Raw genomic sequence first — 60,948 nt, 5'->3', positions numbered from 1 at the left:
GTAGAAAATGAAAGGAAAACCAAGACAATATGAGGAAGCTATTGTAGCAGAAAGTACTCAGAACCAATGGACAGACAGAACTGCCTTAAAATTTTTTTTGTGTGTGAAAGCAGAGCTATGTCATCAGAAAAGTTGCTGGAAAATAGGGCTTTTACGGGTTCTCTGTTTTCTCCTAACAAAGGTTACTTCCAGCTTGTCCTTTACATGGAGAGTGACCTGCTCACACTAGTCCCCTAACACCTGTGGGAGCAGAGAGGCTCCTTGCAGTCATCAAGCTCTGGGATGTGTGTTACTCTCACAGCACAAGGGCACCTTCTGTGGGTTCATTTTTGACTCTGGCTGTGGTGGGGCCCCCACACCCATGTGTGACTGTGTGGGGCTGGGTGTCATGGATTGTGTGGTGGGAGGTGTGTTCTTCTGCAATTCTGGGTGACGATGGTGTCAGGAAGGCACCTCCTCTGTAGGGATGATCTCTGTGTGTCCCACAAAATGGCAAACAGTAGCTATGACCACATCACTCACCCCAATAAATACTCAGCCCCATAGAAAGGAGATCATGGGCCATGTGTGTGGGAGGAGAGATGAAAGAGAATGAGGGGACATGTACTTAGGAGTCACTGGGAGCTGTGATGTACAGAGAAATGAGTGGGGTTTCAGGGAGGATCCTATGAGGATTCACTGTGCATGAGACTTAAGTCTGAGCTTTTGTCAATAAAGAAAGTTCAATGGGATTCATGGAGCAGCCCCATCACAAGGGCCAGGCTCAGGGCACCCCCAGGATGGGCCACTGCAGCTTGAAGGAGGCTGGACGGGAATACAGAAAAGGTAGAAGTCATGTGTGTCATGCGGGGGAGGACACGCAGTCCAAGCACTTGTCTAGTTCCACACGCAAGAGGTAGCTCTCCACGCAATGGCCAGGGCACGTGTCCAGGCCTGCACCTTCGGAGCAATCGCGAGACCAGGGATACACTTGTCCAGGCCCGCGTTCAGGGAGCTAACGCTAGAGGAGGGGCAAGCATTCAGGTCCGCGGCCGGGAGCTGTCGCAAGAACTGAGGTAAATGTCCAGGTTCTGTCTCGGGAGCTGTCGCGAGAGCAGGGATAAGTGTCTAGGTCCTCTCTCTCGGAGCTTCGCGAGAGCAGAGGTGCTGCCTGGTCCCGGCCGCACCACACAGCAGCGTGCTGGAGCACGAGGAGCCGCTGCGAAAGGCGAAGAGGGCTGGGAGCCAAGGTGCTCGTTGGGCGGCCGCGGCATCTGCCGGGAGAGTATTTCTTGTTTCCAAGAGCTCTCGATTTATCAGGAAGAGAGAGGAAGAAACGAACAAAAAGGTATGAATTTCATCTTGAGGTGAAGAGAGTGAGTCAGTTGTGACTGAGGGGGCTCCTGAGGTGACTCTGAGCAGATGGAGCCAGGAAGCTGAGCCTGAAGGACCAGACCCTGGAAGTGCCAGGAAGAGGGGCTCCAGGAAGAGGGGCGACTAGGAGCTGGAAGGTGAGGCCAGGACGGGTTTCCTGCTTGGAGGGGAAGGAATGCCGCTGCTCTGGTGGGAAAAGGAGCGACGGCGGCCATGGGGTTAGAAACGCCTTATGTGTCCGACGTCACTGTTTCGTCCTTAGGTTGCTGCAGGTGCTCAGTGACAAGGCGAATATTCATCTTTCAAAAACCAACTCATGGTTTCCTTAGTAGTTTCTGCTTCTTTTCTGGTCCTTATTTCATTTATTTCCACTGTTTTTTCCTTATTTCTTGTATCTGCTAAACTTTGTCTTAGTTTTGGATGGGTGGTTTGGTTTGGTTTGGTTTGGGTGTGTATGTGTGTGTATATATATATATGTATATGTATATATATATGTGTGTGTGTGTGTGTGTTTGGCATTTTATGTGATTTTGTGTGTGTGTGTGTGTGTGTTTTGGTTTTGTTTTCTTTTTAGATCTTTGTGGTATAAAGTTACATTGATTATTAGAATCTTTTTTTCTTAATCTCATTTGTTGTTAAACCATCCCTCTTAGAACAAAGCCTGTGCTGACTCCGGTAACTTTTGGTTTGCTGAGTTCCCACTCACGCTTGCATCTCAAGTATTTTATTTCCATTTGGGTTTCTTCTTTGACCACAGTTTGTTCTGGTTGTTCATCTCCACATATCTGTGAATTTTCCAGCTTTCCTGCTGTTATTGGCATCTTATTTCATATAATTACTGTGGGAAAAGATACTTCATGTGATTTCAGTCTTAAATCTGTTAAGACTTATTTGGGGGACTTCCCTGGCACTCCAGTGATTAGGACCTCACCTTCCAAAAGAGGGTGTAGGATTTTGATCCCTGGTCAGGGGTCTAACAACCTACATGCCTCAGGGCCAAAACCAAGACATTAAAAAAAAACAAGCAATATTGTAACAAATTAATAAAGACTAAAAAAAAAAAAAAAAGACCTGCTTGGGTCCTAACATGTGATGTGACTCTGGTGAATGTTCTGTGTGGTCTTGAGAAGAATGTGTAAATACATGTGTAATGCTGCTCTTGGATAGGTTGTTATGGTTATGTCCATGAAGTTCAACTGTTCTAATGCATAGCTAGCTCCAACATTTCCATGTTGGTTTTGTCTGATGAAAGTGTGAGTATTGCAGTCCCCACTATGATTATGTTTCTTGCTTTAGATATGATAATGTTTGCTTTATTGTTTAGATGCTCTGAGGTGAGTGAGAACTTATATATGAGGCTTGTCTTGTGCACCAGCATGATGATGACTACTGCGATCTTAATAGACTACAGCATAGTATAAATGTAATATTCATATGCACTGGGAAACCAAAAAATTGTGCGACCGACTATATTGTGACATTGACTTTATTGCTATGGTTTGGAACCAAACACAACTTCTCTGAAATAATTCCAAGAATTATTCAGTCTGTATTTCTGTTGTGAACCTCACAATTTCTTTCCTTTGGGCTTAATTCATTCTTCTTTTGTAGTTCCTTGAGGTATAAAGCTATTTTATTTGAAACCTTTCTTCCTTTTTCATATAGACATTTATCGCTATCAACTTAGCTCTTAGTCTGCTTCCCATAATTTTTGTTATCTTGTATTTCCATTTTCGTTTTCTGAAGATGATTTAATTTATTTTTGATTTTTCATTTCATCCATGTAGTTTAATCTTTGCACATTAGTGAATTATCACATTTTCTTTAATAATTAATTTGTAGTTTCATTTCATTGTGGTTGGAAAAGATGCTTGAAATGATTCCAGTCTTAAATATGTTAAGATGCATGGAAAATGGACCATAAGCACTTAATATATTTTCTGTTGCTGATGGATGGTGTGTCAAGTTCATGTGGTCTCATATATAGTTTGAGTTCAATGATTTCTTATTGATTTTCTATATGATTAATCTATTGTTGAGGCTATGAAATTAATGTCCATATTATTACTGTGTGTTGTATATTTTCCCCCTTGATTTATGTGAACAAGTCCTTAGTATATTGAGGTGCTGCAACATTGGGCTTACAAATATTTACAGTTGTTCTATTTTATTAATGAATGGATACTTTCATCATTATATAATGACTTCCTTTGTCTGTTTTTTACAGTTTTTGTCCTTTAGCCTATTTTTGTCTGAGATGACTGTAGTTACCCCTACTTCTTTTGGTTTCTACCTGCATGGACTATCTTTTTCCATCCCTTCTCTGTAGGTCTATGTGTGACTGTGAAAACTTCAACGCTGCATAACATAGTCCTGTGGGACTCCAGTAGGCTGAGTACCCTTCACTGTTGGGGTGGGTGATTAGAGGGTCCACCCCTTCGGGGGCAGCCACAGAGGTTGGGGCATGAGATGTGTGTGGACAGGTTCCTTCCAGGCACAAGCTGAAGGCTTGGTTTTTACTTTTCCAATCAAACCAGAGGGAGAATGTGGAAGCAGTGGCCACTTGTTCTTTCAGTCTCCCGAGAGCCTCCCAGTCAGCCGCTCAATGCAGTGCTTAAACGCCAGATCCTCAGGCAGTAGCTGGTAGAGAGTGCAGTCAAACTCCAGCAAGGTGATGGGTGTTAAAGCCTATTCATGCTTCACTAATCCTGGGGATGTGGCCATGGTGGGTGCTAGCAGGTCATTTCACAGCTACTTTTTTATATTCTTAGCCTTTTGAGGCTCCACAATGCCCATCCACACTGGCTACCAGAGCTAAGTGATTTGAGGGAGCTAACATGTGGTTCAGGTCCTTACTTCTCAGAGAAGCAAGTAGTTGCGTGTTTCATTGTGATTGGAATGCACTGTGCTACAGGTGGGCTCATGGTGAGCAGATGTCCCAGACTTTCCCACCTGTTTTGATGTGAGTGTTTTCAAAGTCATCTGATGTGTACAAGTCATTCAATGATTTCCTGAATTTCTCTCAAAGAATTGATCCATGTGTAAATATATTCACTGTGTCCATGGGAGGAGCAAGCCTCTGTGTTGCCATCTTGGTGAAATCACTCAGTACATTCTTGTAATAAGTGGGATGATCATGAATCCTAAAGTGGTACAGTACATTCTTGTCTTTGTGTTCTGTCACTCATATGAAATTGAAGTCGCTCAGTCGTGTCCGACTCTTTGCAAACCCATGGGCTGTAGCCTGCCAGGCTCCTCTGTCCATGGGATTTTCCAGGCAATAGTACTGGAGTGGATTGCCATTTCCTTCTCCAGGGGATCTTCCCAACCCAGGGATTGAACCCAGGTCTCCTGCATTGTAGACAGACACTTTACCGTCTGAGCCACCAGGGAAGTCCCATCACTCATATACCTGGTACGTATTATTTAACACCTATAATGCGTCAGTGAATATTGTTGAACAAGACAGAGATGGTTCTTTTTCTTTTTTTTTTTCAGAAGTAACTTGCATATATTGCCCTGTTTCTTTTTTTTAATATAAATTTATTTACTTTAATTGGAGGTTAATTACTTTACAATATTGTATTGATTTTGCCATACATCAACATGAATCTGCCATGGGTGTACATGTGTTCCCCATCCTGAACCCCCCTCCCACCTCGCTCCCCATACCATCCGCTATGGGTCATCCCAGTGCACCAGCCCGGAGCATCCTGTATCATGCATTGAACCTGGACTGGCAATTCATTTCACATATGATATTATACATGTTTCAGTGCCATTCTCCCAAATCATCCCACCCTCACCCTCTCCCACAGAGTCCAAAAGACTGTTCTATACATCTGTGTCTCTTTTGCTATCTCGCATACAGGGTTATCGTTACCATCTTTCTAAATTCTATATATATGCTTTAGTATACTGTACTGGTGTTTTTCTTTCTGGCTTACTTCACTCTGTATAATAGGCTCCAGTTTCATCCACCTCATTAGAACTGATTCAAATGTATTCTTTTTAATGGCTGAGTAATACTCCGTTGTGTATATATGTACCACAGCTTTCTTATCCATTCATTTGCTGATGGACATATAGGTTGCTTCCATGTCCTGGCTATTATAAACAGTCCTGTGATGAACATTGGGGTACACATGTCTCTTTCAATTCTGGTTTCCTCAGTGTGTATGACCAGCAGTGGGATTGCTGGGTCATATGGGAGTTCTATTTCCAGTTTTTTTAAGGAATCTCCATACTGTTCTCCATAGTGGCTGTACTAGTTTGCATTCCCACCAACAGTGTAAGAGGGTTCCCTTTTCTCCACATCCTCTCTAGCATTTCTTGCTTGTAGACTTTTGGATCACAGCCATTCTGACTGGTGCGAAATGGTACCTCACTGTGGTTTTGATTTGCTTTTCTCTGATAATGAGTGATGTTGAGCATCTTTTTATGTGTTTGTTAGCCATCTGTATGTCTTCTTTGGAGAAATGTCTATTTAGTTCTTTGGCCCATTTTTTGATTGGGTCGTTTATTTTTCTGGAATTGAGCTGCAGGAGTTGCTTGTATATTTTTGAGATTAGTTGTTTGTCAGTTGCTTCATTTGCTATTATTTTCTCCCATTCTGAAGGCTGTCTTTTCACCTTGCTTATAATTTCCTTTGTTGTGCAGAAACTTTTAAGTTTAATTAGATCCCATTTGTTTATTTTTGCTTTTATTTCCAATATTCTGGGAGGTCGGTCATAGAGGATCCTGCTGTGATTTATGTCAGAGAGTGTTTTGCCTATGTTCTCCTCTAAGAGTTTTATAGTTTCTGGTCTTACGTTTAGATCTTTAAACCATTTTGAGTTTATTTTTGTGTATGGTGTTAGAAAGTGTTCTAGTTTCATTCTTTTACAAGTGGTTGACCAGTTTTCCCAGCACCACTTGTTAAAGAGATTGTCTTTTCTCCATTGTATATTCTTGCCTCCTTTGTCAAAGATAAGGTGTCCATAAGTGCGTGGGTTTATCTCTGGGCTTTCTGTTTTGTTCCATTGATCTATATTTCTGTCTTTGTGCCAATACCATACTGTCTTGATGACTGTGGCTTTGTAGTAGAGCCTGAAGTCAGGCAGGCTGATTCCTCCAGTTCCGTTCTTCTTTCTCCAGATTGCTTTGGCTATTCGAGGTTTTTTGTATTTCCATACAAATTGTGAAATTATTTATTCTAGCTCTGTGAAAAGTACCGTTGGTAGCTTGATAGAGATTGCATTGAATCTATAGATTGCTTTTGGTAGTATACTCATTTTCACTATATTGATTCTTCTGATCCATGAACACAGTATATTTCTCCATCTATTAGTGTCCTCTTTGATTTTTTTCACCAGTGTTTTCTAGTTTTCTATATATAGGTCTTTTGTTTCTTGAGGTAGATATATTCCTAAGTATTTTATTCTTTGTGTTGCAGTGGTGAATGGAATTGTTTCCTTAATTTCTCTTTCTATTTTCTCATTATTAGTGTATAGGAATGCAAGGGATTTCTGCGTGTTGATTTTATATCCTGCAACTTTACTATATTCATTGATCAGCTCTAGTAATTTTCTGTTGGAGTCTTTAGGGTTTTCTATGTAGAGAATCATGTCATCTGCAAACAGTGAGAGTTTTACTTCTTCTTTTCCAATTTGGATTCCTTTTATTTCCTTTTCTGCTCTGATTGCTGTGGCCAAAACTCCAAAACTATGTTGAATAGTAGTGGTGAAAGTGAAAGTGGGCACCCTTGTCTTGTTCCTGACTTTAGGGGAAATACTTTCAGTTTTTCACCATTGAGGATAATGTTTGCTGTGGTTTGTCATATATAGCTTTTATTATGTTGAGGTATGTTTCTTCTATTCCTGCTTTCTGGGGAGTTTTTATTTTTTATCATAAATGGATGTTGAATTTTGTCAAAGGCTTTCTCTGCATCTATTGAGATAATCATATGGCTTTTATTTTTCAATTTGTTAATATGGTGTATTACATTGATTGATTTGCGGATCTTGAAGAATCCTTGCATCCCTGGGATAAAGCCCATTTGGTCATGATGTATGATCTTTTTAATGTGTTGTTGGATTCTGATTGCTAGAATTTTGTTAAGTATTTTTACATCTATGTTCATCAGTGATATTGGCCTGTATTCTTTTTTTGTGGCATCTTTGTCAGGTTTTGGTATTAGGGTGATGGTGGCCTCATAGAATGAGTTTGGAAGTTTACCTTCCTCTGCAATTTTCTGGAAGAGTTTGAGTAGGATAGGTGTTAGCTCTTCTCTAAATTTTTGGTAGAATTCAGCTGTGAAGCTGTCTGGACCTGGGCTTTTGTTTGCTGGAAGATTTCTGATTACAGTTCAGACATGGTTCTTGAGTTCACGGACCTTACATGCATGTGGAGAACAGGATATACAAGTAAATAGAAGTAAATAAAAAATTATAATGTGAAACTTATAACTAATGTCAAGTGTATGTTCTCCAGGTAAAACTGATTATCTGGCACATGTCAGTGTCTTTTTTCTCAAGAGAAGTAAAGAGTAGGAGTCCCTCCTAGTGTTGGTTATGTAAGAAGACTGCTGATGTCATCACCTTTCTGGATGATGGTGTGCAGAAAGCACAGCTTCCTTTCTGCTTCAGACACTATCCATGTCTTTTCAGAAAGATGTCCTAAGAACTGCAAGCCAGGAAGCTCTGAAAACCACCTGTCTTTTACAGATTGGAGTTGGGTCTCTGGTCAATGTCATCCTTTTCATCCACAATGTCTCTCCAGTCTTGTTTGGACACAAGCAGAGACCCACAGACAAGATTCTCACCCACATGGCCCTGGCCAGTCTCTTGGTTCTTCTCTCCTCTGGGATTCCCCACACAATGACAGCTTTTGTTTCAAGTAAGCCCCTGTCTAGTCCTGGGTATAAACTTGTATATTACATACACAGAGTGGCTTGCAGCACCACCCTGTGCTCCACCTGTGTCCTGAGCACCTATCAGTCCTTCACTCTCATCCCTAGGAGTGAAGGGAGGTCATTGCTCAGAGGAAGACCCCTCAGGGTCACAGATCCTCCCTGTTGGATCTGCTGGATATTCAGTGCCTTAGTGATTATCAACATTCTTGTGAACATCAGTGGTCCACAGGACACGCACAACTATTCTGATACTCAAGGCAGGTGGTTCTGCATGTCCTTGGGCCATAAATCAGGCTTTACCTTCTTGTGGTCTGTCTCAGATGCCATATTTATTAGCCTCATGATCTGGTCCAGTGGCTGCACGGTGCTTCTTCTGCACAGACACCACCAGAAAATGAAGTATAATCACACCCTCACTGAACACCGCAAATGCCCACCAGAGACCAGGGCCACCACCCACATGACCCTGATGCTGGTGGTCACCACGGTCGTCTATGTGCTGAATTCTGTTTTTGCTTTTTGTATTAGTGCTTTTCATGATTTTCATCTATGGTTGCTGCAGACCTCTAGTGTCTTAGTTTCATGTTTTCCCACTGTTTCCCGCTTCCTCTTTCTCCTCAGGGATCCTAGAGCACCTAGATTCTGCTCCTGAATTTTTAAAATGTATTGTTAAAGTACGAAATGTATAGTAGACAGCTTCAATAATGAAAGTAGTGACTCTCTTCTGTAACTATTTCCTCAGTAATAATTTTTCTCCAGTATAATTAGTATATAACATAATGTCAGTTCCAGTTGTGCAGCATGATGAATGGGAATTTATATGTATTGCAAAATGATCACCACAGTGAGTCCAATTAATATGAAGCCTTCACACCCTAAACCTGTGCTCTGCAACAAGAGAAGCCACCACAGTGAGAAACCTGCGCATGGCAACTAGAGAGTAGCCTCCATCACAGCAATGACACAAAACCCAGGCGTAGCAACAAAGACCCAGTGCAGCCAAGAATAAAATACATAAATAAATAATTTTAAAAGAAAGAAATTTATCATTAAAACAGTACAAACTATTCTTGAGGAAATCATTTCCTTGATGGCCAGTTCAGCTCTCTAAAAGAAACCTCCTTTCTTCAGGAGTTTTTGCAAATTATTTTTTCCATATGTTGTGGCTAATACCTGATATACATTGATACATTATCTAATATTTGTCTAGATAAATATTACTGTAGGGCGGACGGAAATTTTTATTTCATGGATGAAGATAAGAAATATGGAAAATTGAGGTGTTCTTCTGTATTACCGTATACCTTTATTTCACTTGTATTTTCCAGTATGCTGTAGTGTTAACACAGAAAATAAATGTTGTTCATATGCATTGCTTTTTCTTTCAACCTGAATTTTCTGTACGTGATTGACCATCAATAAATTTGGTTGATTGAAAGGATTAAGTAACATGAAGGAGGGAGTAAAAACTGTCTTTATATTTGTCACTTGAGTGTTTATTATTCATCACTGAAAATCAGAAACTTGGGTCTTAGTTTTCAATTTTTCCTGTTTCTCCTCTTTGTTTTTTTTTATTTTGCCTTTTATTTGGATAGTCTAGTGTTTTGTTTTTTTGTATTCCATTTGAAAAGTATATAGTGTTATGATATAACTACTTTTTTATTGTTTGATTTTTGTAGCCATTGTATGAGTTTCTAAAATGCTATATTCTGCTTAGAATCACTATTGACCATTTTACAGTATACACAGGAATTTCTTAGAATATACAGTTCCACACATTTGTAATGTTTTATGGTACTGTTTTTTTTATAAATGCTTATTCTCTATACATATTATTACCCACAATTAATGCTATGATTTTTGCTGTGATACGGTAGTTGTCTCCAATGCAACAAGTCTGATAATACCAAGTGTTGAAAGGATATGGATCAAGAGGATTTCTTTTTTTCTCTTTTTTATTTTATTTTTTAAGTGTAATCAACATGTAATGTTATATTTGATTCTGGTGTACAGCATAGTGATTACACATTTATTTATATTATGACTTGATCGCTGCAAGTCCCGTTACCCCTTCTCTCTGCAAAGTTGTTACAGTGTTGACTGTATTCCTTATGTTATACATTACATCTCAGTGACTTATTTATGTCATAACTGGAGGTTTGTGCCTTAATATCCTTCACCTGTTTCATCCAACCTCCACCTTCCCTCCTTCCTGGAAACCACCAGAGTATCTGCATTTATGAGTCTGATTTTGTTTTCTTTTGTCGACTCCCCATGTAAGTGAAATGATGATTTTGTCTTTCTTTATCTGATTTTATTTCACTTAGCATAATAGGTTCACCCATGTTATTGCAGATGGCAAAATTTCATTCTTTTTCTGGCCAAGTTATATTCCTCTGTATGTACATACCACATCTTCCTTATACATTCATCTGTTGATAGATACTTTGATTGTTTCCATTTCTTAGCTATTGTAAATAATGCTGCAATGAACATTAAGGTGTGTATATGTTTTTGAATTAGTGTTTTTGTTTTTTGGAAAAATATCCAGGATTGGAATTGCTGGATTGTATGGTAGTTCTGATAGAGTCATTTCCTAGGCAGGTTGATAGGGAGTCTAGGGGTCCCCGAGGAGAGAGGGGTCTGGAATTCTCAAGGAGGAAAAAAGGACAAACTTTTTTTCTTTCTCCACATTCCTTAGGATTATATACCAATAATGTATCCTGCCTAAGGACAGTCTTTGGATTCAACCTTCTGTTATTTTAAAATGTTAATTATGGGAGTATACCTGGTCTTTACAAGGATATATCTTGCCTGAAGACAGTGTTATCTTAAAATGTAAATTATGGGAGTAGGTCGGAGGAGGTCTTTACAACTTCCAGACATTCTTTGGATTATATAACCTCATTATTAACACTAGCAAGCGGGTACTCTTTCTGCCCCCTTCTGATGCCTATGTCAGAAGCTTTCTCTATCTCCTTTATACTTTAATAAAACTTTACTACACAAAAGCTCTGAGCGATCAAGCCTCGTCTCTGGCCCCGGATTGAATTCTTCTCCTCCGGGGGCCAAGAATCCCGGTGTATTCGTGTGACTCAACAACAACCTTTCATCTTGGGGGCTCGTCCGGTTCCCAACAAGTGTCCTCAGGCAGGTCCTGGAAGAAGAATTCAAAACAGGGCAGACGGCCAAGAAGCCCACCTGGAGAGGTAAGTTTTACTCGCACTCTTTAAGAATAACCACATGAAAAGATTTTATATCTCTAAATCTTACAGAAATGCAAATAAAAAATACAACGAGGTATCCCCTCACTCTGATCAGATTGGCCTTTGTCCAAAAGTCTACAGACAATAAACACTGGAGAGGGTGTGAAGAAAAATAAATGCTCCTACACTGATGCTGGCAAGGTAAATTGTTAACAGCCAGATAGAGGATAGGGAGGAGGTTCCTGAAAAGAGAATGAAATTATGTCAGTCCCTAACTCCATGCAGAAAAATATACTCCAGAACAATCAAAGATCTAACTGGAGGACAGATGCTGTGAACCCCTGCAGAAAAATCCAGGCAGAACACGCTTTGATATAAATCACAGGCAGATCGCCTTGGACTCACTCTTAGAAAGATAAAAAACTAAACAAAGGGGACCTCATTAACCCTAAAAGCATTTGAGCAGCAGGGTGAACCACAAATGAAAGAAAAAGACAACCCTCAGAATGGGGAAAGAGAAGTGTTTTCAAATGGAGACACAAGGAATTCACCTCCAAAACAGGCAAACAGGGCTCGTGCAGCTCAATATAAAAAAAATCAAACAACCTAATAGAAAAATGGGCCAAAGATCTAAGTGGACATTTGTCCAGAGAAGGCATCCAGGTGGCTATAAAGCACCTGAAAAGATGTTCAGCGTCCCTAATCACTAGAGAAATGCATATCAGAAGTTCAATGAGGTATCACTTCACGCAGGTCAGCATGGCCATCTCAAAAAGTTGACAATAAATGCAGGAGGGGTGTGGGGAGAAGAGAACCCTCCTACCCTGGGTGGGAATGTAAATCAGTGCATCTGCTCTGGACAGCAGTAGGGAGAGGCCTTCAGACACTCAGCAACAAAGTACCACGTGACCCAGCCATCCCACGCCGGGGTGTGGATCCTGAGAAAACCAAATTTTCAAAAGATGCTGTGCACCAGCAATCATGGCAGCACTGGGTAAATCGCCAAGATACAGGAGACACCTAAGCGTAGAAGGACAGGTGAATGGATAAAGAAGCCGGGGTACAGGCACACAAAGCGGTATTACCCAGACACGAAAGGATGGAAGGATGCCACTTCCAGCCATGGGGAAGAGCCAGAGACGAGCACACTAGTGAAGTAAGTGAGACAGAGAGACAAGTATCACATGTTATCACTTCTGGGTGGAATCCAAACATGGATATAACGAACTTCTTTACAAAACAGAAACAGCTTCATAGACTCAGTAAAGAAACTCATGGTTACCAAAAAACGAACCGCGGGGTGCAGGGAGAAATTATCAGGTTGAGAATAACACATATACACTACTATTTAGAAAAGAGTCCACAAGGACCCACTGGGAGCACAAGGAAGCCTACCCAACAATCTGTAATAAACTCTATGGGAAAAGAAACCAAAAAGAACATATATGTATATAAATGAATTAAGTTTCTGTACACATTTATGAGAGAGTTGGACTGTGAAGAAAGCTGAGCGCCGAAGAATGGATGCTTTTGAACTGTGTTGTTGGAGAAGACTCTTGAGAGTCCCTTGGACTGCAGGGAGATCCAACCAGTCCATTCTGAAGGAGATCAGTCCTGGGTGTTCATTGGAAGGACTGGTGCTGAAGCTGAAACTCCAATACTTTGGCCACCTGATGCTTAGAGCTGACTCACTGGAAAACACCCTGATGCTGGGAGGGACTGGGGCAAGGAGGAGAAGGGGACGACAGAGGGTGAGATGGCTGGATGGCATCACCGACTCGATGGACATGAGTCTGAGTGAACTCTGGGAGTTGGTGATGGACAGGGAGGCCTGGCGTGCTGTGATTCATGGGGTCGCAAAAAGAAGGACACGACTGAGCGACTGAACTGAACTGAACATACTAAAACAAAAACCCACATGGCGAATCACCTACACACTCAATTCAAAATAAACTATCAAGAAAAGGTAAAGGCAAAGAACCGCTGACCCTGTGCCCCTCAGGCCTTGGGGACCCGGGCTGGTGTCACGGCCCTGGGGCCGGAGCAGGCTCGAGTGCCCCGGCGGGACTGTCCTGGGGCTGAGGGCGCTGGGCAGGCTGTGCCCGCAGTGAGCGCCCCCGGACCTGGCCTTCCTGTTCCCCTTTGCATGAGCCCACCGTCTCCAGACCTAGGGGTCTCTCCGGCAGCAGAGCCAACCCTAGCGCCCCCAAAGGACGGTGGGCTCTCTGGGCTGGAGGCGCTTCACAAAGTCTCCAGGGCTCCATGTGTCCTGGGGGTGGGTCCCCACCTCCAGCCTCCTTCCTCTCCACCTGAGAGGACAGCTCCCTCTGCAGAGCGGTGTGCCAATCGCTGGGATTTGTCCAGGGGGATAAAGGCTAAGGGGGAGAGGGAGACACAAGCCCTGGGTGTATCCACCTAACACGATCCAGAACAGGACGCGCCCTGAGGCTCTGGTTGCCCAGGTAACCGGAGTTGGGCGGGGAGAAATGCTGCTGCCGTGTGGCCATTCCCTGTAACAACCCCTTGAAAACCGGTGCTGATGGGCGCAATATTCACCAGGACCGCGGGTCTGGAAAGGACACCTGCCCTCAAGAATGCCCCGGGGTAAATCGCCGGAAAAGAATTCACAACAGGGCTGACTTCCACGAAGCCAACTTCAAGAGGTTAATTGGACTCACACGGTAGGAGGTAAAAAGCCCGTGGAAAGACACTGAACATCAGTAATTATGAAAGAAATGAAAATTAAAACTAGGTTGAGGTATTATCCTACACGGCTTAGAACGGCCATCCTCAAGAGATTTTCAAAGATTAAACGCTCCCGAGGGCGAGGGGAACAGGGAACCCTCCTACACCGTGGACGAGGTTGTAAATGGGTGGGTGTAGCCAGGAAGGAAAATATTTGGAGGCTCCTTAAAACACAAAATAGAGAGTTACCACTTTTCGGGCAACCCCACTCCTTGCTTTTATCTGGGAAAAGTCCTAATTCAAAAGGGCACGTGCACCCCTATTTTCAGGGCAGCAGTAGTCACAACAGCCAAGACAGAGCATTAAGGGAGTCTGTACACTGGAACACACACATTAAAAAAAAAAAAAGAGAGAGAAGGAAAAATCCCATGGCCAGCAGCATGGATGGAGCAAGAGATGATCACACTAAGTGAGCGAAGAGACAGACAAATATCTTAAAATATCACTTCAAGGTGGAAGCCAGAAAGTCATGTAAATGAAATAACTTGCAAATAAAACAGACTCAGTTAAAAAAAAAAAACAACTCATGATTTTTTTAAAATGTTGTAGGAGCGATACACTAAGAGGTTAGGATTAAAATGTATGAATTACTACATATCAAATAGATAATCTGAAAGGACCTACTGTTAGCACAGGGACGTCTACGGAACACACTGTGATAACCGATATGGGAAAAGACTCCGAAGAATAGATACACGTCTGAGTATAACTGAATCAAGTTCCTGTTCACCTAAAACAAGCCCAACTTCAGAAATCAAATCTACTTCAACAGGAAATATAAATTAAGTTTCAAGGAAAAAAAAAAAAAAAACTGGAGCACGAGGAAATGCTGCCGCCTTGTGGCCGCTTTTGGTACAACAACGGAAAAACCTGTCCTGATGGGCACTTAATATTCACCAGGTCTCTGAGGACATTGGGAGGAAACAGCCGTCCTCCACAAACGTCCTGGGGTCGGTCCGGAGAAAACTCAAAACAGGGCAGACCGTCAAGAGGACACTCTCGAGGGGTCAGTTTACAGGTTTTTTTTTTTTTTAAATCATATGGAAACCTTTCAACATGGAGTAATTTTAGAGAAATGTGAATCAAAACTACAACTAGGTGTGAGCTCACACTAGTCAGAATGACTTTTGTCAAAAACTCTACAAACAGGAAATGGTGACGTTTTGGAGAAAAAGCAATTCTCCTACTCTAATACTCGCGATGTAAATTGTTAACAGCCAGAACAGAGGACAGCATGGAGGTTGCTTAAACAAGTGAAAACTGAACCTAATTATGTCCCTCCCTAACCCCGTACAGAAAACAACACTCCAAACTGATTAAAGAGCTAAATGGAGGGATGCATACTCTAAACTTGAGGAACATATGGGCAGAATAGGATTTGAAATAAACCACAAGTTCTTCTTGGTTTCACTCAGAATAATAAAAAATAAAACAGAACTCCACAAAAGTAACCTCATTAACCTCAAAAGCTTTTGCACGGCAAGGGAAACTCTAAACAAAGGAAAAAGACAACCCTCAAAATGGGAAAAAATGGTTACAATCCAATTTAAAAACAATTTATTCATCTCCAAGACATGCAAACAGTTCATTCAGCTCCATATCAAAAACAATCAACTCAAGAGAAAAACAGGCCAAAGATCTAAATAGACCTTCATCTTAAGAAGGCATCCAGATGGCCATAAAGCACATGAAAAGATGCTCAGTATCACTGTTAGAGAAATGTCAATCAAAACTGCAACGAGGTATCATCTCACACTGCTCAGAATAGCCATCCTCCTACGTTTCATTTCATCCTACGAAGATGAAACTCTGCTGAGGCCGAGGGGAACAGGGACTCCTACTCTGTGACTCAGTTGGGTTCAGTTCAGTCGCTCAGTCGTGTCTGACTCTTTGCGACCCCATGACCCGCAGCATGCCAGGCCTCCCTGTCCATCACCAACTCCCGGAGTCCAGCCAAACTCATGTCCATTGAGTCGGTGATGCCATCCAACCATCTCATCCTCTGCCGTCCCCTTCTCCTCCGGCCCTCAATCCCTCGCAGCATCAGGGTCTTTTCCAACGAGTCAGCTCTTCCCATCAGGTGGCCAAAGTATTGGAGCTTCAGCTTCAACATCAGTCCTTCCAATGAGTATTCAGGACTGATTTCCTTCAGGATGGACTGGTTGGATCTCCTTGCTGTCCAAGGGACTCTTGAGAGTCTTCTCCAACACCACTGTGGGCGGGGATGTAAAGGGGTGGGTGCAGCCACGAATGAAAACAGTATGGAGATTCCTTAGGACGGTAAATACAGACTTACCACCCGATCCAGCAAGCCCACCCCTTGCCTTAGATCCGGAGAAAATCTTAATTTAAAATGATATTCGCACCCCTACTTTCAAGGCAGAACTGTTGACAATATTTAATAGTCTACTGAATACACTGAAAGAACCTACATGGGAAAACCCCCAAAAAGAATAGATATAGGTCTATGTATGACTGATCAAGTCCCCGTAAACCTGAAACAAACACAACAACGAAAATCAACTCTACTCCAACAGAAAATAAAAATTAAATTAGCCCAAACAAAGCAATCAAAACAGTGGCGCATGAAGAAATGCTGCCGCCTTGTGGCCACTTTTGGTAACAACAACAGAAAAACCCATGCGGACGGGCACTTGATTTTCACCAGGCCCGAGGGGCTGTAAGAAAAACAAACCAGTCAATAAATGTCCCGGGTAGGTCCGGGAAAAAGAATTCGAAACAGGGCAGACGATGAAGAGGCCAATCTTGAGAGCACAGTTTTACTCGCACTGTGTTTAAAAATATCACATGAAAAGCTTTCAATGTCATGAAATATTATAGAAATGCAAATCAAAGCCACAGTGAGATGAATCAGTTCGCACCAGTCAGAATGGCCTTTGTCCAAAAGTCTACAAACAATAAAGTCTGGAAAGGTTGTGGAGAAATGCGATCCTCCTGCACTGATGCTGGGAATGTGAGTTGTTAAAAGCCACGATGGAGGCCGAGGCGGAGGTTCCTTAAACAGTGAAAAGTGAAAGAATTTACATCTCTCCCTAACCGCTTACAGAAGAAGAAACTCCAAATCGATTAAAGAGTCAAATAGAGGCACAATTCCTGAACAGAACAAGGTTTGACATAAATCACAGCAAGTTCTTTTTGAATCTATGCTCAGAATAATTCAAAATAAAAGAAAACTGAAAAGAAAAGCACCTCATTTACCTGAAAAGCTTTTGCACAGAAAGGGCAACCCGAAAGGTCAGAAAAAGACGACCCTCAGAATGGTAAAATGTTTGCAATCGAAGTTAAAGACAGGAATTCATCTCCAAACTTGCAAACTGCTCACGCAGCTCAAGATCAGAAAAACAGTCAACCCAGTAGAAAAACGGGCCAAGATCTAAATGGACACTTGTCCAAGGAAGGCATCCAGATGGCTAAAAAGCACAGGAAAAGATGCTGAGCATCACTACCAGAGAAATGCAAATCAAATCCACAACGAGGCATCACCGCACACCCGTCAGAATGGCCTGCGTCACAAAGTCTACAAACAGTAAATCCTGGAGACGGTGAGGGGAAGCGGGGACCCGCCGACACTGATGCTGGCAATGTCAGTTGTTAACAGCCAGGTGGAGGTTCCTTAAGCAAGTGCAAAGGGGATGAAATTATGTCTCTCCGTAACTGCTGACAGAAAGAGAAAACTCCAGATCAATTAAAGAGCTAAATGGAAGGACAATTACTCTAAACTTCTTGAGGAAAATATACGCAGAACACGATTTGATAAAAATTGCAGCAAGTTAATTTTAGATCACTTCTTACAAAACAAAAAATGAAATAAAACTCAACAAAAGGGACCTCATTAACCTCAAAAGCTTTTCAACAGCACAGAAAACCCTAAAGGAAAGAAAAAGACAAACATCAAAATGAGAAAAAAAGGTTTGCAACCGAATTTTAAAACAAGGAATTCCTCTCCAAAACATGCAAACAGCTTATGCTACTCAATATGCAAAAAAACAATCAACCCAATGGAAAATCAGGCAAAAGATCTAAATGGATATTTGTCCAAAGAGGGCATGCAGATGGCCGTGAAGCACATGAAAAGATGCTCAGCATCACTGTTAGAGAAATGCCACTCCAAGCTAGAGCGAGGATCAGCTCAGACCTCACAGAATGACCATCCTCCATAAGATTAAATCCTGCTGAGGGTGAGGGGGACAGGGAAACCTCCTACACTGTGGGCAGGGAGGTAAATGGGGGGGTGCAGCCACGAAGGCAAACGGTGTAGACAGTCCTTAAAACACTAAATACAGAGTTTCCACCTGTACCGGCAAGCCCAGGACCTCTTGCCTGAGATCCAGAGAAATTCGTAATTTAAAATACTTGCTCTCCTATTTTCAGGGCAGCACTGCTGACAACATCCAAGACAGAGTCTCAGCCCATTTCAGCTGAAAATGATGCCTAAAAGCTGAAGAAAAAGCTCTGGTTTTTGATTCTTCAACTTTTAGGCATCATTTTCAGCTGAAACAGGTTGATACTCTGTCTTAGATGTTGATGTATGGCAAAACCAATACAATAGTGTAAAGTAATTATACTCCAATTAAAATAAATAAATTTACTAAAAAACAAAAACAAAATCAAACACCTCTGTCTCCAGACCAAGCGCTCCCCATGGTTTGGTTTTCTAAATTTATCTGGTTCCTTAGGCTTCCCTGGTGGCTCAGATGGTAAAGAATCTGAGACTCAGTTTCAATCCCTGGGTCGGGAAGATCCCCTGGAGGAGGGCATGGCAACCCCTCCAGTGTTCTTGCCTGGAGAATCCCGTGGACAGAGGAGCCTGTGGGCTGCGGTCCCTGGGGTCACACAGAGTCGGATACGGCTGAGCGACTACCACTTTCACTTTCTCAAGACTCTCAGAAGGTTTTCATTAAGGAGTCCCCCAAGCCTCTGTAATTCACTCTGCATTGAACTCAAATCCGCTTTGATTCTTCTGTCATCTCCATCTCAATAGGTACACACTGCTTTTATCAGGTTAATGTAGAAACTACCTGAAACTCCCCTAGTCCCCACCACCAACCACAACCAGTTACTTTCCAAGGCTTACAGATTACAAACCCTACACATGTCTTAAATTAATCATCTTTTCCTGTTTAATCTATCCCTTCATTTCTATTCTGAAAATTAGAAAAAAGTAATAAGGCCCAGGTCCTGTCTTTGAAGGTCTGATTTTCACAGCAGGAGAAATAATTATTTCATTCTTTTGCACACACATTCCATGGGTGCCCTATCTACTTTTATTGAGTTGATTATTAATTCAGTAATGGGCTTCCCTAGTGGCCCACTGCTAAAGAATCTGCCTGCCAGTGCGGGAGATGTGGGTTAGATGCCTGGTTCGGGAAGATCCCTTGGAGGAGGAAATGGCAACCCACTCCACTATTCTTGCCTGGGAAATAGAGGAGCCTGGCATGCTACAGTCCGTGGGGTCACAAAGAGTCAAACATGACTTAGTGACTAAAACAGCAATAGCATTAATTCAGTAACCGAACAGGGCATTGCGGCTGTAATTTAGCAGGTAGAAGGCGGGAATGTAAATCAACACTTTGCAGTCCACACCCCACCACTAACATCTATCAGTCTCAAATGTCAGCAGTACCAATGCTGAGAAACCCTGACCTAGGTCACACAGTTAACAACTGAAAATCTCATCATAACTAGTTTCTGGACCCTTCCTCGAGTCCTGGACCCAGATCAGGAATCCACAGTACCAAGGGTTTTTTGTTTGTTTGTTTGTTTTTTGCCAGTGAGAATGGTCTGAACAAACCAGAATGTCTAGAAGTTAAGAAAGGGGCTTTGCAGAAAGACTGTTGGCCAGGACTCTAAAGTCCTAAGAACAGTGCCTGATGTAGATTTTTCAACAGGGAAGAGAGCTAGAACCAGTCAATCCTAAAGGAAATCAACCCTAAAGATTCACTGGAAGGACTGATGCTGAAGCTGAAGCTCCAATCCTTTGGCCACTTGATGCGAAGATCTGACTCACTGAAAATGACCCTGATGCTGGGAAAGACTGAAGGCAGGAGGAGAAGGGGACGACAGAGGATGAGATGGTTGGATGGCTTCACCGACTCGATGGATATGAGTTTGAGCAAGCTCCAGGACATAGTGAAGGACGGGGAAGCCTGGTGTGCTGCAGTTCATGTGGCCTCAAAGAGCCGGACACAACTCAGTAACTGAACAACAGCAACAAAAAATGAAGGTGTTTTGTAAATCATTAAATTCAAAATAAAATCTTCAGCTGTGCCCTGAGAGTACTGGTAGTGTTTGCTTGTTGAGTAACAGGATAAAAAAGAACCTTGGTGCGAGGGAAAGGGAGAGAAAATGACCATCTTGTAAGTTCCCACCCTTCATATACTTTTCATGCATGACACCGTCGATGTCACATCACATCCTAGACGGGATCCACGGTCTTCAGCATCCCAGGTCTGTGGATTACGCGTTAGATATATACACAGCCTGGGATCTTTCACAAGAAGCAGCAAAGGCTGAAGCTGGGTCTATCTGCATATTAAGAATCAGCCTACTCCTTCCCCCAGGAGTTTGGGATAGACATGTACATGCTGCTGTATTTAAAATGGATAACCAGCAAGGCCATACTGCCAAAGCCTTTGACTGTGTGGATCACATTAAACTGTGGAAAATTCTGAAAGATATGGGAATACCAGACCACCTGACCTGCCTCTTGAGAAACCTCTATGCAGGTCAGGAAGCAACAGTTAGAACTGGACATGGAACAACAAACTAGTTCCAAATAGGAAAAGGAGTACGTCAAGGCTGTATACTGTTGCCCTGCTTATTTAACTTATATGCAGAGTACATCATGAGAAACACCCAGCTGGAGGAAGCACAGGCTGGAATCAAGATTGCAGGGAGAAATATCAATAACCTCAGATATGCAGATGACACCACCCTTATGGCAGAAAGTGAAGAAGAACTAAAGAGCCTCTTGACGAAGGTGAAAGAGGAGAGTGAAAAAGTTGGCTTAAAGCTCAATATTCAGAAAATGAAGATCATGGCATCTGGTCCCATCACTTTATGGCAAATAGATGGGGAAACAGTGGAAATAGTGGCTGATTTTATTTTTCTGGGCTCCAAAATCACTGCAGATGGTGATTCCAGCCATAAAATTAAAAGACGCTTACTCCTTGGAAGGAAAGTTATGACCAACCTAGACAGCATATTAAAAAGCAGAGACATTACTTTGCCAACAAAGGTCCGTCTAGTCAAGGCTATGGCTTTTCCAGTGGTCATGTATGGATGTGAGAATTGGACTATAAAGAAGCTGAGCACTGAAGAATTGATGCTTTTGAACTGTGGTGTTGGAGAAGACTCTTGAGAGTCCCTTGGACTGCAAGGAAATCCAACCAGTCCACCCTAAAGGAGATCAGTCCTGAGTGTTCATTGGAAGGACTGATGCTGAAGCTGAAACTCCAATACTTTGGCCACCTGATGCGAAGAGCTGACTCATTTAAAAATGAGTTGATGCTCATTTTGATGATGAGAAATGATGAGTTGATGCTCATTTTGATGCTGGGAAAGACTGAGGGCAGGAGGAGAAGGGGACGACAGAGGATGAGATGGTTGGATGGCATCACCAACTCGATGGACATGGGTTTGGGTGAACTCTGGGAGTTGATGATGGACAGAGAGGCCTGGTGTGCTGCGATTCATGGGGTTGCAAAGAGTCGAACATGACTGAGCGACTGAACTGAACTGTGGAACGTAAAAATGAAATCTCAGTGTTTGAAGGCAGTATGATAATGTATAAACTAATAAAAGAACCAAAAATAAAAAATCACGTTGGGGAAACAACTTATAACTATGTTGTGGGGAAATATTCATGGGCATGAAACACTTTAAATTGTATAGGTCAGTGACCAAATAAGATAGGATATATATATATACATACATACATACATACATATATATAGGCTTCCCAGGTGGCTCAGTGGTAAAGAACCTGCCTGCAATGCAGGAGACGCCAGAGATATGTGTTCGATCCCTGAGTCGGGAAGATCCCCTGGAGGAGGGCACGGCAACCCCCTCCAGTATTCTTGCCTGGAGAATCCCATGGACAGAGGAGCCTGGCGGGCTACAGTCCATGGGGTCACAAAGAGTCGGACATGACTATAATAGATAAGCAATAGGATGTAGAGCATAGGGGATATAGCCATTGTCTTGTAATAACATTTTTTAAAGATTTATTTATTTGGTTTTGGCTGTGCTGGGTCTCCGTTGCTGCCTGGGGTTTCTCTAGCTGCGGAGAGCGGGGGCTCCTCTCTAGTGATGGTGCGCGGGCTTCTCTCGTTGTGGACCACAGGCTTTAGGGTGCACAGGCTTCAGTGGTGTGGTCCGTGGGCTCAGTAGCCGTGGCACACAGGCTTAGTTGTCCCACGCATGTGGGATCTTCCCAGACCAGGGATTGAACCCACGTCCTTGTGTTGGCAGGCAGATTCTTTACCACTGAGCCACCAAGGACGCCCTATCTTGTAATAACTTTAAGAAAATCTATTTATTTAGATTGCTGGGTCTTAATTGCAGTACGTGGGTGTCTCTAATTGTGGCACACGGATTCTCCAGTTGAGGCAAGCAGGCTTGGTTGCCCTATGTGGGATCTTGTTCCCTTACAAGGGATGGGACCCAGGTACCCTGCATTGGAAGGCAGATTCTTTACCACTGGAAGTCCCAGTAGTAAGTTTTAATAGAGTATAATTCATAAGAATACCGAATCACTATGTGCTACACCTGAAACTAATATAAGTCATTTATACTTCAATTTAAAAATTAAAGTAAAGCTATTTAAAAGACAATTAAAAAAAAAAAAAAGCCCTTTAGTTTGTATTGGGGTAGAGACGATTAACAATGTTGTGATAATTTCAGGTGAGCAGTGAAGGGACTCGGCTGTACATATACATGTATCCATTCTCTCCCAAGTTCCCATATAACACTGAGCAGAGTTCCCTGTGCTCTACAGTAGGACCTCATTGGTTATCCATTTAAAATATAGCAGTGTGTACATGCCCATCCCAAATTCCCTAACTATCCCTTCCCCTCATCCTTCCCCCAGCCCCCCACCACCATAAGTTCATTCTCTAAGTCTGTGAGTCTCTTTCTGTTTTGTAAGCTCATTTGTATCATTTCTTTTTAGAGTCCACATAGAAAGGCTCTCACAGGGTATTCTTCCTTCTCTAAAAAGACAAACTATTTTTAAGGAAAACGTCTTGGGCCAGACTTCAGACAAGATAGGAGGGATCTCAGGGTGGGCGGAGCCACACACACTAGATTTACGAGGAAGATGTTGTCATTGGTGGCTTCTGGCTTCCTGAGTCAGCTGTGGGAAGGAAACTGTGCACCAGATGGTGGAGGAGCCAAGGGTCAGGGCAAAACCTCTGGCCACACATCCCCAGGACCAAGAGGGCAGGAGGGGGCTGTGGTCGCCCAGTCCCATGTCTTCCTTTGAACCACAGAACTGAAGGTGGGATCTTGGTCCGGACAGAAGGGACACCATGATCACGGAATTCCTGTTCCTGCTTTGGCTTGGTGAGTCTCCGGGGCTGGGACAGACGGGTTTGAGGGTGAGAATATTCACCAGGTAGTGGAGGTTACCATGGGGAATGTGGCAAGTACAGAAATGATGGCTTCCGAGTACTGGGTACAAGCGACCTGTCAGAGTTTTGTGGGCTGTGGAATCTGCATGCCCTGGTTTTGGGGCCTGCACATAAGGGATGAGGAAGCGGAGACGTGTGGTAACAGCCTCAGTGTACTTGGCTCAATAATGCACAGCTCAAGTGGGACCTCCAAGTCTGTATCATCTACATACCACCATCTCGCCTTGAATGTCCCATTGGCATATGGGAGCAGGGTCTACAGAGTGTGAAAGTCTGTGAGTTTGGTTATAAACAAGGAATACAGAAAAGACATGTTACTACTGAGTCCAAGCTTGTACTGCTCACTGCATGACGGGCCAATAACTTGAAAGATGAGTTGTTGGAGTAAGAAATAGCACCAGCAGACCAAGAACATGGTGGACTAATGTCCCAAAGAACCATCTTGCCGAGGGTCTGGATGCTCCTTACATAAAACAAAGAGGGGCAAGTGAGAAGGTGAAATAAAAAAGGCAACAAATTGTTGCAAATATTTCATACTTCTGGCCAGAATCCAGAAGGGATGTGTTAATTTCTTCTTTCCTGCAGCCATTCACACATGGGCCTGGTCAGGATATTTCCCGTGAGCTTAAGCAAAGATATTCTAGCTCAAGACTCAGGCATGAGAAGCAGGGTTCATGGAGAAGAGCCAGTATGTATACTTTAAGTGTGCAGGCAACATCCCTTTAGTGATTAACTTGTAGCAAAAACAACAGAATACAAAGGTTAAAGTAAAAGAAACAGATCCAACATGGAGTCAGATTTGGATGCTAAAGCTGAAACTCCAGTACTTTGGCCACCTCATGCGAAGAGTTGACTCATTGGAAAAGACTGTGATGCTGGGAGGGATTGGGGGCAGGAGGAGAAGGGGACGACAGAGGATGAGATGGCTGGATGGCATCACCAACTCGATGGATGTGAGTCTGAGTGAACTCCGGGAGTTGGTGATGGACAGGGAGGCCTGGTGTGCTGCGATTCATGGGGTCGCAAAGAGTTGGACATGACTGAGTGACTGAACTGAACTGATGACACTAAGGTGTGGCTTCCCTGGTTACTCAGATGGTAAAGAACCCACCTGCAATGCAGGAGACTTGGATTCAATCCCTGGGTTGGGAAGATACCCTGGAGAAGAGAATGGCCACCCTTTCTAGTATTCTTGCCTGGAGAATCCCATGGACAGAGAAGCCTGGTGGGCTATAGTCCATGAGGTCACAAAGAGTCAGACATGACTGACCAAATTACACTTCACTTCACGATACAAAGGCAGGGACCAGTGGATAAGAACATTTTCTGACCAGCTGTATCCTGAGCTTGATTTTAAGCTGATGTTCAACTTGAACATAAGGTGATCAAACAGACCTCAGCTTGTAGGAAGGAAGCCCTAGACTATAATCTTGGCCTGGTCTCTCCAGACTTTGGAAAGGCAGCCCCACCCAACTAAGTGCCCAGTTCCTCCTTTGTGAGTGGAGCCGGATTCAGGAGGGGGGCAGCGTGGAGGACCTCAGGGCTTGCCATCTGCCCCCCTCCCACCCCTGGGTTCCTTCCTCCTTCTTCTGGGCTAAGCCCTTCCCTTTGAGGTCACTCTCATCCCACACACACACACACACACATGTGAGCGTGAGAGGTGGCTGCCAGTCACCATACCCCAAACCTCCAGTTGCAGGACAGAATAAATGGGGCAGTCAAGAGAAGGACCTCATACTCTCTACACTTATTTTCTTGGGCTGCCTCAACAGATAATGGCAAATCAGGTGGCTTAAGGCATCTATTCTCCCACCATTCTGGAGGCCAGAAGTCCAAAACCGGGGTGTCAGCAGGGTTGATTCCTCCTCGGGGCTCTGAGGGAGGGTCTGTTCCACACCTCCCTCCTCGACTCTGGCTGAGAGATGACTCGGAATCCTTAGCACCCCACGGCTTGTAGATCCTCACATAGTCACATGGCCATCTTTCCTCTGCATGTTCTGTCTCCAGGTCTCTTCCCAACCTCTAATTATTATTTTTCTTTAATGATTAATAGATTCATTTAAACAACAGTACATAAAGTCATCATTGCCAGAATTAATATGAGATGTTAAATGTTCGATCCAACTTTCCTTCCTGGATCAATTTTTCTTTCCTATCTCTGTCAGTTTTGAAAACATAAAACCAGAAAAGGAGGGGCCCAATCCCAAGCAGATCTCCTGAGAGCAGGCTCTGGAGGTGGGCCTGAAACTGGGATAGACATTTGCTGACCTTGCTCACGTCCAACAAACCAAGGCAGGATCCTCAATAACCCCTCGGCGGCGAGGGTCGTTGCACTGAAGCTGGTACTCCCATTTAAACCGGGATCTTATGGCCAACAGGCTGGCTTGTGCCTTCTGGGTTTCGAGAGATATATCCTATTCAGCTGGGTGGAGGGTAACAGGTAGGGTGGCCAGGCTCATGGCTTGTACTTGGGGAACAGTGTCTTGGCAACCCGGCGCACAACAGTGCCTGCCTGTCCAACTTCCTAGGAGGACATCAGTCATATTGGGTTAGGGTTCCAGCCGACTCCTGTAGGGCCTTGTGTAAACTGTCAGCTGAAAAAAAATCACACAACATAAAAGTTTAGAGTTGTGTTTTATTCAGTGGATACTCTTAGGACTTCCAGTCCCAGAGACAGCATCACAAGTAATTCTGAAAGAACTGCTTCAAGGAGGCGAGGGAAGAGCCAGGATGGATAGGGATTTTGCAACTAAGGGCAGGGGGTCTGAACATCAAAACACTACTACTAATAAAAGAAAACCAGATATCTCAAACTAAGGAATTTAGAGCTTTTCTATGTATGGGGAGACACAAGAGTCTGGGCTGACTGAAATCATTCCTGGGTGTACACCTCAGCTGTCCGGGGCCAGCATCCTGTGTTTTCGCATCCTGAGCTCCCTCGGGGCTCACCACAGGCAGCGGCTGCAGTCTAATGGCTGCTGGATGGTAGGCGTTCTTTGCTTCCTGCGTTGCCTCAGAGCTCACCGGCTCACTGTCAGCGTTGTGTGCAATCACTGATGGCGGTGACACCATTTGTTTACTGATGTGGCAGGCAATGTTTTACTTCTCAGACGTCAGTGAGGACTCGGCACCCAGTTTCGATGTGTGTGAATATGGAGGGGGTGGTTCTTCACACCACCAAGCAGCTGACTCAGCTGTTTGTCCTGCAATTCAATTCCATCGTGACATGAACTACCTGGAGACACCGTCAGATCCCACAGATTAAGGGCTCCGTCCTAGAAGATGACCTCCCTCCCACTTCAGGTGCCAGTCACAAGCCCTAGTGGCCACCTGTGTTTCTGTCCGACTGGCTACAGAGGAAAGGTTCTAAAGAACCACTCCTTGGGTCCATCAATTTGCTAGAACTCAAATTTGTGAGAACATGGAACTCAGAGAAACATTTACTCACTAGATTACCAATTTATTATAGAAGAATTTGGGCTTCCTGGGTAGCTCAGTGGGTAAAGAATCTGCCTTCAACGCAGGTAACCCCAGTTCAATTCCTGGGTCAGGAAGTTCCCCTGGAGAAGGGTTAGGCTACTCACTCCAGTGTTCTTGGGCTTCCCTCATGGCTCAGTTGGTAAAGAATCCACTTACAATGTGGGAGACCTGGGTTTGATCCCTGAGTTGGGAAGATGCCCCAGAGGAGTGCATGGCAACCCACTCCAGTATTCTTGCCTAGAGAATCTCAAGGACAGAGGAGCCTGGTGGGCTACAGTCCATGGGGTCACAAAGAGCTGGACACAGCTGAGCGACTAAGCACAGTACATAGAAGGATTTAAGTCAGGAACAGCCAAATGGAAGAGGTGCACAGAGCCGAGTATGAGGAAAAGGGCTTCTGAGCACATCACGCTTGAAAAATCTCCACGTGTCCAACATGGGAGCTCTCTGAACTCATCCTTTTGAGTTTCTATGGAGGCTTCACTACATAGATGAGAAATGGAATATTTCCTGCCGTATCAGTAAACAAAGGATGTTGCAGTCATCAATGACTGAAGACACTTGAGGGTGAGCCCCGAGGGAGCTCAGGAAGGAAAGAACACCTGCCATCTAGCAGCCATCAGACTGCAGCCACTCCCCACGGTGAGCCCTGAGGGAACTCAGGGTTAAGAAAACAGGGATACTGGCTGCAGACAGCTGAGGTCCATATCAAAGGGATGACTGCCGTGAGCCCAGACGCTTGCATCTTCCCATACTGAGAAACGCGCGAAATTCTTTAACTTGAGACATCTGATTTTCTTTTATTAACAGTAACGTTTTGTTCTGACCTCCTACCCTTTGTTGCAAAACTCATATATATCCTTCCCACACCACACCCTGCAGCAATTCTCTCAAGGTTACTTGAGATGCTGCCTCCTGGGCTTGAAGTCCTAAGAATATCTGATGAATAAAACATAACTCTCAACTTTTAGGTTGTGCGTATTTTTTTAGTCGACATAGGCATGATTGATCGAATCACTGGCAATTGGTAATCTCCAGCCCTTCTTCCCTTCCTGGAGGTCGGGGTTGGGGGTGGGACTGGGGGTAGGGGGTGGGTAAGACTGACAGTTCCAACCCTTTAATCACGTGGTTGTTTCCCTGGCAACCGGCCACCATCCTTAGGTTACCTAGAGACTTTTCCAAAAGTTATTTTAACATAACAAAAGACACTTTTACCTCTCACAACACTCAGGGAATTTCAAGAGTTTGAGGAGCTCTGTACCTGGAACAGGGACAAAGACCCAATGTGTTTCTTATTATGTCACAACATCAAAGTAATTTTTCCTCTTCTCTGGGGAACTATAGATTCTAGTGTCACTCTCCTCCACCCTTTCTAGCTTGGAAATTGAGCAGCTCTCCACGTGGTGTATTTAAAGGCCATTGTTGCTGTTTAGCTACTCAGTCAAGTCTGACTCTTTGCAACCCCGTGGACTGCAGCCTTCCAGGTTCCTCTGTCCGTGAGATTCTCCAGGCAAGGATCCAGGAGCGGGTTGCTATTTCATTCTCCAGAGCCCGTACTAAATGTTAAATGGATGATGCCTGGCTGAGTCAGGCAGAGAGGGTAGCTGTATGGTAAATACCAGTTGTCATAAAGGACCCGCTAGATAATATAAGTGGGTACATGGCTGACATATGTGAAGAGTCCGTCCAATGATGGATTCTCACTGATTGGCAGTTATTCACTGCAATTATTTCCAGATAAATATGCTTACTTGTGTTGCTTACAGCTCCCTATCTCAGAATTCTGCTAAGACTTCAAGGCGCTATCTTTTATCCTTTGCTTTTTTGAGCTACCCTACACGCCAGTGCGTCTCTTCTCCTCAGTGGCAGGTGTCTCCACTGCAGCCAGGTCTCTGCCTATGTCAGCTGCGGTCCTTTATTAAGAAAGATAGGACTTCCTTGGTGGCCCAGTGGCTCAGCCTCCGCAGTCCCAGTCCAGGGGTTCCGGGCTTGATCCCTGGTCATGGAATTAGATCCCATATGCTGCAGCTAAGACCTAGCACAGCCAAATAAACAAATACAAAATAAATAGATATTTTTTAAAAAGAAAGATAAGTTCTGAGGATCTAATGACCAGCATGGTGACGATAGTTAATAACATTGAAATCGGCTCAGAGAATGGATCTTAAACATTCTCCCCCTGCCGCCTCCCGCACACACACACAAGGTAACTATGTGAGCTGACTTGTTTGTTAATTAGCTTCATGGTGGTGGTCACTGCACAATGCATACATGCATGCAGTCATCACATGTACACATTAATACAATCGTATTTGTCAAAAACAGAGAACCCCTCTGTCAGTTTTCACCTACTCCTCAGTAAGGTTTCATGATGGAAAGTGAATCTAAGGCAATCGTGTGTTTATTTAAAAAAAAAAAATGAAAGGAAGAATGGGAGTCACCATTGGAGCAGAAGACTGGCTGATAACAGAGCTGAGATGACTTTAGACTAAAAGCAGAGGAGAAAGGGACTGAAAAGAGACCACAAGACCTGGGGACACCCCCTACCCCCCTGACCACCTGGAAACCTGTTTCCTGCCTGTCAGTGCAGCTGTTGCCGCCAGAGCTAATCCCCCCTGGCAGGGGGCTCCGTCCACTGCCAGGCTCCCACGTCCCTGCTTTCTGGCGAAGCTTGGGGGCTCGTGTTTTGCACCCACTATTGAGTGGAAACAAGGGCCAGATCTCCTGAGTCACTCTCATGTCTAGATGTACATCTGTAGATTTAGATATATAACTGGATCACTTTTCTGTATGCTGAAACTAACACAACAGATCAACTATACTTCAATTAAAAAGAAAAAGACAAGCATATAATTCATGTCTCATGAGTGTTTCTCTTCCAGGGCTTTGTCTGGGCAATGAAGATGAGGAAAATAATGGTGAGTCATCTCCGACCTAGACTCTGTTCCCACACCCTGAGTTTCATGACCTTTTCCCTTTCATCCTCTGAATTCTAGGAGGGTTTTAGTGGTCACCAAGATGAAGAGTCTAACTCCAAATTCTATCCAGAGAAACTTCCCAAACCCCTCCTCCATACCTTGCCCAGCTCAGAGGTTGCACGTGGCAGCAACGTGACCCTCATGTGCCAATTCGATGTCTGGAATGCGACATTCATGCGGGGGAAGTCACAGGACTCTGGGTACAATAAAGGGCAGAACTCAACAGGAACATGGCTGAATTCCTCCTCACTCACCTGGAGCCTGGGCTTCCCTGGTGGCTCAGATGGTAAAGAATCCACCTGCCAATGCAGAAGATGCAGAGTCGAAACCTGGGTCAGGAACATCCCCTGGAGGAGGGCATGGCAACCCGCTCCAGTATTCTTGCCTGGAGAATCCCATGGGCGGAGGAGCCTGGTGGGCTGCAGTCCATGGGGTCACAAAGAGTTGGATGTGACTGAGCCACTAACCCACCTAAGGTGGTCGTGGGCTCCTTGACAGGTGGTCTGGGCATATTTTCTCTCTGTCCTTCACCTCGGACAATCCCCCCTCTTTATTTCTCAAACAGGTTAGTCTTGTCTGGCAAACACAGAACAGAGCTCCCTCCAGCCATAAAATCCTTGGGTGCAGTCAGAGAGAGCCGGCGCCTTTGTACAGGTGATGTCACTGACCCCGGGCACCTCACCGTAAGATGGACCCACGAAACCTGCTGCTGAGAAGCTGCCTTCCCCATCCCAGAGCATAACTGAAAATCTGCTCTGCAAATCGTGCTTTGCTATCCCCTGGAGGAGGAAGTGGCAACCCACTCCAGTATTCTTGCCTAGGAAATCCCACAGACAGAGGAGCCTGGCGGGCTACAGCCCACGGGGTTGCAAAGGGCCTGACACTACTCAAGTGACTTCGCACCGAGTGACTGAACACCACCACCACCTATGGAGCACAGAAAGCGGTCCACGCAGCAGATTAACCAGTGGTCCTCTGGGAGAAGGAGGGGGACAGAGACCTCACTGGTGCTGAGCTAAAAATTCCTGATTGACTGTTTAAGACAACATTTATGGGCATGGGGTTCAAAGCTTCAATTAGATTAGGCATTGAGCCCTAGCACAGTCTACACAAATGATTCCATTTTGAGGCTATGATTTAAAAAAAAATAATAGCCAAGCAATTAATTTTTGGCTGTGCTGGGTCTTTGCTGCTGCACACGGGCTTTCTCTAGTTGGGGTGAATGGGGGCTATCCTTTGCTGTGGTATGCGGGCTTCTCATTGCAGGGGCTTCTCTTGTAGCAGAGCATGGCTCTACCTGCGAGTGCTTCAGTGGTTGCAGCTCATGGGCTCAGCAGCTGTGACTCTCGGGGTTAGCTTCTCCACAGCCGTGGAATCTTCCTGGACCAGGGATCGAACCCGTGTCCCCTGCATTGGCAGGCGGATTCTTACCCACTGCGCCACCAGGGAGGTCTGCCATTCTTTATTTTTGTACCCTCACTCCAACAACTAAAATTTGGCACCCATTCGTGAGCAAAAGTGCCTCGTGGGAGCTGTGGGATCCACCACCAGACACCAAAGGGCCCAGGTGGAGCCTCACCCACCTGGGCGTTGGATAGCGGGCAGACAGGCCTCAGTACCAGCCATAGAACCAGCAGGAGACTGTGACCTGATTCCAGCCCCTCTTGGCCGTCATCTGGGAGAACTCGGACCTGGTGGTACCTACAGACGGGAGAACGTTTGCAGACATTTACAAACCAAGGCTGAAGTATGGAGAAGTGGGAAACTGGAACAGATAAATAACAGATCAAGAGACTAAACCAGCAATCAAAACCTCCCGACAAAGAAAAGCCCGGGACCAGATGGCTTCACTGGTGAATTCCACCAAACATTTAAGGCAGAAATAACACCCGTCATTCCCAGCCTCTTCCCAAAAAGCACAGAGGAAGGAACATTCCTGTGCTCATTTTACAAGGCCAGCATCCCCTTGACATCAGAACCAGGTAAGCACACTGAAAGAAGAGAAAACTATAGACCGATATCCCTAATGAATACAGATGTGAAAGTTCTCAACAAAATGTTGGCAAATCAATTTTAACAGTACATTAAAAGACTCACACACCAGGATCAAGTGAGATTTCTCCTTTGTACCCAATGATGGTTCACTATACAAGTCGATAAGTGTGATATACACATTAACGGAATGAAGGATAAAAATCATATGTTCATCTTATATGTAAAAAATTTTGATAAAATAGATCATTTCAATATAAAAACTCTCAATAAATTGGCTGTAGAAGGAACATACTTCAACACAATAAAGGCCAATATAATAAGCCCACAGCTAAGGTCATACTTAATGGTGAAAAGTTGAAAGCTTTTCCTCTGATATCAGGAATGAGACAAAGATTCCCACCACTTCAATTCAACGTAATACTGGAAGTCCTCTCTGGAACAATTGGGCAAGACAGAAAAAAAAAAAAAAAGGCATTCAAATCAAAAAGGAAGATGTAAAACTGCCTTCATTTGCAGATATGATCTTATCTACAGAAAATCAGCAAAAATAAATACTTTAGCTACCTAATGCAAAGAGCCAATTCATTATAAAAGACCCTGATGCTGGGACAGATTGAAGGCAAAAAGAGAAGGGGACGACAGAGGATGAGATGTTTAGATAGCATCGCCGACTCAATGGACATGAATTTGACCAAACCGAGATAGGGGAGCCTGGCGGGCTGCAGTCCATGGGGTCACCAGGAGTCGGACCTGACTTACCAACTGCACAACAGCGGTATATCAAACAAAAAAGCTTCTGCACAGCAAAATGAACAATCATCAACACAAACGGCAGTCTCCCCAATGGGAGAGAGTACTTGCAAAATGTTGGTGCTCTTTCCTGGGATATGATTGGAAGGTGGGGGATTAGTGGTGTCACTCATACATATTTTTGTTATTAAAATAATACCAAGCTCCAGCAGTATTAAAAAGACTAACCTAGTGCTCTGGCCTGGGTTTGGGGACCCAGTGGGCACCTGGAGAAAAGAAAAAAAAAACCATTCTCCTCTCTGCTTCCCAAAGAGGGCACAAAGTCCGTAAGTAGAACATGAGGTTTATGTCCCCAAGGTTCTCACACAAACACTGTGACTCCTTTTCTCCTTTCCTGTTTTCTAGGGAACCAAGAGGAAAGCAAACCCGCCCCTGCAAAGACAGGTAATATAATTAGAAGGGACTTGTTTCCCCCAATTATATCCACCTCTGAAAACACTGGTGAATAAAACAGAACAAGGTACATCGTCTGCTGTTTTACATGATGAAAAGCTACGGTGGGGTTTCGGGAAGAACGGGGGTGAGTCTGTATGACTGGTTTGGGGAATGGGACCAGGACCTGCGGAGCCTATACTTTGGGACAATGTATGATCAAAGACTTGCTAAAACTTCCAAGTTCTCAAAAAACAGTGAATATTATTTTTTTTTTCTGATACTGGTTTTCCGTGAAGAATTGACTAAGATTCTACCCTCAGAAATTCTCATAAAAACTAGGGCTTTCTGAAGGTTTAGACTGAAACGGGCTTATCCATCCAGGATTCATTTTTGCTGTGCTATGCAGCTTGGGGGATTTTAATTCCCCGACCTGGGCTTCCCAGGTGGCTCAGTGGTAAAGAATGCACCTGCCAATGTAGGAGACTCAGAGTCAATCTCTGGGTTGGGAAGATCCCCTGGAGGAGGAAATGGCAACCCACTCCAGTATTCTTTTCCTGGGAAATGCTGTGGACAGAGAAGCCTAGTGGGCTACAGTCCACGGGGTTGCAAAGAGTCAGATGCAATGTGGTGACTGAGCACAAACACACAATTCCCCGACCAGGGATCCAACCCAGGCCTCTGGCAGTGGAAGCTGGAAGTCCTAACCACAGGACAAATGGGGAATTTACCTAGATGCTTGATCGTTTTTTCTTTCAGCAACTCATAACCTTCCTGTAATCTGCTCCAAAGGATCAACATTGTTCAAGGTTGTCATTAGAGCCTGTGCAAGTATAATAGAAATAATTTTTAAAAAGATATCCTTGGAAATTCTCTGGTGGCCCAGTGATTGGGACCCCGCACTTCCATTGCAGGGGGCACAGGTTCCATCCCATATGGCGTGGCGTGGCCAAAAAAAAAAAAAAAAGATTTCCTGCATCCTGTCCTTGCAAACTACACATTTGTCTTTGAAACATTTTTATGCAGTATTAGCAGGCTAATGACTGCTACTCTGGCTCTGTGAACACAATGCGTGCCCCAGTGTCTTGGAGAAATCTGAAATCTGATAGAGTTGGAGAGCTTGGAAGTGTCAGAAACGGGAGATGGGAAGTCGAAGCGTTCGTGTTTTTAGCTCTTCTGTCATGTCTTTTCTTTTTTAGTTGGTATGTTATTCACATCCCATAAATTCACCCTTTTAAAGTATATGAGGCAGAGGCGTTTGGCACACTCACAGGGCTGTACCATCACCACTACGCTGATTCCCCAGATGAAGTTCCCTTAAGCGTCGGTCTTTGCTCCCTGCTCCCCCGACATGCCCTGCCAATCTGTTTTCTGGCTCTACGGTTTCGCCTCTTGTGGACATTTCATATAAAACGCAGTCCCACACTGTGAGGTCTGGAGACTGGCTTCTTTCACTTAGCTCGGTGTCATCAAGGTTCACCCGTGTGGTAACACGTATCAGTACTTCCAGTCTTTTCATGGCTGAATAATATTCCATCATGTGGACAGACCACATTTTGTTTATCCATTGAGTTGATGGACATTTGGGTGGTTTGCACCTTTTGGCTATTGTGAGTAATGCTGCCATGAATATAGGTGCACATGTATCTGAACCTCTGCTTTCAATCAGGTATTTGAAAGGAGAACGTATTAGTCACTCAGTCACGTCCGACTCTTCGCGACCTTATGGACTGTAGCTCGCCATGGGATTCTGTCCATGGGATTCCCCAGGCAAGAATACTGGAGTGGGTTGTCATTTCCTACTCCAGGGGATCTTCCCAACCCAGGGGTTGACTCTGGGTCTCCTGCATTGCAGGCAGATTCTTCACCATCTGAGCCACCAGGGAAGCCCCTAATCAGGTATCCAGGAGTAAAACCGCTGGGACACTCGGCAAGTTTGTGTTTACCTTTTTGAGCAACTGCCGAACTGTATTCCACTGTGACTGCCCCATTTCACATGCCCGTCAGTAACCTATGTGGGCGCCAATGTCTCCACATCCTTGCCAACACTTGTTGTTTTCCTTTCATTTTATTATAGCCAACATGGTGGGCGTGTATATCACTTCTTTCCTGTTTTTTGGCCACAACAAACGGCACTGTGACCTTAGCTCCCCAGTCAGGGGTCGACCTGGTGCCCTCTGCATTGGGAGCCCTGAGTCTCAACCACTGGACCGCCTGAGAAGTCCCTGTATATTGTTTCTTAAAATGCACTATCAGAGTTCACATTTACACCACCACAATGCTGAACAGAGTGAGACATCTTTAAGCACAGACGTGCTATCTCTGGAGAAGGAAATGGCAACCCACTCCAGTATTCCTGCCTGGGAAATCCCGTGGACAGAGGAGGCTGGTGAGCTACAGTCCACGGGAGTTGCAAGAGTCAGACACAACTTAGCAAACTAAAGAACGACGACGAGAGGCTGTCTCCAGCCTACATACACACGCCTCCGGGCTACTAGAAAGGAACCCTCTACTCTAATTCTGGGCAGAGCCTACGATGAAGTTCACCCCCTAACTTTGCCACAAGGCCAGGCTTCCTTTCTGGGACTTCATGCCCTGTATCACGCTGTATCCCACTGCTCAGTCAGATGCCTTAGATCAGTATCACAGACCTTCTGCAAGTTAATTTTGGCAATGTGTAAATAGCTGATGTGAAATCTGGCCAGGATATGTGGCCATCTCAGGGCAAACCCAGTTCAGTGGGCGGTGGGCAGTCTCGCAATCATCTACTTCTCATTTCTAGTGAACCGCACCATGAGATAAACTGCAGGGCCATCAGGAGGAGGGTGAGAGCATCGGCAAGGCTGACGTTCCTTTGTTGCCATCCAGGAACGGGTGTTTCTGCCCTACTTTTCCAAGTCCATGGGGATGCGTGGCTCCCACAAATGTCAGCTGTTGGAAAAGGGGTGTCCCCGGGCCCCTTAGATTCCCAAGGCATTTTCCGGGCAGTACCCCACCACCACCACCGCCAACAAAGACACCAAAGCGCTCACACTGGGAAGGGGGAGAAACCGCGATCGAGCACGCCTAAGAATGGCAAAGGAATCCGGGGGACCGCGGGCGGAGGAGCGCTGACAGCATCTGTTACAGAGGGAGGTGGGTTGGGGGTGGGGTGCTGTGAGAGAACGATCCTGATCACGGCAACCTCCTCAACCCACCGTTAGTCAGAGTCCACACTGAGCGCTTCCGAGTCAGGGTTTTTCATCATCACTGCTCTCTTCAAGGGAGCGCTCCTCACCTCCCTTTCCCACACCTCCTTCCCCTCCCCACCAGTTTCATGAAGCTATCACTGACAAAGAGGTAAGATACTTCAAGTGTACAATGGGATGATTTGATACAGGATAGGGGCTTCCCTGGTAGCTCAGTGGTAAAGAATCTGCCTGCAATGCAGGAGACTCGGGTTTGATCCCTGGGTAGGGAAGATCCCCTGGAGAAGGAAATGACAACCCACTCCAGTATTCCTGCTTGGGAAATCCCATGAACAGAGGAGCCTGGCGGGCTACAGCCCAAGGTGTCTGTTTTACTCTCTGTTTTTACGAGTTTATTTTTGTTTTTTAAAATATTTATTTATTTGGCTGCCCCAGATCTTAGTTGCAGCTTGTGGGATCTGGTTCCCTGACCGGGGATTGAACTCAGACCCCCAGCATCGGAAGTGCATGTGTATATATATACCACACCTTCATTATCTGTCCATCTATCGATGGACACTTAGGTTGCTTCCTTACCTTAAGAAAATGATTCTTGGACTTTGATTCATCTGTTGCCGGACTTGTCTTCACTTCCATAGCATCACAGTTAGTCTGGGTAAATGTGTTTCTCACCAGATTATGACTTCTCTGGAAAAGGGTTCAGAATGTCACTTCTCTTGAATGTCCCCACCTGGGGTCAGCACAGAGCTACCCCGACCTTGGGGCAGACTGGCCAGAAAGGTTAGACATAGCAGCAACCAAAGCCCATCCTGGCCACATGACTCTGGGGAACTCAGTTTAATTCCAGGTACTTGGTTTATGTTTAAATGAAATGGGGATGGCAAACTTACCTTGTGTGCTTATTGTCAAGATGAGAACGAACAGGGAACTCCCTGGTAGTCCAGTGTTAGGACTCCAGGCTTTCATGCTAAAGGCCTGGGTTCAGTCCCTGGTTGGGGAACCAAGCTCCTGCAAGCTTCATTGCAAAAAAAAAATTAATACAAAAAAATGTTTTAATGAGAAAACACTTATGAGTGCTAACGGCTCACAGTTAATAAGTATTATTCCTGGGGATGAAACGTTTAGTGGGTGTTTGCCATCTGCCGGGCACCGTGCTAGCCCTCTCTGTAGGCACTGACCCACTCCTTCTCTTGACCAACCAGTAAAGCAGCCACAATTGCTATCCTTGCTTTGAAAGGGAAAACAAAAGCTCAAGGAGATGACGCAAATTCCCTCAAGCAATTGGACATTCCAGCTGGGGAGTGGCAGCTCCAAGTCTTGAAGCCAGGCTGTCTGCTCCTTGTAACTCTTCTCTGAAGTGGCTCAGTGCGTTCCTGGAGCCAGCCTGACTCTTGGCCCCGTTCTTCTCCCTCCAGATACCAGGATCATCTTCGTGGCCACCTTCAGCTGCCTCTCCCTCTTTCTCCTCTTCCTCGCCATCTTCTTCATCTACAGGTGCACTCAGCAAGGTGAGTTCAGAGCATCATGGGTTCCACACTCTGAGGAAGGGGACTAAAGTGAAGGATTCTTTAGGGAGATACATTCTTCCTTTTTTTTTTTTTTAATAGATTCATCAGAGGAAGAATCCATCAAGAGGTAGATACACTTGACAGACCTCACGCCCTGCGTTAACTCCCACTCCACTGCACATCAGTGACCCTTAGGCCCAGCCCCACCTCTGTCAGCCCTATCCCCTCCCCCAGATCTCCAGATCCCAGACTTTAACACGTTTCTCTTTCTCAGAAGCTGCCATTCCAAAGTGCACAAGCAGAGGGATGCAGGTAAGTGATCAGGGATGAAACCACAAGGAACCTTGGGATGGAGACTACACTCTGACTCTTGCCATCTGAGAACTGAGTTTTGTCTCCTTGTACGCACATGCAGATGTATCCAGGCTGGAAAGGATATCTGAATCGGTGAGTTCTCCCCTATGAAATAACCCAAGAGCTCACGCACCACCAGAGGCTGGTCTGTCTGCCTCTTGGCTTAGCTCAAACACTGGTTATATTCATGTGGCCATTTGATATTGAGTTTAAAAACATCTGAAGAATCCATTAAAAGAGAGTAGATAGGAGGTTAACAGGGGCTGGGGGTGCGGGCGGGTAGGGGACCTGGGAAGATGACATTTAAGGGAACAAACTTGGAACTTGTAGATGAATAAGTCCTGGGAATCTAATGCACAGCTTGGGGATTATAGTCAGCAATACTGTATCATATACATCAAAGATACTAGGAGGCTAGATCATAATTGTTCTCATCACGAAAAAGAAATGATAATTATGTGACAGGATGAAGGTGTTACCAAGGTGGTACACTATATCAATGTATCACATCAACATGCTGCTGCTGCTGCTAAGTCGCTTCAGTCGTGTCCGACTCTGTGCGACCCCATAGACGGCAGCCCACCAGGCTCCCCCGTCCCTGGGATTCTCCAGGCAAGAGTACTGGAGTGGGTTGCCATTTCCTTCTCCAATGCATGAAAGTGAAAAGTGAAAGTGAAGTCGCTCCATCGTGTCCGACTCTGTGAGACCCCATGGACCGCAGCCTACCAGGCTCCTCCGTCCATGGGATTTTCCAGGCAAGAGTACTGGAGTGGGGTGCCATGGCCTTCTCCACATCAACATGAGTACACCTTAAAGTTACACAGGGTTATATATCAGTTACATCTCAAACAAATAAACCAACAAACAAAAAAACAGGTGCTTTGAATTCACAGTATCTGGATTCCAGCTCCCAATAGCTACTATTTATTACCAGTGTGGTCTGAGACAAATCACAATACCCCCATGAGAGGGGATACATGTGTATGTACAACTGACTCACTTTCCTGTGTACCTGAAACTAACACAACACTGTAAGTCACCTACACTCCAATAAGAATTCAACAAACAAGACACAAGCCCACAGAATTTGGACCCTTCCTTCCCTGGTGGCTCAGGTGGTAAAGAATCTGCCTCCAATGCAGGAGACCCGGGTTCAATCCCTGGGTCAAGAAGATGCCCCAGAGAAGGGAAAGGCAACCCACTCCTCTCCATAGACAGAGGGGCCTGGTGGGCTACAGCCCACGGGGTCACAGAGAGTCGGACATGACTGAGCGACTAACACTTCTTCGCTTTTTTCCTCCTATATCTAAGGGGAATCCAAATCCCCAGTTAAAAGGCTGTGAGAGTCTAATGATGTCATAAACGTAAAGGGTTTATTGGTGTTCCTGGCAAATTTTAAGTGTCAAGTGGGTGGCATGAAAGCATCATTTAACAAGTGTTAATCAACTTACACCCATCAATTTCTTCTGCTTAAAATACTGCTTGTTGGGTGCACACTCAGTCAGTCAGGCATGTGCAACTCTTTGTGACCCCATGGACTGTAGCCCACCAGGTTCCTCTCTCAGTGGGATTTCCCAGGCAAAGAATACTGGAGGGGGTTGTCATTTCCTCCTCCAGGGGATCTTCCCGACCCTGGGATCGAACTGGCATCTCCTGCGCCACCTGCATCGCAGGTGGATTCTTTACCCCTGAGCCACTGGGAAGCCCCCTAAAATAGTGCTTATTTGTAATTTAATATTAATGAGCATTATAACATCTAAAAGCAATAGCAAGTAACATTCACACCTTTTCCCACAGGTCACAGAGGTTCACTGGCTCATTGTTGAAGCCAAAACAAGTTAAATAAGAGCATTAGCAGGGAATTCCTTGGTTGTCCAGTGGTTAAGACTTGGTGCTTTCACTGTTGAGGGCCTAGGTTCAATACCTGGTCAGGCAAGTAAGAGTCTGCAAGCTACTGGCCAAAAAAAAAAAAAAAAAGCATTAGTAAAAGATTTAAACATTGTTGCATTTAAAGCAATATTTATGTACATTGCATTCATTTAGATACATATAAATATTAAGTTATGGAAAGGCATATTTTATCACAAAGTAAGTGCCAGTGATTAAATCTGGGCTATTTTAAGGGTTGGTTTGATTAGCACATTGTTGATAATTATAATATTATGATAATTCATGTTGTGATGAGATACCTCCATACAATAGAATACTATTCAGCAGTAAAAGAAAGAAGTTACAGATATAGGTGAGAAGTGACTGCACCTCAAAAACAGTTTGCTAGGTGAAAAAAGTCAGATACAAAAAACTGTATATAAAATTGTTCCATTTACATAAAATTTCCAGGAAAGGCAAATTAGTAGCTGCTTATGGCTGGGGTTGGGGTGGAGGGCAGGGAGGGCAAGGCTTAACTGCAAACAAGCCCAGGGAACTTTTGGGGGGCGATGAATATTCTCCCGCTGTACAGTGGTGATGGCTGCATCGTTCTACAAATTCACTAAAAGTCATAGAACTGTACACTTATCCCAGGGGAATTCTATGGTATATACATTATATCTCAGCAAAATTAGTTTTTAAAATACAATACTATGTTATCAGTAGGTATGCATGTAGGAGGGCAGTTCTTATTATGAAAACCATACGTTTGCACTGATTTTTAATAAGCACAAGTTACCACTGATTGATGGTATCCTGTTATGAGAGTTGAAAGCACGGCCATCCTAGAACGTGCTGTCCAACAGAACTTCCCGCGATGAGGGCAACAGTCTACAGCTGTGTTGTCCCATACATGTCACAGCCTCCCTCGGCATCTGAATGCATCTGGTGAGACTGAGGACCTCAGTTTGAATTTAGTTGGCATTTGTCTGAAGTCAAATGGCCATGTGTGGCTCATGGCTACCCTACTGCACAGCTCAGCTCTACAAGCCTGTCTCTCTTCTCCCCAAAGCCTGACGAGCCCGAGGGGGTGACCTACGCCCAGCTAAACACCGCCGCGCTGTCCGGGGCAGCTTCTGTCCCCGCCGAGGAGACCCCAAATTCTTGTGACTACACAATGGTGAAGGTGTAAGACTGAGAGAAGAGCTTTGCTCTGGGAGGGAGAGTATGGATTAACACGGCTGAGATGGATTAACACGGCCGGGATGGATTAACACGGCCGGGATGACTGGACTTGGGAAAATCCAGGTGACTCTGTGTCCTGGGCTCATTTATTCTAAGTAATAGAATTATGTTTCCCTTCTTGCTTCCCCTCCTCTCAAAAACTACAGGGTGAGTTTTCACAAGACTTGGAGTGCACCTTTACTATGAAAGTGTTAGTCGCTCAGTCATGTCCGACTCTTTGTGACCCCATGGACTGTAGCCCTCCAGGATCCTCTGTCCATGGGATTTCCCAGGCAAGAATACTGGGTTGCCATCTCCTTCTCCAAGGGATCTTCCGGACCCAGGGGATTGAACCCAGGTCTCCTGCGTTGCAGGCGGATTCTTTACCCTCTGAGCCACCAGGGAGGGTTTGAATGAAATCATAGGCTAAGAATACGTACTGTATCTATAGGCTGGTGGGACTGGGAATATTCACTTAGGGAGTTCAGGACGACATCATGCAAATAGAAAATGTTACTCAGAGAAGACTATGTGACCCCACAGACACAGGGATTTCACAAAAGGAGCAGAAAAAATACAGGCTGTGAAGGGAGACACTTGTGAATTAACAAACAGCATCCCTAGGTAGCACACACCTAGGAAAGCAGCTGAAAGTGTTTGGTTCCTGATTCTTTCAAGCCCACTAGTCTCAAGACCAGTTTCCTCTCTGATAAGAACGAAAGCGTTTTCTTACCTCCATCATATTTCTGTTTTTATTCTTATTATTAAAATCAAAGGCTGCAATAAAGTTAGACTTACAGAATATATGTGGATTCTGTCACTTGGCACCCATAACTTAGTTAACTCATGTGAACACAGCATTTTAAGGGTATTTTTCTGAATGTGGACTTTTTTGTGTAGGTGATAGAGGTACCGAATGACCGCTTCGTTATAAGCACGGGGATATGAGCTTTGCTTCCAAAGTTACGTCACTCAGTCAGGTTTGCAAGTCGTTTTAAAATATGTGAATGGATGAAAGTGTAAATATTTGGAATGCATATATAAATATTCTTCACTCAGTAGCATACACTGGATAACTTTTTCTCTTTTTTTTTTTTGGACGTCCCTGCAGCTTGCGGGATCTTAGCCCCACTACCAGGGATTGAACCCAGGCCCTCAGCAGGGAAAGCCTGGAGTCCTAACCACTGGACCGCCAGGGAATTCCCTAGATAACTTTTTTTTTCAAGTTTTTAATTATGAAGTATTTCTGTCATAAAGAAAAACACCCCAATATATAAGTGGAAATAAGCACACTGACCTTATTTTCAAACCATGAATACTTTGCTGTGTTTTTATTCTACCCCCCCAGTCTATTTCCCTCCCTCTTTTTCTAGGCAACATTACTCAGAGTAGTATATATTATACTGATGGATTTTTTTCATACTTTTACTCCTCAAGCATCTATCAACAGTCAATATATTATATTTTATTGTTATTACATTCTACAAACATAGGGAATCATCATTACAATTCTGTCACCTTTTTTTTTATTGCCATCAACGTTATGCTTTTGAAATTCATCCAGGTGATTTTTGAAGATTTATTTCCTTGTTTGCCGCACAGAATTCAGTTGTTAACCATACCATGGAATATTACTCAGCCCCCAAAAAGAATGAAGTGCTGGTACATGCCATGACCTGAAGGAAACTTGGAAACATTATGCTAAGACACAGAAAGCTGTGCATCATAGCATTTTATTTATAAGAAATATCCAGATCCTGAGAAAGTGGATTAATGGCTGCCATTAATGGTTGCCATTAACTGGGGAGAAGGAGAAACGGGGAGTAACTAGAAACGGGTATGGGTATCTTCTTGGGTTGATGACAGTGTGGTGGAATTCGTCAGTGGTGATGGTTGCTCAGCCTTGTGAATAAAGACCACTGAACTGCACACCTTAGAAGCATAGATTTTATGGTATGTGATTACATGTCAATAAAAGAAAATTGTAAAAAGCACTTGGTTATGTGCACAAGCCATGGTTTCTCTTTGTTCTTTCCTGGATTGCTAGATATTTGGGTTGTTTTCCTGCTTTGCTGTCAGCAAAATGCTACAGTTAAACATCTTTGGAACCTGCCTTCTTGCTCACATGTGTGCTCTCTCAAGGTTTATATTTAGGAGTAAAATCTGTCTTCTGTGACGTCAACTTTCATCCCACTGGAAAAGGCAAATTGATAACTAAGGTGGTTTCCCCCATTTATTCTTCCACCAAGGATGTATAAGCTTCCAATTCCTTGAGTCATTACCAATTCGCACACACACACACATACACATAACTTTGTTATTTTTGCTGATTAAAATATGTGAACTGGTAACCTGTACTTTGGCCACCTGATGCAAAGAACTGACTCATTGGAAAAGATCCTGAAGCTGGGAAAGATTGAGGCCAGGAGGAGAAGGGGACGACAGCAGATGAGATGGTTGGATGGCATCACCGCCTCAATGAACATGAGTTTGAGCAAGCTCTGGGAGATAGTGAAGGACAGGGAAGCCTGGCGTGCTGCAGTCCATGGGGTCACAAAGAGTCAAACATGACTGAGCAACTGAACAACAACAAACCTATTTTAAGCTGCTTATATAAAGATACCTCATTGTTGCTTTAATTTGCATTTTCCTGATTATGAATGAGGAATATTGACTGGGGTTTCTTTGCTGTGAATTGATGGTATCTAGCCATTATTCACTTTTCTATTGAATAGCTGGTATTAATATTTTCCTCACTGACTTAAAGGGCATAATTACACAGTTGGCACACCTGTCCTTGATAAGCTACAACATTGCAAATACTCTCCTTTAAATCTGACTCATATTTTCATTCTTCTTTGTATTTTTTAATATTAGTTACTCTGAGTAATTCATCTTTTTATTTATATTTTGAGAGACTTCTTTGTGTCTGGAAGCTTCATTCGAGAATATACTCTCTTATGGTGGTGGTGGTTTAGTCACTAAGTCGTGTCCGACTTTCACGACTGCATAGAATGTAGCCCACCAGGCTCCTCTGTCTGTGGGATTTCCCAGGCAAGAATACTGGAGTGGGTTGCCATTTCCTTTTCCAATACTCTCTTATATGTTCTTCTAAATTTAAATTTTCAAAAGTTTGTTTATCATATTTAATCCATCTGAAATTAACTTTTGTCAAGGGCTGGGATAAAGGCCTAATTTTTCCGTCTGGATAATCAACTGTCCTGGTACGTCTTGTTATTTCTTCATTTATTTTAGATTTTTGATGCACCGCACAGCATGTAGGATCTTAGCTCCCCCCCGCCCCCAGGAATCAAACGAGCTCAGCCAGCAGTGAAAGTGCAGAGTCTTAACCCCTGGACTGCGAGGGAAATCCCCCAGGATCATTTATTAAAAGTAGGGATGTGGCCCCCAGGACCCCTTATTGAAAGGCTTGTTCCTTTTCGTTCTAGCTGTGCTTTCAGTTTGATGAAATATGACCGTTTCTGTTTCATCTGCACCACCTTCCATTGCCAGCATAGCTCAGAGACTCGGATGGAAATGACAAAATGAAAAACCTAACTTGAAAAGACTTTAAAACAATAAAGAGAGGAGGAAGGAAGGAGAAAAGGAAGGCAGGAAGGAAAGAGGGAGGGAAGAAACTGAGTCACGTAACCAAACTAAGCGAAAGACAGCTAGAGATATCCTCAGACAACGATATCCACATACCCAAATGCTATTTTTTCCCTTACGTCTCTCATCTATTCTATTTCTGTGTTATCATTATTATTCATACCAGCTGTCCCTATGCGTCTGGAATTGATAGTGACGAGACTAGGCTCACAGCCTTGCAGACTTCCAGCCAAAGAGGTAAGGGCTGGTGGTGGGGGCGGGGAAAGGGCTCCTACTTACTGGATCAATTTAGAAAAAAATATTACCGGCTATCTTTGGAAGATGCTAGAAACACAACTTAAAAAAATTTTTAAATGCCAAAGAAAGCAAGCAAGCATTTCTCCTGCCTTTCATTTATAACCTGTACCTCAGGAAAACCAGACAGATGAAGAAGCCAAGATTCTGCTCATGCAGTTACTACAGCTAATACATAACGGAGAAAACCCCCAAGCCTTATCTTTGCTTAGTGCATGGCCAGTTATCAGGAATAATAACAAAGGATGTAGTTAGTATCTTTCTGTCCAGAAACGGTAGCTATGTGATAGACAGTATATCCAGAGATGGAGCAGAAGGGACATCAGATGGTCAAAATCAAAGGGATGTGTCTTTTTCGAAGAAGCACTGATAGCAGTGGCGGCTCTGGTTTAAAGTTGCCACAGTTGGAGACGTAAGAAACATGGGTTTGATCCCCAGGGGGAATATCCCCCGGAAGATGGCACGGCAACCCACTCCAGTATTCTTGCCTGGAGAATCCCAAGGACAGAGGACCCTGGTGGGCTATGGTCTATAGGATGACAAAGAGTTGGACACGACTCAAGCAACTTAGCAAGCATGCACACACCTATCTCTAATAATTAACTGAAATACAGATGGATTAGAAAGTACTGAACTGTAATCGCCCTACAGTATTTTGATGTTATTGTCGTTTAGTGGCTAAGTCATGTCCGACTCTCTGTGACCCCATGGACTGCAGCACGCCAGGCTTCCCTGTCCTTCACTGTCTCCCAGAGTTTGCTCAAACTCACATCCATTGAGTCAGTGATGCCATCCAACCATAGTATCCCCTGTCGTCCCCTTCTCCTCTTGCCCTCCATTTTCCCCAGCATCAGGGTCTTTTCCAATGAGTTGATTCTTCGCATCAGGTGGACCAAGTATTGGAGTTTCATCTTCAGTCAAATTACATTTGATGTTATAATTGTCTCCATATAAAAATAACAACAGCAGGCATAACAATACGGCTTGCCAAAGGGTTTCATTAAGAAAAATTCAAACACGGGGCTTTCATAAATTACAAATAAAACATTTTTTCTGTATGGACTTGCCCTGTTAACTATATCCAAACTATGACTTTGCTTTTGAAAAGGAAAGAAATAAGCAAAAAACCTGTTGCCACATTGGTTTACGTTCTCTGTAAGACAGAAGGGAGAAACATAAAAAATAGAGCTTTCCAAACATACTCTTCTATACAGACCTCCACCGGGTGAGCTACACAGAGCCTCTACACATAACACAATCACACACCAGAGCACACTGTCACGGGCTGAATTTTGTCTACCCCCCGAACCCACATCTTTAAGTCCCAAAGCCCCAATAGCTCAGATGTGGCCTTACTTGCAGAGGGGTCACTGCAGATCAATAAGAGGATGAGGTCATCCTGGAGTAGGGTGAGCCTTCAACCTGTAAGACCATGTCCTTGTCAAAGGGGAACCCGGGACACATATGCACACGTGGAAAGACCGCCATGCGACGATGAAGGCAGAGGTCGCGGTGATGTGTCTAGGAGCCAAGAAACGCCAACGCTCCCCCCGGGACCCACCAGACGCGAGAGAGGCGCGCAGAACACGAGGAACCAACCCTGCCCACATCTTGACTTCGGACTTCTGTCCTTAGAACTGTGAGAGAACAGACGTCTGTTGTTTCAGCCTCCCCACTCTGCGGCATTTTGCTAAAGCAGCCCAAACAGATGAATACGGGGAAGCGAGGAGGCAGCGGAGGCAAGGGGATGCAGACGCTCTCAGCATATGCTCCATAGTCCCGTCGGAACCCGCCAACAAAGCACAGTGACGTATGATTAAGAACTTCACCATCGGACTGCCCTGGTGGTCCAGTGGTTAAGAATCGGCTTTGCAATTCAGGCGACGCCGGTTCGATCCCGAGTGTGGGAACTAAGATCCCACATGCTAACGAAGCAGCTAAGCCCTCGAGCTGCAACTCCTGAGCCCGCACGCCACAACTAGAGAGTCCGTGTGCCAGAGCAGAAGATCCCGTGGTGAGGATCCCACGGGCCACAGCTAAGACCCAGCACAGCCAAACAGATAAATACACGTGCAGTTCAGTTCAGCCGCTCAGTCGTGTCTGACTCTTTGAGACTCCATCAACTGCCTCACGCCAGGGCTCTCTGTCCTTCACCAGCTCCTGGAACTTGCTCAAACTCATGTCCATTGAGTCAGTGATGCTATCCAACCATCTCATCCTCTGTCATCCCCTTCTCCTCCTGTCTTCAATCTTTCCCAGCATCAGGGTCCTTTCCAATGAGTCATCTCTTCGCATCAGGTGGCCAAAGTATTGGAGCTTCAGCTTCAGCATCAGTTCTTCCAGTGAATATTCTGGGTTGGTTTCCTTTAGGATTGACTAGTATATATATTTCGGAGAAGGCAATGGCACCCCACTCCAGTACTCTTGCCTGGAAAATCCCATGGACGGAGGAGCCTGGTAGGCTGCAGCCCATGGGGTCGCCAAGAGTCTGACACGACTGAGTGACTTCACTTTCACTTTTCACTTTCATGCATTGGAGAAGGAAATGGCAACCCACTCCAGTGTTCTTGCCTGGAGAGTCCTACTGACAGCAGAGCCTGGTGGGCTGCCGTCTGTGGGGTCGCACAGAGTCGGACACAACTGAAGTGACTTAGCAGCAGTAGCAGCAGCAGTATATATATTTAAAAAAAAAAAAAAAAAGGCAGCATAAGAAGAACTCCATGATGGCCGGGACTTCGCTAGTGATCCAGTGGCTAAGACTCCATGCTCCCAATGCAGGGGGTCAGGATTTGACCTCTGGTCAGAGAACAAGGACCCAGGTTCGATCCCAGGGTTGGAAAGATCCCCTGGAGGAGGGCATGGCAACCCACTCCAGTATTCTTGCCCGGGAAATCCCATGGACAGAGGAGCCAGGTGAGCTACAGTCTATGGGGTCGCAAAGAGTCGGACACGATTGAGTGACTAACACTTTCAGGGAACTAAATCCCACATGCTGTAACCAAGACCTGGTACAGCCAAATACATAAATATTTAAAATATTAAAAAAAAAAAAAAAGGGAAGAAGAAGAACACGATTGTGACTACAGAGTGTCAGGACCCAAGGGTGGGTCACCTTCTGAATGCGAGGTCCCCTTCACCCTGAAAGCTGGCCCTGTGAGCATCTCAGCTTCAACCTCCATCGATGGTTCATCTGAAGAACTCACTCGGCTCCCCTCCCCACCGAGCCACCCAGCCAAGGGTGCCAAGGTACTGAAGTCACAGTGGGGACGATCAAGATGGAGGTGGGGAGCGCCTCCCCGTTCCTCTTGCCCCAAAAGTCATCCTCTTTGAAACCTGGGAGCTCTGGGAGACCATCTGTCTCACCATGTGGAGGAAGCCCGTCTCTAATGAGAAACATGAAGATGACTCAGAGAACTTCGGAAAAAGGAAACGGAGTGATTGTGCCTTCAATTATGTATCTGGCTTCGGATGGCTTTCAAAACTCGACATTTCTTCCCTCCTTACTGCTTTCTCGGTCAACCATTCTGGGAGCCTTCTGAGCCAACACCAAAACCAAGAAAAACCCAAACAACCCAGAACAGTCCTTTGCATCTAAGCGAGTCTGAGAAGGGACTGTTGTTCTGATCAAAGAATCTTGACAAATATTATTAAAATCAGTGACCCCGGAGCAGGGCGTGGGAGACAGGTTGCAGAGGGAGGGGATATATGCATACTTGTGGCTGTTTCACTTTGCTGGGCAGCAGAAACCAACACAACATTGTAAAGCAATTACCCTCCAATTAAAAAAAAAAAAAGAAATCAGTGACCCTAATAGATATCTTTTATGGACATCTGCTCTGGTATTTATCCTCCTTAAATTTCCATGTGTGTTTAGTCATTCAGTCGTGTCTGACTCTTTACGACCCAGACCCTTTGGACTGTGGCCCGCTAGTCTCCTCTGTTCATGGGATTCTCCAGGCCAGAATAGTGGAGTGGGTGGCCATTCCCTTCTCCAGGGAATCTTCCCAACCCAGGGATCGAATCCGAGTCTCCTGCACAGCAGGCGGATTCTTTACTGTCCGAGCCGCCAGTCTTTAATTTAAATGGAATGATTCTTGACCTTTTATTTTCCGGGATCACAAATGCCGTAGCAAGTGCAGTCCAGTTTTGTTTTCTTAACTCGTGTCTTCCATGTGGGACACGCTGGAGAAGAGGCCAAGATACAGGGGGCACAGGTTCCATCTGTGGTCGGGGAGCTAAGATACCACGTGCCTCGGTGCCAAAAATCCAAAACATAAAATAGAAGCCATATTGCAACAAATTCAATAAAGGTTTTAAAAATGGCCCACATAGAAAAATAAGCTACTGTACACAAAATTGATAAGCAAAGGATTTCCTGTATAGCACAGGCAACTGTGAGGCTTTCTGGGTGGTGCTGGCAGTAAAGAATCTGACTGCCAAGGCAGAAGAAGTAAGAGGGATGCAAATTCGATCCGTGGGTAGGGAAGAACCCTTGGAGGAGGGCATAGGAACCCACGCCAGTATTCCTGCCTGGAGAAGCCTGGCAGGCTACCGTCCATAGGGTAGCAGACTTGGACAGGACTGAAGTGACTTAGCATGCACACACAGAGAATTATACTCAATATTTTATAATAAACTACAATGGAATATGGGCTTCCCTGGTGGCTCAGATGGTAAAGAATCTGCCTGCAGTGCAGGAGACTTTGGTTCAGTCCCTGGGTTGGGAAGATCCCCTGAAGAAGGGAAAGGCAACCTTGCCTGGAAAATCCCATGGATAGAGGAGCCTGGTGGGTTACAGACCATGGGGTTGCAGAGTCTAACCTGATTGAGCACACACGCAGTAATGCAGGAACAATGAAATATAATCTGAAAAAAAAAAAAATAACCGAATTACTTTCCTGTATTCCTGAACCTAACACAATATTGTAAATCAACTACTCGTACATGCTTAGTCACTTCAGTCGTGTCCGACTCTGTAACCCCATGGACTGTAGCCCTCCAGGCTCCTCTGTGCTTGGATTCTCCAAGCAAGAATACTGGAGTGGGATGCCATGCCCTCCTCCAGATCTTCCTGAGTCAGAGATGGAACCCATGTCTCTTATGTCTCCTGCATTGGGAGGTGGGTTCTTTCCCACTAGGGGCCACCTGGGAAGCCCAAATTTACTTCAATTAAAAAATAAAAAATCTTCACTCTCCCTCTACGATGGCCCATACTCTGTCTGTGGATTGTGCTTCTCTCTGTATCTGAATAAATCCACTTCTTATCTATCAAAAATAGAAAAGTAAAAATCTGAGTCAGAATTAAAAAAAAAAAAAAAGTCTCCAGGGCTCTGTGACCTCATCATACAGACAAAGAGTTGAAAATAGCAGGACCAGCCAAGCCAGTTTTCCTGGAACAGGTTGGGGGGCGGGGTGGGTGGAGGAGTCGGGGGTGGGAATGAGAAGTTTCCTAGGACATGAAAATTTCAGGGTTAAAACTGAGAAATTCCCGGGCAAATCGGAGTTGGTCACCATAGTTGTAAGTATACAAGTGAAAGTCGCTCAGTCGTATCTGACTCTTTGTCACTCCATGGACTATACAATCCATGGGATTCTCCAGGCCAGAAATCTAGAGTGGGAAGCCGTTCCCGTCAACAGGGGATCTTTCCAACCCAGGGATCAAGGCCGGTCTCCTGCCTTGCAGGCAGATTCTTTACCAACCAAGCTATCAGGGAACAGTTGTAAGTACATGGCCTTGTAAAGACGTAGGTGTGACAATCACACTGACTCAGAAAACAACTTTCCCCCTCTTCCTCTTGTTCCCCTACAGCATCCACCTCACAGGTCTAATTTTTTTATTTGTGTCCTTGCTGCTGCTGCTGCTAAGTCACTTCAGTCGTGTCCAACTCTGTGCAACCGCATAGACGGCAGTCCACCAGGCTCCTCTGTCCCTGGGATTCTCCAGGAAGGAATATGGAGTGGGTTGCCATTGAGGGACATCTAAAACAAATCTCATGACTTTTACAGTCATCTTAGACAATAAAGACTTTCCGTCCTTTTTTTTTAAAAAACTCACATGCAAGGAAAAAATTGGTGTCAGTTCAGTCATTGCAATGCATTTGGCAAGTTGCCTGCAGCTCCCGCGGGCATGGTCAGCTTTTTATTTACGTCCCTACCTGGAGCTTCTGCTCCTCTTCCTCCTCACTCTCGAGGCTGCAGTTTCCTCGTCTGACGTCTGTAGGTTTCCTCCAGGGAGGAAACCCTCGGTCTTGGCAGGGGAGGTCGGGAGCTGGAGGGGCGGGGGGAGGGGGCGTCCGTCGTTGCATTTCCAGGCTGTCTCTGCAGAGTTCACGTCTCACCTCCAGGTGGCGCTCCTGTAAAGGCTATAAGACCCCTACTTTATATTCTCTCTCCTTCCCCTCGCCTCCTCTTCCCTTTCCTTCTCTCTTCTCCAGGAGGCTGTTCCCCCTGAACGCTTTCCAGGCCGTTAGCACACTCTGGAGCTCCTGAGATAGTTCAGACATGAGCGAGATCCCATTCTTCTCTGGGTTCTGAGCCTCTTCCCGTATTCAGTGCTCTGAATGATCCAGGTGAAGCTTTTCCCCGCTTGAACCTTGAAATGAGTAACCATCAACCTCACCACATTCCTATGCTGAAGAGAGAATGGAACCCACAGTCTGCCAAGAGCTGTAAACGAACGCGTGAAAACAAGACAAGGCAACTCTTCTAGGGACTTCCTTGGTGGTGCAGGGGTTAAGACTCTGGGCTCCCAATATGGGGAGTGTGGCTTCCGTGCCCAGTCAGGAACTAAGAGCTCATATGCTCCTGGTGCATGCGTGCTCAATCTCTTCGGTCAGAAAAAAAAAAAAAAAAAAGGTCTCTTATAATTTTACCACCAGGTGGACAAGGAAGGAACCAAGGCTGGGGAAATCGGCTTTCTAGCTTAAGTCATACATAAATGGATGGTCCTACTTTGGATTCTGGCCTCACTGACACCTGTAGTCTTTGAGTAGAAACTGAGTTTATAATGATTCTACTAGAATGTTCTGTTATGCTGTTGTTGTTGTGTGCAAACACCTTGCAAATATTGCACAAGGGCTACACACACACACACACACACACACACACACGAATTCATGAATTGGGACTCCCCTGGTGGTCCAGTGGCTAAGACTCCTTCCTTTCAATGAAAGGGGTGCAGGTTTGATCTCTGGTTGGGGAGCTAAGATCCCACATGCCTCACTGTCAGAAACCCGGAGTATAAAACTGAAACAATGTGATACCAACAACAAAAGAAATTTAATAAAAACTTTAAAACTGAAAAAAAAAGTTTCTTAAAAAAATGAATTCATGAATAAATGCACATGAAAATGTAAGGCGAACTCCATCAAAATGTTAACAAAGGCAGGGAACTTGAGTAATTTCTTCTTTTAATTGTGTGGGTGTGCTGTTTCTTTTGAAAAATAATTAATTAATTAATTTTATTTCTGGCTGCACTGGCTTTTCCTTGCTGCTCATTGGGTTTTTCTAGTTGTGAGCGGGGGCTACCAAGGAAGTTCAAGGAGAGCTTTGAAGGAAATCTGTTTCGACTGAGAATTAAAGGCCATGAACTGGGACTTCCCCGGTGCTCCAGGGGTTAAGAATCTGCCTGCCAATGTAGGGGATGTGGGTTTTGTTCCTGGTCTGGGAATTAAGATCTCATGTCAATGGCACCCCACTCCAGTACTCTTGCCTGGAAAATCCCATGGACGGAGGAGCCTGGTAGGCTGCAGTCCATGGGGTCATGAAGAGTCGGACATGACTGAGCAACTTAGCTGCAGCAGCAGTGCCATGGGGCAACTAAATCTGCACGCTGCAGCTATTGAGCCCATGTGCTCTGGAGCCTACACATCACAACGGAGACCCAACACAGCAAAATAAAGAAAAAAAAAGCCCGTGAACTATCTAGCCATGAGAAATGTACGTGGGATGACATCTCAGGCAGAAGATACAGTCAGTGCAAAGGCCCTGAGGCAGAGGCGAGCCTGGCACATTCTAGTCCTAAACTTCTAGTTCTTGGCACATTCTAGTTCTTCAATTCTAGTTCTTGGTACATTCCAGTTCCAGCCAATGTGGCTGGAGCAGAGATGGCTGGTCAGAACCTAGCACAAGAGAAGAAGGGCTATGTGTATGTGTGTGTACTAAGTTGCCTCCAGTCATGTCCGACTCTTTGCAACCCTATGAACCATAGTCCACCAGGCTCTTCTGTCCGTGGCGTTCTCCAGACAAGAATACTGGAGTGGGTTGCCATTTTCTCCTCCAGGGGATCTTCTTGACCCAGGGATCAAACCTGCGTCTCTCATATCTCCTGCACTGGTAGGAAGGTTCTTTACCACTGGCGCCACCTGAGAAGCCCATGTATATGTATGGCTGATTCACTTTGCTGTACATAGATGAAGGAGGAAACAGACAGAGCTGGACTCCGTCTTAGGCCAGGCTGTGAACATTAAGCTACACGCATGGTCACCCTCCCAATGGACTCTGAACTTTGTGCCCGGCGTCTATAGAAGCGGCATACCAATGGGAAACCAGACTCCCTGGATGAAAGAGCCCCAGGATTTGGACTTGGACTCTCCGTTGCCTAAAAGAATATGCTAATTATCTCTGTAACAGAACAAAGGGGTAAATTCCATTATGTTTATCGGGATATGACCACAGGCCTATTGATAAATGTCCACTGTTTATCTAGTCTTGTGACACATGAATCACGGGTTAACTTTGATCATGTATCTCTTTTACCTTGACCAGACTAGTTTCGGGGAATCTGGGGAGGCGGGTTTGAGCACGTACACTTAGGGTATATATAAGGTTTTCACAAAAACTGGTGGGGGTCCTTGGCTAAGAGGAGACTCTGCCTTGGACCCTCTGGTGTAATAACCTGCACTCCACTATCTGCATTGGCCTTCTGAGTGAGTTTGTTTCCCGGAACGCGTGGCTACAACATAGAAACTGACACAACATGGTAAATCAACTACAACAAAAATATTTTTTAAAAAAAGGAGCTTAGCCCGAGAAGAGGGCCAGGGCAAGCCACGCTAAGAAATTTGCATTTTTATCTAAGCGGAAAAAGAAGTGCAGTGTGAGAAATGCATCTTAACAGCGATACGGGAGCCATGCAAATTCCAAGCCCGGCTTATCTTGTGACTTTTCATGTCTCACATTTCAGTGTTTTTCCTTGCACGTGAAAATGAGTGGGCAGGGAACATTTCTTTTTACAGCTGCCCTTGTTGGGTCCTGCAGTGTATTTCCTCCTCTTCACTAAGACTGTGCAACAGCCATTAAAGCAAGGGGAAGGGCAGGGCTGGGCGGGGTGGGGGTAGGGTGGTCTTCAGCCTCTACAGGTATCCTCCAGCCTGAGCCACCGAAATTCCTCACCCAGATTATCATGATGGCCTCCGAAATGATTTCCCTGTTTCTGCCTCACTCACCAACTCAACCACGTGGTCTCAACACAGCAGAGAGAGTCTTTAAAAATAGAGTTGCCAGATTTAGCAAATTAAAACTCAGGATATCCAGTTAAATTTAAATTTCAGATCAACAACAACAAACATTTTTTAGCATAAGTATGTCTCTCTCAGTTTCAGGGAGATACTTAATACTAAAAAAAAAAAATTATTCGTTTATCTGAAATTCAAAATTAACTGGGAAGCCTGTATTTAATTGGCCAACCCTATTTTTTAAATTTATTTTTGGCTGCAACGGGTCTTAGTTGCAGCAGGGGGGCTTAACTGCCCCCAAAGCAGGTGGGATCTTAGTTCCCTGACCGGGGATTGAACCCTCCTCACCTACGGTGGAAGGTAGATTCTCAACCACTGGACCACCGTGGAAGAAGTCCCAGGGCAACTTTATGTTAAAACCCGAGTCAGATCACACCCCGAATTTTGAAACAGCATCCTATTTTACTCAAAGAAAAAGAGCAGCCCTAAGTCCTCAGAATGAATAAAAGAGTCCTAAAAAGCCTCATTCCCCACTTTTTTTTCTTATAACCTCATCTCCTACTTCTCCAACCACACTGGCTTCCCAGGTTACTCCTCAAACATACAAGGTGCTTTACTGCCTTAGGTCTTTGAAGTGGCTGTTTCCTCTTTCTAAAATGCCCGGCCTCCAGATAAAGGCATAACTCTTAATAACTTTCTCGCTTCCTTCAAGTCTTTGCTCAGATATTGTAACCAATGAGTGAGCCATGGGACCTTGTGTGTGGGGGGAGGCGAGGACAGGTCTTCCCCCATAACCTCTGCTTCAGCTCCACTCTGAAGTTTCCAGATAACAGTACTTGAGGTACACTTCCTGAGCTGTTTTGCAGACGTGAAAACCCACCACCAAGTGGAAGATGTTCATTGTTTGATGGCCATGAGCACAGAACTCCAGGCCTCCTGGAGCCCGAGGACTGATAAAGTAAACCCCGGCAACACCGCCCTGTGACCTCACCGTCAGCCAATCAGAGAATTGTGCAGGAGCTGGTCACACACCCTGTGACCCACCCCCCTCACCTGGCTTTTTAAAAAACTTTGCTGAACCCACTCCAGGATTCTTGTCTGGAAAATCCCAGGGACAGAGGAGCCTGGCGGGCTACAGTCCCTGGGGTCACAAAGAGTCAGACACAATTGAGCGTGCAACATATAATATATAATTTTTACTGCTGTGTAAAGCAACTACAGTTCTGTAGACTGCAGTCCATTGGGTCGCAAGAGTTGGACATGACTTAGCGCCTAAACCACCACCAAAGCAACTAAAGATCTTTCTCAAAGTATTCTATCTTGAATAAACAAAAAGCTTTGCCGAAACCCTTTCCAGAGCTCAGGGCTTTTTAGGGCATGAGCCACCCCTTCTCCTTGCCTGACCCTCTAGTTAACCTTTTTCTGCTCTAAACTCCACCGTTCCTGTTTGGTTGGCCTCACTGTGTGCTGCGCACAGGAATTTACACTAACATATTCCCTCCTAATGGGACTCACTCTTCCTACTGGTGGTAGGCAGAAGAAGAATGCCTCAAAGCTGTCCACTGCCTTGTCTCCAGAGCCTGTGAATACATGACCTTCACGTGGTAAATGGGACTCTGCAGCCATGATTAGTGAAGACTCCTGAGATGAGACCATTGTTCTGGATGATCCCAAAGTGTCCATGGCAGTCGCAGCGGTCCTTGTAAGACAGGCAGGTGTGTCGGAGTCAGAGAAGGAGATATGACACCAAGAGATTTCAGAGTGACTTGGTTTTTAGGAGGCAAGGGGTGCCAGAAGTCTCCAGAAAAGCTGAGAAAAGGCAAGGAGTGGATTCTCCGCTTGAGCCTCCAGGAGGGATCACAGCCTTCCAACACTGTGATCTTGGCCCAGCAGGACCCACTTTGGACTGATGCCCTCTAACTGGAAGATGGTAAATCTGCACTGCTTTGAGTCACTGAGGATGTCGCTGTCTGTATAGCAGTGAGGCCGACTGCTGTCATTTCAGGGGGGGCTTCGAAGAGCTCTGGTACCATAGTTCTTCATGTCTCAGTGCAGAGAAGAATTCAGTGAGAGCTAAGAGGTAGATAAGAAGAGATTCATTAGACTAGGATGATTGTGGGGCTTTCAAGCAGCCAGACAAAGGGGTGTTGCCCCCAAGAACTTTCTGGGCTTCAGTTTTATAATCAAAGGGAAAGTGGGGAGGGGGAGAAGACCTTTCTTGTCTTTCTTGAGTAGGTGTGACGTTTCCATCATCAGCCTACTCCAGGTTGAGCAGAGGAGTATTCTTGTTCCTACATGATGAAGCTGCTGCTGCTGCTGCTGCTAAGTCATTTCAGTCATGTACGACTCTGTGCGACCCCATAGATGGCAGCCCACCAGGCTCCCCGTCCCTGGGATTCTCCAGGCAAGAACACTGGAGTGGGTTGCCATTTCCTTCTCCAATGCATGAAAATGAAAAGTGAAAGGGAAGTCGCTCAGTCATGTCCGACTCTTTGGGACCCCATGGACCGCAGCCTTCCAGGCTCCTCCATCCATGGGATTTTCCAAGCAAGAGTACTGGAGTGGGGTGCCATTGCCTTCTCCGACATGGTGAAGCTAGGTCAACAAATTATTGTTTGTTGTTTGCTTATGTGTGCAGAGAGCATGTCCCACAGATCATTAAGTTCCGGAGCTCACAAGGCACGATGTGGGGCTCACGCCACCACTGTTTTATTGGTAGGGGCAGGGCTCCTTCTTCTGTTGAATGGCTTTGACCTGCTTGGTTAAGCAAACCTGCTTTCTGGAGTCATCATTAATTTCCAGGGGTCTCCCGTATCTTTCCTACCTACAATCCCCTAGTGGGATAAACTATTTAATCACCTATTTTGTTTCTTCATTCTGTCCCTATCAGTTAGCAATCAGAAGTTTATACACTATCCTATTGAAATTTGCCACACACTCCAGTAATTCTGATCTTCCCTTCTTTGCATTTTTTCTTTTTCTGCCACACTGCTGAGCTTGAGGAATTTCCCTTACCAAGGATTGAACTTGTGCCCTCTGCAGTGGAAGTGCAAAGTCCTAGCCACTGGACTGCCGGGAAGGGCCTGCAGCTTTCCTAATCCTTTTCTTACTTGCACTTTCTAGCTTCTACAATAGAGAACTATCAAGGAGACAAGAGCTATGGATGGGGGTTGAGCCGACCTACAGGTTCTGCTAAGGATGGCGTTGGGGACACTTCCATCACCGATCTTCCCTCCAGGTGCTGAGTCGGGGAGTGGCACCCGCTGAGGGTCTACAGTCAGACAGGAAGTAAAGAAACAGGATATTCACTTGCTCCTGTGTCGCCATCTCGGGGCTCATCCGAGGAGACAAGGAGAGTGTGGTGAGGAATGCTGGAAGGAAACCAGCACCTGGGGAGATGAGGAGGATATGAAAGCATCTACCTTCTTCCACCTGCAAAAGGTAATTGTTGAGACACATGGTCTCTCCAGCTACAGAGCCCTAGAGAAGACCCTAGTTCCCCAGTCAACTTCTGCCCGTTCAAGTGCCCTGTACTGAAATGAGACATCTCACACTTTTACCCCTCTCTGAGCCTCTCCCCTCTCTAATAAGACTCTAAGCTATCAAAAGAGGAATTTGGCAAATTAAAGAGTCTTCTCAGAGGCATCCTCTTCACCTGTAGTCATGGGCTTTGGTTCCTCACCAAGTCCTGTCCCTTGGCAGGATCATTCCATCAGCTAAGATAAGCTCAGTGGCAAGGAACCGATTACCTAATGCTGGCTTAAGCAACGAAGATCTTTAATCATCTTGACCAACAGGAAGGTTTTGTACCAACACTCGAGTGTGCCAATGAAGACCAAGCCCTTACCACCCTGACATCCTCAATGTTTGGCTTGCAGCCTCCAGATCGCATTATGTCTGGGGCAGCTCCAAGCATCTTGTCCTGGCACAAACATGCTCAAGAATAAAATACCATCCCAACTTGCCTTCTGTGTTCTCATCAGGGAGTGATGTCCACCCCAGAACCCCAGCTGGCTTCTTTCTATCTCACTCTGGCCATACTACCCTTTGCCTATCCTCAGACTTTATTCTTATTGTGGTAGAATCACTCATAAAATCCACCACTTCAGCCATTTAAAAACCTACAAGCCAGTGCTGCTAGAAGAACATTCGCAATGCTGTGCAGCCATCACCGCTATCTAGCCCCAGATATTTTTCATCACCGCAAAAGGAAACCACAGAACCATTAAGCAAGCATGCCCGATTCTCCCCTTTCCCCAGCTCTGGCAACCACTATGGGTTTTTGTCTCTGTGGATCTACTTCTTCTGGGTATTTCATCTAACTGGAACCATATAGGGGACTTCCCCACTGGCCCAGTGGTTAAGAATCAGCCTTTCCATGCAGGTGGCTTGGGTTTGACCCCTGGTCAGGGAACTAAGACCCCACATGCTACAGGGCAACTGAGCCTGTTCTCTGCAACTAGGGAAGCCAGCATGATGCAACAAAGACCCAGTAGAGCCAAAAACATAAACAAATAAATAAATGGAACCATAGGCTACAGGTCCCTTTGTGTCTGCTGCTTTCTCTGAGCATCATGTGTCTGTAGACCATATGGTAGCATGTATGAGTACCTCAGTCTTTTTACAACTGTATAATATCCCACTCTGTGCCCAGACCACATTCGGTCTACCCATTCATTAGTCGATGGGTGTTAGGGGTGTTTCCACCTTTGGCTATTGTGAATGGTGCTGCTATGAACATGTGTGTACGTGTGTTCGTTTGAGCCACTCCTAGACATTGAAAAGGAAGTGGAAGCTTGGATGACTGGTTCAGGTGAATCATTCATGCCTGGGCCACTGGGGCTTATCAGCAAGCAGAGGGAAAGGCTATGGAGTAGAGGATACTTAAGGGTAGGGGATACTTAAGGGTAGGGAATACTGGCTCTCATAATTGTCCAGAATCATCAGGCAGTTGAACTGGCTCTGGTTCTTGTATAGCCTCACTCTTGCAAGGTCCAGAGGTTCTCTTCCCCCTCAGACCAGGAATTACATTGTGCAGAAGTGGCGGCAACTCAGGGTCCTGTGATGCCAAAATCGCTGGGCCAGGCAGGGCGGGGCCCCGGAGGAGGTTCCTGAAGGTCAGACTCTCCAGTTAGGGTTAGCATTCATGCCAGGGCTCCAGCAATGCCCGCTTGAGATGACAAGAATCTCTGGATAACCGTGAGGTGTGGTTCTGACCATTTTCAGCTGGGCTCCCTTGAACTGGCTGTGCCTCGGTTTTCCTCATCTGCTCAGTGGGATAATAGGAGGAGCATCTCCCAGGGTGGTGAGGCTCAGATGCGTTCATGCAGAACGCTGGGGACAGTGCCTGGTGCGGGCAAGGCACTCAGTGCACGTTCAGCTGTTATTATTTTCAGTGATAATAGTAAGAGAAGAGGCAGAAGGAGGAGGAAGAGGGAAGGAGGAGGGAGGAGGAAAGAAAGGGAGAAGCAGGGAGGGTGAGAAGCAGAAGAGAGGAGAGCGTGATGGGCCAGGTCCAGGAGCTCTGGGAGCAGGACTGCAACGTTCCTCAGAAGCCGACACTCTGGGTGGCCCTTGTCAATCTCCTCCTGTTTTGCCTCAAATAGATTCAATCCTGCCTACGTTCCTCCTCTTAGGGAACCTCTCAGGGATTTGCTGCTGTCCACCCGAACTCCTCTGTTGCTAGGAAACCTTCTACTACATCTGCAGCGCTCAGCTCTCATGGATCAGTGGGCCTCCGTTCAATCGTGGCTAAAGTTAGAGTCTGGTGCCTGCCAGAACCCTCAGAGGACGAGGTGCAGAAAGAGAGATTAAATGATGGACTATGACACGAAAAAAGCTACCGCTTACACACTTATTATATACAGCACTATGCATTGCCACCGTCAACGGTTAACACTTATTGGGACTTCCCTAGTGGTCCAGCGGTTAGGACTCTGCGCTTCCACTGTGAGGGATGCAGG

General features: G+C 45.1%; 2 protein-coding genes, 2 long non-coding RNA genes and 1 pseudogene across 9 annotated transcripts; 2 read left to right on the top strand and 3 right to left on the bottom strand.

Moving 5' to 3' along the window:
• Positions 1 to 7,988: 7,988 nt before the first annotated feature.
• On the top strand, positions 7,989 to 8,897 carry LOC133229886 (vomeronasal type-1 receptor 1-like). The gene has a single exon (XM_061386644.1). The coding sequence runs from the start codon at positions 7,989 to 7,991 to the stop codon at positions 8,895 to 8,897; it is 909 nt and encodes a 302-aa protein (XP_061242628.1).
• Positions 8,898 to 23,546: 14,649 nt separating this feature from the next.
• Positions 23,547 to 51,790, top strand: LOC133231042 (V-set and transmembrane domain-containing protein 1-like). 6 transcript variants are annotated; one of them, XM_061389216.1, is made up of 9 exons: positions 23,548 to 23,781; positions 30,212 to 30,247; positions 33,458 to 33,496; positions 38,088 to 38,180; positions 38,280 to 38,307; positions 38,455 to 38,492; positions 38,596 to 38,627; positions 45,403 to 45,473; positions 51,340 to 51,723. In XM_061389216.1, exons 1-8 carry the CDS (start codon positions 23,748 to 23,750, stop codon positions 45,424 to 45,426), a joined length of 324 nt encoding a protein of 107 aa, XP_061245200.1. In that variant the 5' UTR covers positions 23,548 to 23,747; the 3' UTR covers positions 45,427 to 45,473; positions 51,340 to 51,723. The 6 variants fall into 6 exon arrangements, with proteins under 6 accessions (XP_061245198.1, XP_061245196.1, XP_061245194.1 ...); XM_061389214.1 differs by lacking the exons at positions 45,403 to 45,473; positions 51,340 to 51,723 and adding an exon at positions 41,476 to 41,665 and having other exon boundaries at positions 23,547 to 23,781; positions 38,458 to 38,492; XM_061389212.1 differs by lacking the exons at positions 45,403 to 45,473; positions 51,340 to 51,723 and adding an exon at positions 39,000 to 40,329 and having other exon boundaries at positions 23,547 to 23,781; positions 38,458 to 38,492.
• Positions 25,574 to 26,921, bottom strand: LOC133229911 (NADH dehydrogenase [ubiquinone] 1 beta subcomplex subunit 4-like; annotated as a pseudogene).
• LOC133231043 (uncharacterized) lies at positions 37,711 to 40,401 on the bottom strand. The gene is made up of 2 exons (XR_009731019.1): positions 40,320 to 40,401; positions 37,711 to 38,223 (listed from the first exon to the last, which is right to left on the bottom strand). It is a non-coding gene; the product is annotated as an uncharacterized LOC133231043 (long non-coding RNA).
• A 4,362-nt stretch (positions 51,791 to 56,152) lies between the features above and the next one.
• LOC133231041 (uncharacterized) lies at positions 56,153 to 57,291 on the bottom strand. Its single transcript, XR_009731018.1, has 2 exons — positions 57,199 to 57,291; positions 56,153 to 57,058 (listed from the first exon to the last, which is right to left on the bottom strand). It is a non-coding gene; the product is annotated as an uncharacterized LOC133231041 (long non-coding RNA).
• Between the last annotated feature and the right edge of the window lie 3,657 nt (positions 57,292 to 60,948).

Source organism: Bos javanicus, chromosome 18 (genome assembly GCF_032452875.1).
Source record: "Bos javanicus breed banteng chromosome 18, ARS-OSU_banteng_1.0, whole genome shotgun sequence".
NCBI lineage: Eukaryota > Metazoa > Chordata > Mammalia > Artiodactyla > Bovidae > Bos > Bos javanicus.
The sequence above is the reverse complement of the archived record's forward strand: the minus strand, read 5'-3'. Positions and strand labels throughout refer to the sequence as shown.

Excerpts from the sequence above, each read along its gene's own strand:
- LOC133231042 (XM_061389210.1), top strand. The coding sequence starts at position 23,748 with ATGATCACGGAATTCCTGTTCCTGCTTTGGCTTG. Across the intron at positions 23,782-30,211 it reads CCTGTTCCTGCTTTGGCTTG|GGCTTTGTCTGGGCAATGAA; the intron begins GTGAGTCTCCGG and ends TTTCTCTTCCAG. Across the intron at positions 30,248-33,457 it reads TGAAGATGAGGAAAATAATG|GGAACCAAGAGGAAAGCAAA; the intron begins GTGAGTCATCTC and ends CCTGTTTTCTAG.
- LOC133229886 (XM_061386644.1), top strand. The coding sequence starts at position 7,989 with ATGTCTTTTCAGAAAGATGTCCTAAGAACTGCAAGCCAGGAAGCTCTG.